General features: G+C 44.4%; 1 protein-coding gene and 1 non-coding gene across 5 annotated transcripts; both read right to left on the bottom strand.

Annotated features, from left to right (window-relative positions):
* Positions 1–29947: 29947 nt before the first annotated feature.
* TRNAF-GAA (transfer RNA phenylalanine (anticodon GAA)) lies at positions 29948–30020 on the bottom strand. Its single transcript has one exon. It is a non-coding gene; the product is annotated as a tRNA-Phe (tRNA).
* Positions 30021–54485: 24465 nt separating this feature from the next.
* On the bottom strand, positions 54486–58701 carry LOC123151219 (GDP-mannose transporter GONST1). 4 transcript variants are annotated; one of them, XM_044570961.1, is made up of 10 exons: positions 58464–58701; positions 57641–57716; positions 57265–57490; positions 57014–57153; positions 56323–56452; positions 56047–56145; positions 55722–55876; positions 55180–55296; positions 55017–55114; positions 54486–54915 (listed from the first exon to the last, which is right to left on the bottom strand). In XM_044570961.1, the coding sequence occupies exons 2-10, from the start codon at positions 57694–57696 to the stop codon at positions 54857–54859; spliced, it is 1080 nt and encodes a 359-aa protein (XP_044426896.1). In that variant the 5' UTR covers positions 57697–57716; positions 58464–58701; the 3' UTR covers positions 54486–54856. The 4 variants fall into 4 exon arrangements, with proteins under 4 accessions (XP_044426896.1, XP_044426895.1, XP_044426897.1 ...); XM_044570960.1 differs by having other exon boundaries at positions 57645–57716; XM_044570962.1 differs by having other exon boundaries at positions 57401–57490; positions 58464–58562.
* Positions 58702–72089: the final 13388 nt, after the last annotated feature.

Raw genomic sequence — 72089 nt, 5'->3', positions numbered from 1 at the left:
GGGCGCAAGATCAAATGCCCAAATGGTCTTATTATGTATTTTGTTCCTGAGTCGCTTGCTACTTGCCCTATCAGTCCTAACCTCGATCTAAGCTTTCATAATCCACTTTCTCGTCAAATGTTTATGCTTCACAATTCTCTTCGTGAAGCCTATCCCCCTAACTGCACTGTAGGGTATGACACCAGCTGCTTCAGAATGGATTATTGATAGTGGGTGTACTAATCACATGACTGGCAAGTGAAGTCTTCTCATGGACTCAACTTTACGTCCATCTGACAAGAGTCACATCACATTTGCTGATACTGGTAAAAGCAAGGTATTGGGTCTAGGTAGAGTTCCAATCTCAAGGGATCAACACATGGATAAAGTGATGCTTGTTGAATCTCTTGGTTTCAACTTAATGTCTGTCTCAATGCTTTGCGATTTAAACATGATTGTGATATTTGGAAAATATCGTTGCCTTGTTCTAATGGAATCTGACAAGTCTCTAGTCTTTGAAGGGTATCGGAAAGATGATTTGTACGTGGTAGATTTCTCAGCAGGACCACAGCTTGTCGTATGCCTTCTAGCAAAAGCTTCAGAATGTTGGCTTTGGCATCGGAGGCTAGGGCATGCTGGCATGAGGAACTTACACACTCTTGCAAAGAAGAAACATGTCATAGGCATCGAGGACGTCAAGTTCAAGAAGGATCACTTATGTGGTGCGTGTGAAGCAGGAAACATGACGAGGGCCAAGCATCCCTCGAAGACAATCATGACAATGACTCAACCCTTCGAACTGCTCCACATGGACCTCTTCGGTCCCACTCACTACTCAACTCTTACTACTACTGCTTGTCTCTATGGCTTTGTCATTGTTGATGATTACTGAAGATATACTTGGGTGCATATAATCCTCTACAAGACTGAAGTGCAGGATGTCTTCAGACGCTTCGCCAATCGAGCCATGAACAACTATGGCGTCAAGATCAAGCACATCAGAAGTGACAATGGCACTAAATTCAAGAGCACTGGCCTCGACACTTATCTTGATACTTTGGGCATCACTCATGAATTCTCAGCTCCGTACACGCCGCAGAAGAATGGCGTCGTGGAACGCAAGAACAAAACACTTATTGAGATGGCCCGGACGATGCTCGATGAATACAAGACTCCAAAAAGTTCTGGCCTGAAGCCATTGATACTGCATGCCATATCATCAACCGTGTTTATCTTCACAAGCTTCTGAACAAAACATCCTATGAGCTCCTCACTGGTAAGAAGCCAAATGTCAGTTACTTCAGAGTATTTGGTGCTAGGTGTTGGATCAAGGATCCACATCACACTTCAAAATTTGCACCGAAAGCACATGAAGGTTTTATGCTTGGATACGGAAGGACTCGCACTCCTACAGAGTCTTCAACCTATTTCACTATAAAGTGGTTGAAACTGTGGATGTGCGGTTCGATGAGACTAGCGGCTCGCAAAGAGAGCACCTGCCAAATGTGCTAGATGAAGTTCCATCTAGTGAAACCATCAAGCTTATGGGAACTAGAGAAATCATACTGTCTGAAGCTCAGCCTGAAGAGGAACTCATCATCTCTGCACCTGATCAACCTGAAGACAATGCTCAGCCTGAAGACAATCCTTCTAACGATGACAATGATCAGCAAGAGCAAAATCTTTGTCCTGTTCATCCTCGTGTTGCAAATGAAGTACAGATTGAGAGAATAATTGATAGCATCAATGCACCAGGTCCACTCACTCGTTCAAGGGCAACACAGCTAGCAAATTTCTGTGGGCACTTCGCATTCGTCTCAATATCTAAACCCAACAAAGTTGATGAAGCCTTCATGGAACCTGAATGGATTCAAGCTATGCAAGAAGAGCTTCAACAGTTTGAGTTGAATAATGTATGGGAACTGGTCAAGCATCCTGATCCTCGTAAGCACAATATCATAGGCACTAAATGGATATATCGCAACAAGCAAGATGAGCATGGTCAAGTTGTCAGAAACAAAGCTCGTCTCGTTGCTCAAGGATACACTCAAGTTGAAGGAATTGACTTCGATGAAACATTTGCTCCGGTGGCTAGGCTTGAAGCTATACGCATACTGCTGGCCTATGCAAATCATCATAACATTCTTCTGTATCAAATGGATGTGAAGAGCGCCTTTCTCACTGGCAAGATTGAAGAAGAAGTGTATGTTGCACAACCGCCTGGCTTTGAAGATCCAAAACATCCTGACATGGTTTACAAGCTCAACAAGGCACTGTATGGCCTTAAACAAGCCCCTCGAGCTTGGTATGACACACTCAAAGACTTCCTGAAGAGCAAAGACTTCAAACCTGGTTCACTGGATCCCACTCTCTTCACTAAGACATATGATGGTGAACTGTTTGTGTGCCAAATATATGTGGATGACATTATCTTCGACTGCACTAACCAGAAATACAGTGAAGAGTTTGGATATATGATGCAAGGGCAATATCAGATGTCCATGATGGGTGAGCTGAAGTTCTTCCATGGTCTTCAGATACGACAGCAACGCAATGGCATCTTCATATCTCAAGAGAAATACCTAAAAGATTGCCTGAAGAAGTTTGGAATGCAAGACTGCAAAGGCTACACGATGCCAATGCCAGCTAAACACCATCTGGGTCCCGACGACAATGGTAAAGAGTTCGATCAAAAGGTATACCGCTCCATGATTGGTTCTTTGCTTTATTTATGTGCATCTAGGCCAGATATCATGCTTGGTGTTTGCATGTGTGCCCGGTTCCAAGCGGCACCAAAGGAATCACATCACTTAGCTGTGAAGCGAATTCTTCGATATTTGGCTCACACCCCAACACTAGGATTATGGTATCCAAAGGGCTCAGAGTTTGATCTAGTTGGATTCTTGGATGCTGATTATGCTGGTGACAAAGTGGATCGCAAGTCTACATCAGGCACATGTCACTTTCTGGGACGATCACTTGTATGTTGGTCTTCAAAGAAGCAGAACTGTGTATCTCTCTCCACTGTTGAATCTGAATACATTGCTGCTGGATCTTGCAGCGCTCAGCTTCTATGGATGAAGCAAACACTCAAGGACTATGGCATTCATCTGAAGCAAGTGCCACTCTACTGCGACAACGAAAGTGCCATCAAGATTGCTAACAACCCAGTTCAGCACTCAAAGACAAAGCACATTAAAATTCATCATCACTTTCTCAGAGATCATGTCATGAAGGAAGATATTGATATCATACACGTCAACACTGAAGAGCAACTGGCAGATATCTTCACAAAGCCCTTGGATGAGAAAAGGTTTTTCAAGTTACGGTGTGAGCTAAATATCTTGGAATCCTCAAATGTCCTGTGATCAAGCACACTTCCTAACACTTGTGCATGTTGATGACTTAGATGTGCAACACACGAAGTAACGTATGTCTTCAATCAATGAAGACTTGCATTCTGAGTGTGAATACATTAACGTGGAATTTGACTTCGGAGTGCCACTATAATTGTGCGCCGTGTCTGGGTCTAATACTTCCTATATGGTGGGTAACGCCACCACCAAATTCTTCCCTAAGAAGTGTTCCTCACATGGCGTTACATTTGCAAAGTCTTCACTTTATGTTTGTCTCCAGTGTTAACATGGCTTCATGTTTATCTTCGACGTACTGATTTGGTTTATGTCCTCTACAGCATTCACTTATAGCTATGGCTTCTTGCTGAATCTTTTGAACTAAGTGAATGTGATCGGACCCTAACCCCTCTATGCTTCTTTCCTAAGTCTATCTATCCAAATCATATGCATTCTATTGACACTGTCAAAATGTCTTCTCTGTGTCCTTGTCAGCAGAAGACACAGAGACAAACATTAATCTGTTTTCAATGCTAAATCCTTCCACCTGAAACCCGGAGAAGTGGGAACGACCACCCGACAATCCAGGCGTGCGTGGGAACGTGGAACAACCTCCAATGTGTTGCATGATAGCCACGTGTCCTTCAGATGTGAACCGCCAGGGCCACCTGTGTAATAACACTGTGCCGTCCCTGTCCCTATAAATACACGCCTCACCCCAGTCACTATCTCTTCTTCCACTCTCGCACAAACCCTAGCGCCATCGCTAGCCCTCGACGACGCCGGCGACGAAGCGCTTAGCTGCCGCGACCTCACCAACGCCGTCCTCACGCCGGCCGCGGACATCGTCTTCTCCGCCGTTGCCGTAGGTGTCCTCCGTCGCCAAGTTAGGGCACGGACGATCGAACTGCTCGGCCTCCTCTCCCACTCCATCTAGCAGTTCCTCATGTGGTAAATAAAACCTCCTTTTTACAGTCCTTTTGATCTGATAGATTCATCCTTTTCAACCACAATTAGTTTCTGTTCACACAAGTTGGATCTATCTCATACTGCATCTCATAACATGCCTAGTATATTCACTTATGCTTCACAAAGTAGTTAGATTCCTCACTTATACTTATTCGTGGATTCATACAAATCTGGAACCAACTCTCTACCTATGAGTGAATGTCTTCGCACTATGAGGTCAATGTCTTCTAAACTGATTTATCTTCAAAAATCTTCTGAGAATGCATATGGCCTGTTCCCCTTCCCTCGCACCTTTAATGCTGTCACAGGTACATGTCCGTGGGAGAATCCCTTGGTTCTCATAGTTTGCATTCATTTGAAGAGTTCTTACAGCATCATATAAATTCTCCTGAAGCCAGTTCTTGTCTGACCAGTAGACGGAAGACTTTGACAGTTTTCAAACCTTTCAGTCTAAACTTCATGGCCACAGAGAAATCTGCGAGGAAGGGTGGCAGACAACATCTTGGCAACACCTCAAGAGATTTGCCTCCTGACCTCTATGAGCTGTACAAGACAGATCCAGAGGAGGACTACAATCAGCGGAAAACCCGAATCCAATGGATTCGAAGATATTAGGCAGAACAATGGTTCAAGTACAGGTTCGTGACCCAGGAGTATGCTAAGAAAAACGCCATCAAGCGACCGTGGGGAGACATCTTGTACAGAAATCTTCAACCCAGATCCAGAGCTGAAGCCATTGAACAAGGCTTCTATCCTTGCATGGTCCGTGGACCACAGCCTGCCGATGCAGACTCATCTTCGCTGCTATGGTGCCATGACGACAATCTGTTCAAGCGCAACTTCCAGTTTGCCAAGAACTCGGCCAAAGCAAACAAGAAGTCATGGGGACTAGACTTCAATCCAGGCCCCTCTGCTCCTCGTGCTAACGGCACACGCGAAGATGAACCCAATCTGGTTGGGCCCTTCTATAACTTAGAAGGTCTCATTACTCACATACAGGTTCAAGGGGCAGTCGTGGATCAACCTGCAGACGACGCTGAATCTGACGAAGCGCCTGCACCACCGAAGCCAAAGAAGCTGAAGAAACCTAAGGCTTCGAAGCCTGCCCCTGCACCAAAGGTTTCACGGGCGAAGCCTCTGGCCACTGCACCTCCTGAACACATTATGTAGTCTGAAGATCTGTCACACATCTCCAAGCCCTCCAAAGTGAAGATGCCCATGCAACCCACCAGCCAAGCACTGACCCCTGCTGCTGTTCTGCGCAACGAGAATGACGCCATTGATCTGTCCAGCGACGACGACCTTGGCGATGACGCTCTTGAGCAGTTGATCAAGAGCAAAGAGGCAGAAATCTTCAATGACCTTCCTCTCTTTGATGTTGAAATCATCAACAAGTTCATTGATGAGTGGTTTGATAGCCCAAATGTTAGCTTTGATGATCTTCAGCTTCCCATTGGCCTCAGCGTCGCCTTCCATGAAGCCATTGCTGCTGAGCTGGGTCTAGCTCAGAAAATTGTTGAGCTGAAGCATAAGATAGAGTATGAAAAGGCTCGGTTCAAGAAGCATATGGCCAAGCTCAATGTTGAAGACATTCAGAACTTCTAGGTCATGATGCATGAGCTCAAGGAAGCACTCCGAACCAAACACGAAGAAGCCAAAGGTTCTCGTGAGCGCATGAAGGATCTTGCTGCTCAATGTGTTCAGGGATACAATGAAGCTGAAAAGCGCAAGGCTTTGGGGCGACCAGGCATCGACCCCAGAATGGCGGCCAAGAAGAAGAAGAAGCCAGCTGTGGCAGAACTCGAAGCACCAAGGCAGGAAGTACATCCAATTGTCTTCCCAGCCAGTATGACAGGCTCGAAGCCTAAGGTCCCCACAGTGGCTTTAGAACTGAAGAAAACAAGGGCAGCTGAAGCTGAAGCCAGAAAGCGCAAAACCAAGGCCACCACTGATGATGCTCCTCCAACTAAGAAACACAAAACCAAGAAGAGAGATCGGGCTGCTCCCACAGAGCCCCTTGAGGTCGAGCCAATCTCAGTGGCTCGTCCTGCGTCTGAAAATCAAGAACGCCAAGTGATAGTTCATGAGCCTGCTTCCACAGAGGCTCATGAAGCTGAAGACAATCCGACTGTTGACCCCACCGCAGCTGAAGACATTGGTCCTCACGACAATGTTGAAGATGATGAAGTCCTTCCTCCGATCGAGCACCAGTTGGTATCATCACCTGTGCTCACGCACAGCGAACTCATCAACATTGGTCGTCCTCTGATGCCAACTGCTCAGGATGCATCGTGGGCTGATCACCCACAACGACAAGACACCCCAACTTCTCCCCAACCACAAGTCACCTCACCCGTGCAAGATGACGATGACTTTGAGGCCCAGCAAACTCCATCTCCGCAACCGTCGCCAGCATTACGCAGGCTTTGCAAAGGACCGAGGCCCCAAGTCACTCCCACTGTGCATGTGTCAGAGTCTGAAGCCAAAACCGCTGAAGACATTCCGGCTGCATCAGCCGATGAAAGAGAAGAACCAAGAGTTGAAGTAGAAAGAGTTGCTACACCCCCGTCCCACCAAGATGTTGTTCTCGAGGAGAACGTGTTCGACCCTCCAGCTTCTGAAGTGGAGGTTAACAATCCTGAGGCGGCCACCAACATCAACACTGAAGCCAATGATGTTGTCATGGCTGAAGCTAATATGGCGCCTGAAGCTACTGCGGTGCCAGAAGTACAAGCACCTTAAGCCACTGCAGCACCTGAAGCCAATACTGAAGCACCTAAAGCCAATGTGGCCCCTGAAGCCCAGATCAACGACAATGTCAATGCTCCTGTACCCCCTCCAAGACCTCATACAATTGAGCTGGCATTTGATCATGGTCGGCCTGTTATGGTCCGATGGCCCATTCTGGTTCCTCCACCTGTTGCGGGTCCACAATTTGACTATCATGTCAAGCACAGACCTCCCGTCCAGAAGCCCAAGCCAAGACTTCCACGATTCCCAGGCACTGCAACTTCACCTGGGGTCTTCAATGTGAATGGCTTCGTGGCACACAACACCTCCTTCAACAGCGCCAAGAACCCTTACACCAAACCTCACATTTCATCAGATCGGTTCTGGAGCTATCAGCAGCGCAACTACTATTCCTGCGTCTTATACAATCAAGGGCGCATATTTCCACATATGTGTCTCGACACTGAAGCTATAGCTGGCCTGCCCTGCCTTGAAGAAGAGTTGGATTGCTTCAGAGACGCTGGACTGCTGCAGTTTGTCACAGATAAGGAACACTGGAATGAAGAGCTTCTGCTACAATTCTATGCAACTCTTCACATTCGAGGCTACAACAGGGATCCAAAGACTTGGGTCCTTGAGTGGATGACATGCAGTGTCCATCATGAAGCCAAAGCTCTTGATATCATTGAGCTCACAGGCCTGCCCACTCCTGGTGAATACTATGAACCAGGTTGTCAACAACACCAGAATGCTTTGGAGAGCATCTTTTAGAATCCAGAACCCAACATGAGCCAAATGTTGAGAATGATGAAGCCTTTGCCTCACGACGCTGACTACCCATCTGAATTCTTTGTTGAAGACCTAGAGTATCTGCCTCGCACCATTTATCATATCATCAGAAAAACTCTATGGCCCATCAAAGTACATTCATCTGTAGCGAAGCTTGAAGGAGCAATGAAGACTTTGGTATTCTATATCTTCAATGGCATCAGCTTCAATGCTCAAGACTTCTTCATCAGGCAGTTGGCTGCATCAGGCTCCGACATTTTTGGTCTGAAGTTCTATGCTCCATGGGTAATGCGACTTATCAAGCTTCACTCTGCCATTAACTATCAGCCGTTTGCGTGCAATCATCTTGTCTTCTTGCCAGAGGTTGATTTGTCTATTGAAGCTATTTACCCAGAGCCTGCTAAGGATCCCATTTATCTTCACAATGTTGATCACCAAAGCTTCACCCAGCCCATTGAAGGAGTTCAGGCGGTCTCGCGCGTTTATCCCTTGGCTAGCAACACACGCACCCCTCGCGCTCAAACTAACGCCACTGGTAGCACCATTGCGCAAAGGCCTCAAAGGCGATCTCGTGTTCTAAATGACCGAGAGCTTCTTGTCGCGCTACACCAGAAACAGGACAAACACCACGACTGGCTTAAGCATCAGATGCATAGCCTCTTGGTGGATGTCAACCGCATTCGCAATCTTGCCACCAAGAATGCCTTTGTCACTCATGAAACCTGTCGGAGGTTGTGGAACAGTTTGACATTGCTTAGTGCTGAAGCTGATCTGCAAGACGATGGCTTCACCGAACGATTCAAGTTTGACTCAACTCCTCCCAGGAATGCTCACTTGCGTCGAACTCCCTCACTTGAAGACTCTGACTATTCGTCCTCAGCTGCGATAGTGAATGCCAGAGTCATTGATGACCAAGATGATGCAACTTCACCTCCTCCAACTTCAGCGCGTGTCAACAATGCACCAAGTTCTTCTGCACCACCGGACCTCAACGATGATCCTGCTGCCTCTCCTGCACCTCATGGGAACGAGTAGGCGCTCTATGTCTTCAAACCTTTTTGGTCCTTACTGACAAAAGGGGGAGAAGCATATGAGTTGATAGTCTTCAAGCGGGTCCATATGGGTGGTTGCTTTACCTTTTGCTACTTTTGCCAAGTGCTTACAACTCTTGCTTTTCGACACATTTGGTTCTTCGAGTTGTAACGCTTAAACTCGATGGTCGTCTGCTACTTATTTGCTATTCTATGATGCGATGGTAAATTCCGCATGTGTGATGATAACTTCCACACTTAGGTCATTTTGCAGACGTCCATTTTTCATTATGCATGTCATTATCTTTGTTACATCCAATCATGCATGATGAATTGTCATCATAAGTTGAAGAGGATCTCCACAAGTACAACCTGCCATGTGCATTTGCATTCCAAGAGCAAATTACTTATATGCACATCTTCAGGGGGAGCCTTTGCCACTTATGAAGACAATACCCTATCCTTTACAATTTCACATATTTTATTCCCCCTTGAAAACTTCAACCAGTTTGTCATCAATCACCAAAAAGGGGGAGATTGTAAGTGCATTTAGTGCCACCCCTAGTTGGTTTTGGAGTATTGGCGACAAACCTGATTGAGGGACTAATGTGTTTGTGAGAATTGCAGGATAACACAGGTAGAAGTCCCTCATTGATTCGGTTTTCCTACCAGAGATGGCCCCTAAAAATGTATGAAGACATTGAAGTCAAAGGTGGTATGTGAAGACATTCACATTGAAGACTATGACAAGAGAAGACATCGCGTGAAGTCTATGGAGCACGAAGACTTAGTTGTTTCGTCGTTCTTTTTCTTCTTTGTTGAGTCATAGGAACAACCGTACTGCTAAGTGGGGTCCAAGAGAACCAGTCAAAATGACTGAAGTGATGCTTAACCAAAATCCTATGTCTTCGAGCGAAGACAATGAGAGCAAATCTTATCCAGAGCTGGATAAGTTAGCTTTGCTTGTAGCCCAAGTAAAGTTGACGTGTGTGTTTGAAATCTGACCGTTGGAACACGTGTCAGTTCCTTAGTGACCCAAGGTCATTTCGGATAAATCAGGTTGGGTTGCCTAGTGGCTATAAATAGCCCACCCCCTACAACCATAAATGATTGGCTTCTCAGAGTTAGTGTACGGCTTTTGTCGTTTGAGAGCAACCCACCTCGAAGCCTTTGAGAGAGAATTCCTTGCAAGGATAAAGCCCTAAACTCCCAGAGCCAAAGAGTGCTAGGCATCACTTAAGTCTTCCTGTCTGTGTGATCTGAAGACTTATTACACTTGAGGACTGTGAATCCTCCAGCCGGTTAGGCGTCGCGTTCTAAGCATCCAAGAGTCATTGTGGATTGCCGGTGAACGAAGTCTGTGAAGGTTTGGAAGTCTGCCTTGAAGACTTACCAGAGTGATTGGGCGAGGATTGGGTGTCCTTAGCTCAAGGGGAATAAGGCGAAGACACGGTCTTCTGAGTTGAATGTCAGCCTCCCTAACCAGACGTACAGTTGTCACAACAACTAGAACTGGTCCAACAAATCATTGTCTTCAACGAGTCACTAGTTCTATCCTTCCCATCTCTTTATTTACAGTTGGTCCTTGTGAAGTCATTGTCTGTTTGCATTATCTTTTGTCTTCACTGAGTGACCGCTTGTTCTAATTGGCTTCATACTATCTTCCTACCTGATCTATACTGCCTAGCTGCCATTAGTCGTTGTGCTTTCACTTCATTGAATACTTGACTATGGCTTGCTTAGTGTAGTCTACCTTCCGCTGCATGGTAATAGGTTTATTTCTATCGTTTGTCTTCGAAACTCCCATGTTTTGAAGACTTTCTTAAAGATCGCCTATTCACCCCCCCCTCTAGTCGATCACTAGCACTTTCAACTTGCAACTAGGGGCCACGAATAAAACACACACACACACACACACACACACACACGCACACTAGTTGCAAGTCGGTTATCGACATGCAATTGGGGACCCTCGACACATACACACACACACACACGTCCCCTTAGTTGCGTGTTGATGGTCAACTTGCAACTAGGGGCCACGAATAAACACACACACACACACACACACACACACACCCTAGTTGCGAGTCGGTTATCAACATGCAATTGGGGACCCTCGACATATACACCAGGTTAATGATGAACTCTCTCAAGACAAACAAACAACAGAGGAACAAACCAGCTGCGTACTAAGGGTAGACTTGCAACTTATAAAAAAGGCGGGCCATCAATTGCATGTCGCATCTGAAGTTAGACTTGTAACTAAGACAAAAAAAGGTTGGGCCCAGCTGCTTGTCGATGATGGACTTGCAACTAGGACAAGAAAAAATACGGACCCTCCAATTACATGTTGGGAGTGGAGTTGCAATTGGACAAAAAATGGTCGGCTCCTAGTTGCGTGTCAAGGTTGGACTTGCAACTGGGACAAAAAAGCAGTTTTAACACAGTTTATTTTAATGGAGCATGGTATAGTTGGTACTCCTGGATCTCCAAGTTTCTTTGGTATTCCACCCTTAAAAGTATAATTAGCAAGCATAGTGGAAATTTTAGCTTCCCGTATCTTTCTTTTATTAGTAACAATTTCCTTCATATATTTAGCATAAGGGTTCATTTTAAGCATATCCGTCAAACGCATATGCAAAAGATAGGTCTAATCATTTCAGCAAAGCGCTCAAAATCCTCATCATCTTTTTTCTTGGATAGTTTAGGAGGAAAAGGCATGAGTTTCTGAACCCATGGTTCTCTTTCTTTACCGTGCTTCCTAGCCACGAAGTCTCTCTTATCATAATGTTGATTCTTTGATTGTGGGTTATCAAGATCAACAACAGGTTCAATCTCTACATCATTATCATTGCTAGGTTGAGCATCAACATGAACATCATCATTAACATTATCACAAGGTTCATGTTCATTACCAGATTGTGTTTCAGCATTAGAAATACAAATATCATTGGGATTCTCAGGTGTGTCAATAACAGGTTCACTAGAAGCATGCAAAGTCCTATCATTTTTCTTTTTCTTACTTTTAGAAGGACTAGGTACATCTACATTAGCTCTCTGAGAATCTTGCTCAATTCTCTTAGGGTGGCCTTCAGGATACAAAGGTTCCTGAGTCATTTTACCACCTCTAGTCATAACTCTAACATCATTATCATTCTTCTTATTATTTAATTCATTGAGCAAATCATTTTGAGATTTAAGTACTTGTTCTACTTGAGTGGTAACCATAGAAGCATGTTTACTAATAAGTTTAAGTTCACCTTTAACATTAGCCATATAATCACCCAAGTGTTCAAGCATATCATCATTATGTTTCAATTGTCTACCAAAATAAGCATTGAAATTTTCTTGTTGAACCATAAAGTCATCAAACTCATCCAAGCATGGGCCAGCAAACTTAGTAAATGGGATTTCACATTTATCAAATATATAGAGAGAATTTAACTTTACTACCTGTGTCGGGTTATCAAGACCATGTATTTCTTCAACAGGTGGTAAATTCTTAACATCTTCAGCTTTAATACCTTTTTCTTTCATAGATTTCTTTGCCTCTTGCATATCTTCAGGACTGAGAAATAGAATACCCATTTTCTTCGGAGTTGGCTTAGGAGTTGGTTCAGGAAGTGTCCAATTGTTTTCATTAGTCAACATATTATTCAATAGCAATTTAGCTTGATCAACAGTTCTTTCCCTGAAAACACAACCAGCACAACTATCCAGGTGGTCTCTGGAAGCATCGGTTAGTCCATTATAAAAGATATGAAGTATTTATTTTTCTTGAGAGGATGATCAGGCAAAGCATTAAGTAATCGGAGAAGCCTCCCCCAAGCTTGTGGGAGACTCTCTTCTTCAATTTGCACAAAATTATATATTTCCCTTAAAGCAACTTGTTTCTTATGAGCGGGGAAATATTTAGCATAGAAGTAATAAATCATATCCTGGGGACTACGCACACAACTAGGATCAAGAGAATTAAACCATGTTTTAGCATCACCCTTTAATGAGAACAGAAACAACTTAAGGATAAAGTAATAGAGAGTTTTCTCATCATGAGTAAACAGGATGGCTATATCATTTAATTTAGTAAGATGTGCCACAACAGTTTCAGATTCATAGCCATAAAAAGGATCAGACTCAACCAAAGTGATTAACCCAAGATCGACAGAGAAATCATAATCCTTATCAGTAATAAAGATAGGTGAAGTAGCAAAAGCAGGGTCATATTTCATTCTAGCATTCAAAGACTTTTCTTTAAGCTTAGCTAATAATTTCTTAAGATCAGATCTATCATTGCAAGCAAGAAAGTCTCTAGCAGTTTCTTCATCCATAAAATAACCCTCAGGAACAACATGCAATTCATATCTATGGGGAGAATCTTCATCGTCACTTTCATCAATATTACCAGTTTCAATAATTTCATTCTCTCTGGCCCTGATAACCCACAAGTATAGGGGATCGCTACAGTTTTCGATAAGTAAGAGTGTCGAACCCAACGAGGAGCTAAAGGTAGAACAAATATTCCCTCAAGTTCTATCGACCACCGATACAACTCTACGCACACTTGACGTTCGCTTTACCTAGAACAAGTATGAAACTAGAAGTACTTTGTAGGTGTTGTTGGATAGGTTTGCAAGATAATAAAGAGTACGTAAATAAAAAGTAGGGGCTGTCTAAATTAAGAAACAATAAAGTAAATGTAGCGAGTGTGGAAAAGTGGTGGTAGGAGTTGCGAAATTGCCCCTAAGCAATTGACTACTTTACTAGACCGATAGCAAGTATTATGTGGGAGAGGTCACTGCTAGCATGTCATCCCTTACTTGGAATTCTATGCACTTATGATTGGAACTATTAGCAAGCATCCGCAACTATTAATGTTCATTAAGGTAAAACCCAACCATAGCATTAAGATAAATTGGTCCCCCTTCAATCCCGTATGCATCAATTTCTATGCTAGGTTGAAGCTTCTATCACTCTTGCCCTCCAATACATAGTCCTATCAACATAAAACTAACCCTAGGGTGTGATCCACGCGCGCAATCATATGATGGGCACCAAAGGACAGCAACATAACCACAAGCAAATTAAATCAATCATAGAAATTCATCAACCACCGATAGGAGAACGAAAATCTACTCAGACATCATAAGATGGCAACACATCATTGGATAATAATATGAAGAATAAAGCACCATGTTCAAGTAGAGGGTACAGCGGGTTGCGGGAGAGTGGACCGCTGTAGATAGAGGGGGGGAGGTGATGGAGATGTTGGTGAAGATGGAGGAGGTGTTGGTGTAGATCGCGGTGATGATGATGGCCCCCGGTGGTGTTCCGGTGCCACCGGAAGCGAGGGGGAGAGAGCCCCCCTTCTTCTTCTTCTTCCTTGACCTTCTCCCTAGATGGGAGAAGGGTTTCCCCTCTGGTCCATGGCCTCCATGGCACGGGAGGGGCGAGAGCCCCTCCGAGATTGGATCTGTCTCTTTGTCTCTCTCTGTTTCTGCGTTCTGATCTGGCTCTGTTTCACCGTTCCGTATATATATGGAGATCTGTAACTCTGATTGGCCTGAAATCTTCGCCGTGATTTTTTTCCGAATATTAGCTTTCTTGTGGCAAAATAAGAGCGTCAACCGCCTTACGGTGGGCTCACGAGGGTAGGGGCGCGCCCTAGGGGGGGCTCCCCCTGTCTCATGACCACCTCGGGCACTGGTTCGCGTTGATTTTCCTTCTGAATTTTCCATATTTTCCAAAAATATGCTCCGTCCGTTTTTATCCTGTTTGGACTCCGTTTGATATGGATATTCTGCGAAACCAAAAACATGCAATAGACAGGAACTGGCACTGGGCACTGGATCAATATGTTAGTCCCAAAAATAATATAAAAAGTTGCCAAAAAGTATATGAAAGTTGAATAATATTGGCATGGAACAATCAAAAATTATAGATATGATGGAGACATATCAGCATCCCCAAGCTTAATTCATGCTCGCCTCAAGTAGGTAAATGATAAAAAAGATAATTTTTGATGTGGAATGCTACCTAGCATAATATTGATCATATGTCTAATCATGGCATGAATATTGAGACACGAGTGATTCAAAGCAATAGTCTATCCTTTGACATTAAGACATTAATACTTCAAGCATACCAACCAAGCAAGTATGTCTTATTGAAATAACATAGCCAAAGAAAGCTCATCCCTACAAAATCGTATAGTCTGACTATGCTCCATCTTCACCACACAAAATATTCACATCATGCACAACCCCGATGACAAGCCAAGCAATTGTTTCACACTTTTGACGTTCTCAAACCTTTTCAACTTTCACGCAATACATGAGCGTGAGCCATGGACATAACACTATAGGTGGAATAGAATATGATGGTGGAGAAGACAAAAAGGAGAAGATAGTCTCACATCAACTAGGCGTATCAACGGGCTATGGAGATGCCCATCAATAGATATCAATGTGAGTGGGTAGGGATTGCCATGCAACGGATGCACTAGAGCTATAAGTGTATGAAAGCTCAAAAAGAAACTAAGTGGGTGTGCATCCAACTCGCTTGCTCACGAAGACCTAGGGCATTTTGAGGAAGCCCATCATTGGAATATACAAGCCAAGTTCTATAATGAAAGATTCCCACTAGTATATGAAAGTGATAACTCAAGAGACTCTCTATATGAAGAACATGGTGCTACTTTGAAGCACAAGTGTGGAAAAAGGAATAGTAGCATTGCCCCTTCTTATTTATTTTTTTATTTGGCCTTTCTTTTTTTTTATTTGGCCTTTCTTTTTTTATTTGGCCTTTCTTTTTTATTTGGCCTTTTTTTATTTATTTTTTGGGACAATGCTCTATTGAATGATGATCATCACACTTCTCTTTACTTACAACTCAAGAATTACAACTCGATACTTAGAACAAGATATGACTCTATATGAATGCCTCCGACGGTGTACCGGGATATGCAATGAATCAAGAGTGACAAGTATGAAAGAATTATGAACGGTGGCTTTGCCACAAATACTATGTCAACTACATGATCATGCTAAACAATATGACAATGATGAATGTGTCATGATGAACGGAACGGTGGAAAGTTGCATGGCAATATATCTCAGAATGGCTATGGAAATGCCATAATAGGTAGGTATGTTGGCTGTTTTGAGGAAGGTATATGGTGGGTTTATGGTACCGGCGAAAGTTGCGCGGTACTAGAGAGGCTAGCAATGGTGGAAGGCTGAGAGTGCGTATAATCCATGGACTCAACATTAGTCATAAAGAACTCACATACTTACTGCAAAAATCTATTAGTCATCGAAACAAAGTACTACGCGCATGCTCCTAGGGCATAGATTGGTAGGAAAAGACCATCGCTCATCCCCAACCGCCACTCATAAGGAAGACAATCAATAAACACCTCATGCTCCAACTTCGTTACATAACGGTTCAGCTACGGGACTTGCAAACCTCAACACAAGTATTTCTCAATTTCACAATTACTCGACTAGCATGACTCTAATATCACCATCTTTATATCGCAAAACTATTGCAAGGAATCAAACATATCATATTCAGCGATCTACAAGTTTATGTAGGATTTTATGACTAACCATGTGAATGACCAGTTCCTGTCATCTCTCTAAATAGATATAAGTGAAGCACGAGAGTTTAATTCCTTCTACAAAAGATATGCCCGTTCTCTAACAATTATAAGTGAAGCAAAAGAGCATTCTACAAATGGCGGTTGTCTATGTAAAGAGAAACAGGCAATCCAAACTTCAAATGATATAAGTGAAGCACATGAAGCATTCTATAAAGCCATACTCAAAAGATATAAGTGAAGTGCAATGAGCATTCTATAAATCAACCAAGGACTATCTCATACCAGCATGGTGCATAAAAAGAAAAAGAAAAACCTAAATGCAAAAGACGCTCCAAGATTGCACATATCGCATGAAGAAAACGAATCCGAAAACATACCGATATTTGTTGAAGAAAGAGGGGATGCCTCCGCAGCATCCCCAAGCTTAGACACTTGAGTCTCCTTGAATATTTACTTGGGATGCCTCGCGCATCCCCAATCTTGAGCTCTTTCCTCTCTTCCTTCTTCTCACATCGAAACCTTCTCAATCATCGAACACTTCATCCACACAAAACTTCAACAGAAAACTCGGTAAGATCCGTTAGTATAATAAAGCAAATCACTACTATAAGTACTGTTGCAAACCAATTAATATTTTGTTTTTGCATTGTGTCTACTATAATATAACTTTTTCATGGCTTAATCCACTGATATAAATTGATAGTTTCATCAAAACAAGCAAACTATGCATCAAAAACAGAATCTGTCTAAAACAGAACAGTCTGTAGCAATCTGAACATTCACCATACTTCTGATACTTGAAAAATTCTACCAAAATTAGGAAAAATAAAAAAAATTATAGGAAGACAGTGAAAAAATAATCAGAACCATTTGACGTTCCAGCTAAAAATGTAAAATCACGCACTACAGCCAAAGTTTCTGTCCTGCACCGTACAAACCATCAAGCAAATGTAAACATCCTAAAGGCAAACCTTGGCACATTATTTTTATAATACAATGGAATTGTACAAGGGGATAATTATTTTTGTTGAAAAGTTTCTGTAATCAAGATTCACAAAGTTGTCGTGAGCATGAACAAAGTTCAAGGAGCTCTCCCACTTCAACAATGCTTGTCTTTCTCACTTTCACTTTCCTTTTTTGAAAAAGTTTTGGGTTCCCCTCTTTATTTTTGTTGTTTTTAAACTATATGAAAGCACTCAACAGAAATAAATGACTCTCTAAAACTTTCGGGTTGTCTCCCTGGCAGCGCTTTCTTTAAAGCCATTAAGCTAGGCATATAGTGCTCAAGTAGTGAATCCACCCGGATCCCAAGGTATATCAAAGACAATTTTAATTAACAATGATTTGTAATTTAGTGGTGAGCACAAGGTAACATATATCATGTAATGACGAAGTCTAACTCTCTTCCTATGCATCGGCATGCCATAAAAGAACAATTCATGCACACAAAGTAAAGGCCAATGCATAGTATAAACAGTTTCTTGCAATTTTATCATGTGGGAAGCATAGAGAGGTGGAGATATAGTTCCTCTCTCATAATAATTGCAAGTAGGAGAAGCAAGCACATGCATATTATATTTATCAAAATCATCATGTGTAGTAGTAAAACGTAACCCATCAATGTAATCCTTAATAAGGGCAAACTTCTCCGATATAGTGTAGTCGGTAGAATTCAAAAAGATAATAGGACTATCATGCGTGGGTGCAATAGCAACAATTTCAAGTTTAACATAAGGAACTATAGCAAGTTCATCTCCATAAGCATAATTCATATTGGCATCTTGGCCACAAGCATAGCAAGCATCATCAAAAAGGGATATTTCAAAAGAATCAACGGGATCATAACAATCATCCTCCGGTAAGCACGAAGGGAAATTAAACAATGTACGAGTTGAAGAGTTACTCTCATTAGAAGGTGGGCACGGGTAGCTAATCTGCTCTTCCTCTTTTTGTTCTTCTCTCTCCTCCTCATCTTTTTCATCCAATGAGCTCACAGATTCATCAATTTCTTCTTCCATAGACTCCTGCAAAATATTAGTCTCTTCTTGGACAGCGGAGTATTCCTCAATATATAGTTTAACATAGGCATTAGAAGCATAATTATCATAGCAATATTTAAATATGGCAAGATTTTCAGATTTGTAAAGAGTAGCATCATACTTTTCAATCAAAGAAGCAATTTCATAAGCACCCTTAAAAGCAACAAATTCTTCAATTTGTTGAACATCATAGTAACTATAACACCCTTAGCATAAGAGGATACAATTCCATTATCACTAAACAAACATTGGTAGGGAAGGTGTTTCTTAGGGTCTTCAGAACAACAAGTATAATCATATATTTCACATAAATTCCAAGCATAGCATTGCAAACGATGAATTTGATCTAGTAAAGTTTTCCCTTTTTCAGATATGCGGTGTCGCACATAACAAGCATGCTCATCTAAAGATTTTCCCTCAACTAAGCTAGTTGGGGTTTCAGCACAAGCACATAGGGATCAAAGATGATCCAAGTAATAAGCTTCAGCAGTTTGATAGATTTTGATTGGTTCTTCAACCATTGGTTCAGTAGGTACAACTAATTTTTTTGGTATTTTGCGTTTCCAACCCATAATAAAGATAGGAAACAACTAAGAACAACAAATAAAAATTACTTAGTGATAAAGCAAACAAGCACACACGAGAATATTCACCCCATGCTATTGCTCCCCGGCAACGGCGCCAGAAAAAGGTCTTGATAACCCACAAGTATAGGGGATCGCAACAGTTTTCGATAAGTAAGAGTGTCGAACCCAACGAGGAGCTAAAGGTAGAACAAATATTCCCTCAAGTTCTATCGACCATCGATACAACTCTACGCACACTTGACGTTCGCTTCACCTAGAACAAGTATGAAACTAGAAGTACTTTGTAGGTGTTGTTGGATAGGTTTGCAAGATAATAAAGAGTACGTAAATAAAAAGTAGGGGCTGTCTAGATTAAGAAACAATAAAGTAAATATAGCGAGTGTGTAAAAGTGGTGGTAGGAGTTGCGAAATTGCCCCTAAGCAATTGACTACTTTACTAGACCGATAGCAAGTACTATGTGGGAGAGGCCACTGCTAGCATGTCATCCCTTACTTGGAATTCTATGCACTTATGATTGGAACTATTAGCAAGCATCCGCGACTACTAATGTTCATTAAGGTAAAACCCAACCATACCATTAAGATAAATTGCCCCCCCTTCAATCTCGTATGCATCAATTTCTATGCTAGGTTGAAGCTTCTGTCACTCTTGCCCTCCAATACATAGTCCTATCAACATACAACTAACCCTAGGGTGTGATCCACGCGCACAATCATATGATGGGCACCAAAGGACAGCAACATAACCACAAGCAAATTAAATCAATCATAGCAATTCATCAACCACCGATAGGACAACGAAAATCTACTCAGACATCATAGGATGGCAACACATCATTGGATAATAATATGAAGCATAAAGCACCATGTTCAAGTAGAGGGTACAGCGGGTTGCGGGAGAGTGGACCGCTATAGATAGAGGGGGGAAGGTGATGGAGATGTTGGTGAAGATGGCGGAGGTGTTGGTGTAGATCGCGGTGATGATGATGGCCCCCGGCGGCGTTCCGGTGCCACCGGAAGCGAGGGGGAGAGAGCACCCTCCTTCTTCTTCTTCCTTGACCTTCTCCCTAGATGGGAGAAGGGTTTCCCCTCTGGTCCATGGCCTCCATGTCACGGGAGGGGCGAGAGCCCCTCCGAGATTGGATCTGTCTCTCTGTCTCTCTCTGTTTCTGCGTTCTGATCTGGCTCTGTTTCACCGTTTCGTATATATATGGAGATCCGTAACTCCGATTGGCCTAAAACCTTCGCCGTGATTGTTTTCCGAATATTAGCTTTCTTGCGGCAAAAAAAGAGCGTCAACCGCCTTACGGTGGGCTCACGAGGGTAGGGGGCGCGCCCTAGGGGGGGCACCCCCCTGTCTCATGACCACCTCGGGCACTGGTTTGCGTTGATTTTCCTTTCGAATTTTCCATATTTTCCAAAAATAAGCTCCGTCTGTTTTTATCCCGTTTGGACTCCTTTTGATATGGATATTCTACGAAACGAAAAACATGCAACAGACAGGAACTGGCACTGGGCACTGGATCAATATGTTAGTCCCAAAAATAATATAAAAAGTTGCCAAAAAGTATATGAAAGTTGAATAATATTGGCATGGAACAATCAAAAATTATAGATACGACGGATACGTATCAAGCCCTAGCAAGTTGTTCATCAAGAAATTCACCTAGTGGCACTGTAGTATCAAGCATAGTAGTAGTTTCATCATAAGTATCATGCAAAGCAGAAGTGGCATCATCAATAACATGTGACCTATCAGAATCAATATCATGTGTAGGTGTCGCAAGTTTACTCAAAACAGAAGGTGAATCAAGTGCAGAGCTAGATGGCAGTTCCTTACCTCCCCTCATAGTTGAGGGAAAAATCTTGGTTCTTTGATATTTCAAGTTCTTCATAATGATAAGCAGATACAAAACCCAAGTGACTCAAAGAATAGAGCTATGCTCCTCGGCAACAGCTCCAGAAAATAGTCTTGGTAACCCACAAGTATTGGGGATCACAACAGTTTTCGAGGGTAGAGTATTCAACCCAAATTAATTGATTCGACACAAGGGGAGCCAAAGAATATTCTCAAGTATTAGCAGCTGACTTGTCAATTCAACCACACCTGGAAACTTAATATCCGCAGCAAAGTGTTTAGTAGCAGAGTAATATGATAATAGTGGTAACGGTGGAAAAGTAATATTTTTGGGTTTTGTAGTGATTGTAATAGTAGCAATGGAAAAGTAAATAAGAGAAGAACAATATAGGAAAAGCTCGTAGGCAATGGATCAATGATGGATAATTATGTCGAATGCGATCGATCATGCAACAATTATAACATAGGGTGACACAGAACTAGCTCCATATAGGCATGTTTTCTGAATATAGTCATACGTGCTTATGGAAAAGAACTTGCATGACATCTTTTGTCCTACCCTCCCATGGCAGCGGGGTCCTATTGGAAACTAAGGGATATTAAGGCCTCCTTTTAATAGAGTACTGGACCAAAGCATTAACACATAGTGAATACATAAACTCCTCAAACTACGGTCATCACCGGTAATGGTCCCGATTATTGTCACTTCGGGGTTAACGGATCATAACACATAATAGGTGGCTATAGACTTGCAAGATAGGATCAAGAACCCACATATATTCATGAAAACATAATAGGTTCAGATCTGAAATCATGGCACTTGGGCACTAGTGATAAGCATTAAGCATAGCAAAGTCATAGAAACATCAATCTCAGAACATAGTGGATACTAGGGATCAAACCCTAACAAAACTAACTCGATTACATGATAAATCTCATCCAACCCATCACCGTCCAGCAAGCCTACGATGGAATTACTAACGCACGGCGGTGAGCATCATGAAATTGGTGATGGAGGAAGGTTGATGATGACGATGGCGACGGATTCCCCTTTCCGGAGCCCCGAACGGACTCCAGATTAGCCTTCCCGAGAGAGTTTAGGTCTTGGCGGTGGCTCCATATCGTAAGACGCAATGAATCCTTCTTTCTGATTTTTTTTCTCCCCGAACACGAATATATGGAGTTGGAGTTGAGGTCGGTGGAGCGTTAGGGGGCTCACGAGGCAGGGGGCGCGCCCAGGGGGTAGGCGTGCCGCCCACCCTCGTGGACAGGGTGTGGGCCCCCTGATGTGGATTCTTCTTCCAATATTTTTTATATATTCCAAAAATAATCTCCGTTGATTTTTAGGTCATTCTGAGAACTTTTATTTCTGCACAAAAATAACACCATGGCAATTCTGCTGAAAACAACGTCAGTCCAGGTTAGTTCCATTCAAATCATGCAAGTTGGAGTCCAAAACAAGGGCAAAAGTGTTTGGAAAAGTAGATACGATGGAGACATATCAGGACCCAATTACGTATCAAAGGTGGACTTGCAACTGGACAATAAAAGTCCCCTCCTCCAGTTGCATGTCGGTGGTCGAGTGGCAACTAGGACAAATAAGGGCACCCAGTTGTGTGTCAAGGGTGGAGTTGCAACTTGTGAAAATATGGGGTTTTGGGTCGAGTTGTATATTGAGGGTGTACTTTTAACTAGGATAAGAAAACAAGGTGGGCCCTCCCAATTTCATGTCGAGGATGGAGTTGCAACTAGTACATAAATGGGCCAGGCCCCGCTGTGTGTTGAGGATGAACTTGCAACTATACAAAAATAGGGTTTTGGGCCAGTTGTGTATCGAGGGTGGACTTTTATAACTAGGAAAAAAGGCAGGGCCCGCCTCAGTTGCATATCGGAGGTGGAGTTGCAACCCAGTTTCGTGTCAAGGGTGGACTTGCAACTTCGAGAAAAATGGGTTGGGATCAGTGGCGTATCGAGGTTGGACTTGCAACTGGTACAAAAAAGATAGGCTCCCCAGTTGCATGTCGGGGGTGGATTTGCAAAAATGGGACAAAAAAGGATCGGAACCCAGTTGCGTGTGGAGGGTTGACTTGCAACTATGAGAAATATTGGTCGAGCTTGGTTGCGTATCGAGGTTGGACATTGTTACAAATGGGACAACGACAAACTATATGCCCAGTCGCGAGTCGAGGGTGGATTTGCAACTGGGACAACTAGGATACTATGATCCTAGTTGTGGTCAAGGGTCGACTTGCAACTAGGATGAAACAAAACTATGGGCCTAGTAGTGAGTCAAAGGCGGACTTGTCACTAGGACAATTACACAAAACTATGATACCATTTGCGAGACGAGGGTGGACTTGCAACCGGGACAACAACAAACAAAAGCCCGGTTGCAAGTCGAGCGTGGATGTGCAACTGGGATAACAAAAGCTACAAGCACATTTGTGAATCGGGAGTGGACATGCAACAGAGACAACTACAAAACTATAAGCCTAGTTGCGACTCAAGAGTCAACTTGCAATTGGGATAAACAAACTATGTGCCCAGTTGCGAGTCAATGGTTGACTTACAACTATGATGAAAAAAACAAAAAACACATGCTTCAGTTGTGAGTCGAGGGTGGGATTGCAACTGGAACAACTATGAGCCTAGTCGCAAGTCAGGGATCGACTTGCAATTGGGATAAAACAAATCACAAAATACAGTTGCTAGTGAGGGTGAACCTGCAACTAGGAGGAAAAACAAAATACATGTCGAGTTGCAAGTCAAGGCTGGGCTTGCAATTGGGATGAAACAAACTATGGTGCTAGTTGAGAGTCGAGAGTGGACTTGCAACTAGGACAATTACACTGAACTACGATACGAGTTGCAAGTCGAGGGTACACTTGCAACTGGGACAACTAGAAAAAGCTATGATACAAGTTGCGAGTCGAGGGTGGACTAGCGACTGAGATGAAACAAACTACGGGCCTAATTGCGAGTCAAGAGTGGACTTGCAACTAGGACAACTACATAAAAATATAATACTATTCATGAGTCGTGGGTGGAATTGCAACTGCGACAATAACAAACAACGAGCTCAGATGCGAGTCGAGTGTAGATTTGCAACTTCAATGAAATACAAAATACATGTCCATTGTTAGTTGAGGGTGGACTTGCAACTGGGACAACTACGAGACATTTGCGAGTGGAGGGTGGACTTGCAACTGGGACAATAACAAATTATGAACCCAGTTGCAAGTCAAGTGTAGATTTGCAACCGTAATGAAAAACAAAATACATGCCCATTGCTAGTCGAGGGCGTACTTACGAGACCATTTGCGAGCGAAGGGTGGACTCTACAAATTCTCCACCGGATCAAAATGCATATAGCGAAAACGAACAAAAGAGAAACAGGTCACGCCCCTCAAACAACAACATAAATGGACTCGCGTAAAAAGAAACACGAGAACAAGCCAACACAAAACGAAATGGGGCAAAGAGGACGCGCGACAAAACAAAAACAAGCTGACATCGGCACGCATGATCAAGTTTGTGCGGATCTTAAAGCAAAAAGATTGGTCGGTTACGGAGTTAGATGAGACATCACAAAGATGAGATTTAGCAAATCCGAAAGGGAAAACAATCTCTCTCTAGCTACCCAGTTGAACCAAAATAAATAAAGACAGATGATAGAAAGACGCGTAGCCCTAAAAAAGCCCACTAAAACAGAAAATGACCCACTAAAAAGTCATATCAGGCATCACTGCTTCACAAGGGGCAAACAAAAAGCACAACACGACAACAACGGCATAACTCGGGAGCACATATATCTAACGGAATATGAGTTAAATGAGACATTGTTAACTCCCATCTAAATGAGAATTGACAAAACCAATTCGAAACGGGACCCCTAGATCGCGCCGTGAAAATGCCCCAACAAAAGATACACACACGAGCAGACTGATAAGTAGACACAATACGCACAACGCGACACGGGACACACACGACAAAACAACCCGACCAAGATTTGCACGACATTTAAATTGAATAGATGACATAGTGAAAAAATCATGATTTTAAAACAAACAAATAAATAAGAAAATGGAAAAAGAAAAAGAAATGAAAAGGAGAAAATATAAAGCAAACAAATGGGAGTGGAAAATCACTTACTTTCACTCCACCCTTTTCACTTCCAACCCACTCCTCATGTGAAGGACTGTAGGGAAAAAACAGCAACGTGAGAAAATGAATGAGCACCGCCCCCTCACCTCTCGAGAAAAAATAGGGACAGCTCTCTCTGACTGTTCTCTTACCACGGTACTTTTTGTTTTTGAGAAATTCCAACCACGGTACATGAAAGCCCACAACTGAGACACAGAAAAAAAACCACAAACATATCAAATGATGCAGACCAGACCGAGACAAAACAGAAAAAAGCCCACAAACAAGACGGCCCGCCCCAATCTCGTGTGGAGACATTGGCTGACGCGCACGTCAACGCGACACGCATGAGCGTGCTAGGAAAGATCACTTTGCGCGAGTTTTAACGACATATATAATCTGACGGCCCTCGACTTAGATGTGACATCCTTAAATATAATCTAGATGTGAGTTAGCAATTCCGGAAGGTTAAACATAAGAACTCCTTTTCGTGACATGATTTTAGAATTTTACATTCCAAATGCCATGGGGTCTTCAGCGAGGAATCGCTGAGACGTTCCTTCAGGCACTTCATAGTATTGCACCCGCTGGCTATTGCCTGTCGTCAGGCCTCCAATGCAGTCAGGATAGAGACAGAATATGGTCAAGCGATACAGAAAGCGTCCCTTCTCCTTGAGCTCCTGACCAGCGCTGCTGTCGCCCTCAATGAAGACGCATTGTACGAGGCAGAATTTGCTGGGTTTGCTCTCACCCGTTCCTATGTAGATGAGGGTCGCGCTTACATGCCTCTCGGCTGGATCCTGGCTAAAGAGCTTCTCCTCACCGAGTTTCGAAGAAAGCCTGGGGCTAGTGCCATCGATGGGCACATAACAAAAATAGAGTTGGCCGAGGGTGTTCGGTTCTTTGGAGAGCCCAACAAAGGCGTTGAGGTGCTGGTCAAAGTGACCACGGCCATCGAAGGGCAGCGCCCAGCTGCCAAGTCGTTTCCATGAAAGTTCCACGGTGTCAAAGGCGAAGGTGGCCTTAGTGTCGTCTATCTTGGTGCTGACGACGAAGGCCCGTGACCGGGGCTGCATGACGTAGGAGGTGACGTCATAACACTGAAATGGCGGTTCCGGGAGCTGTTTCCACGGGCTCTCCACGCCGTGAGAAGAACCCAGCGGGGGGTCCCTGTCCCAGACAAGCATCTTGAAGCTGCCTAGGCTCAGGCAGAACATCTTGTTGCCGTCGAAGAAATAGATGGGGTGAAGCGGATAAAACTGCCCGGGGAAAAGGGTGAGGCTCCGCTCGCGAACGTCGACCATGGTGGTGAAGCCCCCGGCCATAGAACAGTTGCCCTCGTAATACCTGCAATGCATGGCCAAGATCTTGGTGCCGAAGGCTGACACGAAGTGCTGCGGCGCCCCATGCCTTGCCTCCAAGCGCAGGAACACCGGAGGCGGGGGCTTCGCGTCGGCCTAGGATGAGATGGCAGAGCCGGAGGACGGTATTACCTCGCGGATGTTGTGCCCTCGCGACCAGTCATTTTTTTTTTTGAAACAAAGCAAAAGGCTTGCTATTTTCATTGAATAAGAAGAAGGTTTAAGAATCTTGGCCAAAGGGCAGGTTACAAGCATCACTCTCGCAGCATTATATTACACAAATATTTCGCCCCAGTAAGACATCACAACGAAGTTTCCGCTTTGACGCGAGTCACAAGCACCCTAACCGAAATCGCCGTGTTGCGGAACACACGTGCATTTCGCTTATTCCAGATTTCCCAAGAAATAAGAAGCATAAGGGAAAGAAACGCCCTTCGAGATTGTGACCTCCTGGAAGCAATGTAACACCACCACTCCTTGACGAAAATCATGCCTCCCCAATCTATAGGATGAACATCATGTAAACTAAGCCATGTCTTGATCATTCCCCAAACTCTAACAGTGTACTGACATTGGAAGAGAAGATGAGCTTGGTTGGCCATCAATAATAGGATTTGGACGGCTGACCGGCTTCAGCGCAGGGGCTGGTCAAACTATAACCTTTGCCCGCTATGCAAACAAACACGACCAGTCATCGAAGACAAGGTAAACGCTAGGCATGACCCTAGTTCGTCGTCTTTGCTCGTCCCCTTCTTGGTTACCCTATATAGGACCTATATAGGACGGGATTGATGGCTTATATAAAGGGACGAAACACTAGGAACGTCGGACAGAGCTATGTATCGCGGTTGCAACGCTGACTCGTTTCACGCTGGAGACTCGCTAGCTCGCTACATGGGCCGGGCCCAGCCCGTACGGGCAACCACGAGCCGTTCAGGCCTCGCGCCGCTCGCTAAATTATTTTTCTGTAGTTTTTTCACGTCATTTTTTCACTTTTTTTTGTTTGTCTCAATTTTTTTTACTATTTTGCTCCTTTCCGGTTTTGGGGAACTTTCCAGAACCTTATTTCACCGGTTTTTCTTTTTCTTTTTTGGTTTTCTCTCATTGTTTTACCGATTTTATTAAAAATCAAAAATCTTCATAAAATGTACACAGATTCAAAAAAAAAATCATGGACTTGATAAAAGTTCACATATTTGAAAAAAGTTCACATGAACTCAAAAAATATTTGTGAATTTGAGAAAGGTTCACGCGAACACACAAAAATGTTTATGAATTCAAAAAATATTCGTCAATTTGTAAAAAGTTGACGCAAAAATATTCTCTAGCATGCTTCCACCACTTCTAATTATCTCAACGTGCGTGCTTCCACATCATCAAAATTGTTGTAGCCATTAGATTTATTAGCTTGATCCACTAGCATCTGTTCGATCTATGCATGGGAATTCTCTAGCATGCATCATGCATGCATGAATTCTAAGTTGGTTATTCCATCCAACATGCACAATTTTTCATGTTAAGATTTTTTTGCTCGTGTAGAAATTTCTCACATGGTATGTAAGTACTAAATCAATACTCTACACAACATTTAGAAACTATATATTCAATTCCGCGGCATCCGGCGGGGTATCATCGAGTTAGAAAAAATGTTCTCCTAATGCTTTAATTATTAAGCATAATGCTTCATGACAATCTCTTTTCAGCACAAGTAATTATAACCACTGGTCCAAGTGGGGTTATTTTATAATTTGAATACATAGGCATAAAACAGACAAAAGTGGGTCAAACAAAACTAAATGAGATTATGAGAATCCATCACAATGACAAATGCAACTGCAAAGGAGGTGAGAAACCCACATGATCTTCAATAGCCACTTGACACTTGACAATATTATCGCCATATGGAGAATGTAAGAGCAAAAACCTAGTTGTACATATATTTCCTCCTTATGTAGAAATGATTTAGTTTTTAATGACAAAATCGTTTCTCCTCTGCAAGTTATTTTTCGGTGTACGCACTCGCTATGTTCATGGAGGTGTATACGTGATTGGAGTAGGTGGCTACGGAGGGTTTTTTTCTCAACATGGGTGTCAGCATAACCTACGGATCGATCCATCATCCCCTTCGACATAGGCATAGCGTGGGACTCTACTGTTGTCGATTTGTCGGTTTTTATTTCCTGAATTTTTGTCAGACTTCTGGATTTGGCCGTGTGCATTCTAATTATGTAAAGCTCGGGTGTTACTCATAATGCTTTGTATCCGCTTAATGCTACATTATGAGATAATAAAGTCGCCCTTTATTGAAAAAATGCTAGATGGCATCAAGTTTCAGCATCTCAAGCACAGTCGTATAACATTTTGAGATTTTCGTCGGTCAATATACATGTTCACAAAACAAGGACACATACCATAATAAATCAGGACACTTAACTGATTCACTTCTAGACTAGGAGACAACCAGAAATCTGACGCATCGACCAAACACTACCGAGACTCATGATAATTGCCCAAGCATCCCACTGCTCGTGTCGTAGCCCACATCGTCATCCTCCGGCACGATGCTTTCAAGCAAGCAGGTACTTCTCAATCTCCTTGAGGTAATCCAGGAGCATCACGACGATGAAGAGAAAGAACCCACCAAGGTAGTTGTTGCTGCCACCGCCCCTTCTATCGTCGTCGCCTCCTTTGTTGAAATAGGACGGAGGGAACTAACCACTTTCATCGTCCAGATTAGGCTCTTGAACTTTCCTAAAATCGTAAACAATATACCACAAGCAAAATTAAGTGGATTACCCACTCCGATAAAACTAGGTTAAATTTGAGTGTGCCAGTTTGAGAGTGGACAAGAAAACCACCTTTGGAATCTGATTGTTTGACAGTCACGATTGAAGAAATTATTTTTCAGGAACAATTCATATGATTTTTTATCAAATTAAGTGATATGGTGCAGACCCCTGACCCGGCCCATCGCCTCTGCGGCTTCCTCTCTCCCATATTTTTTTCAAAGAAGTTTCTTCTAGGTTTTTTCTATGTCACGTTAAATGGCACGATTTCTCTCTAACAGATCCAAACATATTTTCTATGGCTATTAGTTATTCCGTAGAAACGGAGAATTTTGGTTGTGTGTTTTATAAAACATCATGAATTGTGAAAATATTATTCAAAAAAAGGTCATGCACATGATTTTCGAAAATATGTTATTAAAACCCATGACTTGTTCAACGTAGTGCTGTATCACAAATAAACCCATTTCCTTTGCCACCCCATCTCCCTCATATTTCTTCAGAAAAATACGTTTTGTATGCCACATTAAGTGATACGGTTTGTGTCTCACAGACCCAAACATATTTTCTATTATTTGTTAGAAACGGAAATTTTGGTTGCAAGTTCATAAAACATCATGTGTTGTGAATATTCAAAAAGGTAACGCTCATGGTTTTAAAAAATAATAAGGTATTTAGAGAAGACCGACTCGCAATCCAAAAAATTAACAAAAACGACATGCGGTGAGCGTGGATCGAACACGCGACATTCAGATCTTCAGTCTGACGCTCTCTCAACTGAGCTATCCCCGCTATTGTTTGTGTATCCACGTATTCAGCTTTTATGCACAGATTTAGCATACCAACTGTTAGAGCTCACATCGAAAGAAGATAATTCATCAAGTCTGTCCTTCTTTGATCAATTATTTTTGCGCATTTGGAGTGGATACGAACTCACAAACATTATCTTGTACACTCTAGACATTTGGATAAACAAAAGGATGCAAATCTAATCGTTGAATCTGACTGTAGGTTCTATCACTTACCCTTCTCTAAATACAAATACAGACATCCCATCACAAGTCAGGAAAATAGTTGCAAATTCTTTGCAATAACTCTCAGGGAAGACCACACCAAGGTTGAGCTCCGTTGCCACTGGCTGATCTTTTTTTAAAGATCGTCCGGGTCGCAAGCTGTCGGATCTGACACCATCAAGCGGGGGCCTTTTTTTTGAAACAGGCAATTTTTTTGCCATTTTCATTGATTAAGAAAAGGAGAGTTATCCTGTTAATTAGCGAAAAACTAGGCAAGAACCTAGATACAAACCCCAAAGAGGCAAACGCGGACGACCTGGCCACAACAACGCCAAACAATCGACCGCAGCGTCAAGAACATGGCAGCTCCGATTTTGCTGACGAGTTTCACAGGAAAAAGTTGTTAGCCTCGCATCGACCTAGTCCAGCGCAACATCCGGAGAGCACTGCCTGCTGAAAACCGCCCTCATGGAGTCATCGTCGCTGCAGCGGCCCTGCCGACCGCAGCTCCGACTTCTTTGTCACAACCAGAAACCAGCATGGGCACACCCATTGACAGTGGTGGAGGCAGAAAAATATTATCAGGGGGGCCGAGGGCTGTTAGAACTGGTTGGGGAGGGCCAAATCACTAGAAAGTAGGTTTTTAGCAGCAAAATACACACTAATTATGCATTGTTCATTAGATGATTAGCAGCAAATATGAGATGTTAGGGGAGGGCAGGGCCCCTGTTGGTCCCCCTGTCTCCGCCACTGCCCATTGAAGCACAGGACCTTCGACATCAAAAGGACAAAGCCGCGACTCAGCTCTGATCACCAACATCGTCGTTGCCACATGCGTCGCAACGCCACACCAACCTCACCGTCGGTCGGGCACCTCCCGACCGCGATGGCGTGCACGTCCAGCTTGTAGGAAGCACAAAAGGGACCAAGATCTTCAAGACGTCGCCCCCAGGAGGGAAAACAGCGTTGGAGACGACGTCGCCGTCTAATCCAACCAGGATCCTGACTATCGCCCGGAGATCTTGACCAGAGAGTTGAAGTGCACCGATCACCACGATGACGCCTCCAAGGAAGAAAGCGACACCCACGAGCGCCGCCACCGCCGGCCAAGCTTTCGCCCGGATCAGCAACATCACCACTCCCATGTAGTCAACCGACGCCAACGAGCACCTCCACTGGCCCGCGCACCCCAGAACAGAAATCGTGCCATCGCCATGCAAGGACCACCACCAGGCCTCGCTGCCGAGCCAAATGAGCCTCCCTCCACCAAGAACACCACGGCCGCCTCGTTGCCCACGCGAACTCCACGACTGCCGATACATCAACCACCATCCCGAGGCCGCCGCCTCGGAGTCTAGCATCGCTGCGCTGTAGTCACCGTACCACGCGGAGACAAGACCGCAGCAGGAAACCACCGCTGGCCGGCCGAATTCGACCATGCTCGGCCAGATCCGGCAACGGCTAGCCATACCGTCGACCACCATCGCTCCACCAAGGCCCCGCGCAGCCACACCAAGCGGAGCCGGAGACCAAGTCGGGGAGCCGCCAGCGCCGAGATCCAGAGCTCCATGCCCTCTCATGCCGCCCCATTGCCATGGGGGAGACCGGAGCGTCACCAGGCCCAGCCGCCCGCGCCGCCCCCGCGGCCACAGTGGTCGCCCGTCCGCCGCCACGAAGCCGGGGCCAAGGCTCAAGATCCAGCACTCCGACCGCACCTTCACGGGGCGGGAGAGCCCCACTGCCACCGTCTGCTGCGCGGGCTTAGCCCGGCCGCATCATTTGGCGGCGGCGAGGGGGTGGAGGAGAGGAGGGGTGGTGGGTGGCGGCGGGGGGGGGGGTTGGGCTCCTCCCGAGCCGCCCCGGGAGGCGACGCGGGGGACGGGGGCGGATGGTGACGGTTTTCTCAAGCGGGTGCCCTTCACCATCGCAACAAAGGTGATGCTGCAGGAAACATCGCAAGATAGGTGATTGTTGAGTATATTGATTATTAGGAAATATGAGATATACTAGGATTTATTCTGGCTTGTCTTGTACTCTAAGTAGATCATTGTACTCCTATATATATGCCCATGAGGCTCAAGCAATACAACAACTATTCCACCAAATCTCTCTCTCCCTTCTAACATGGTATCAGCCTAATCGATCCTAAACCCTAGCCGTCGCGGCTTCCGCACCCGCGCGCCGCCCCCGGGACGGTCGGCCTCCATGACCGCCGCCGGGGGCCGCGCCGCCCGTACCTAGGGTTTGTCCGCGGGTCGTGTTGACCAGCTGCCCTAGAGAGTCTTTTACCGAGCCCTTGCTCTTTGTTTCGCTCTCTCGTCGGTCGTTTTTATCGGCGTTTTTCTTTTTGGTTTTCCGATCTAATCTTGATCGGTTTGCGGCGGTGACCATCGACCCCCGTGCGCCTCTACTCCGACACTGGTGCGACCGACAGGCTCTTCACTGACCCAATGTCCTCGCCCAACAGGCGGCCCCTCACGGCCGTCGTACGTGCGCCGGCCCGCTCGTCGATCTACGCCGGCCGTCACCGCCTTCTCGGACCAGGACACCTGCATCGCCCTCTTGGTGGCCTCGCGCCATGCGGCGGCCCATCATCGCCGCCGTTCGCACACCGGCCCGCCCGTCGATTCATGACACCCGCCTCCACCGCGCCTGCACGGCGCGGCCCTACGGTCTACCTCGCCGGCTTCGTCCCCGGTTGCGTCGGGCTAACTGCGCCAGGCTCGTCGGCTGCCTCAGCTTGGGCCCCACTACTATGTTGGTCGCTCAGGCCTCGCTGCCCGGGCGCCGGCGCTGCTTTGGCAGCCCGGGTGCCGGTGCTGACGTGTTCGTCCTCACGACGTCACACGCCATCCGCCACCGTCAGCTTCATCTCGGACTCCGTTGCCACCCCTCCTCCACTGAGCGGCATCCCCGACGTTGCGAGCGATCGGCTTGATCACCCGCTCGCCGCCGCGATCCGCCTCACCTACGCCGCGCGACCGACCTAGCCCGTCGGTTACGCGCGCCTCCACAGGTCCCGTGAAGATAGTCCCGAGTACCGCACGCCTCTCCGTCGATCGAGCATCGGGTTTCCGCTGCGTCGCCCCGTTGGGCCGCAGCGCCGCCGCCCCGTGGTTCTCCTCACGGCTGCATCGACTCGTGTGTCGCCGCTGCGTCGCCTCTTCGAGCCGTAGTACCGCAATACACGGTCCCTGCCGCCACCCTGAGGCCGTCCTCGCGGTTGCACCGACCCGCGCTCCGTCGTTGCGCCGCGGCTTGCGGTCCCCACTACCGCCCCGAGGTCTTCCCACCGTTGCCCCGACCTGCCCGTCTCCGCCGCGTCGCCCCTTCGGGCCATAGCGCCACAGCCCGCGGTCCACTCCGCTGTCATCGCGCGTCGACCTCCCGTGGTATGCGCCACGCTGTCTTCCTTTGGCGCGGGAACGCCACCATCTGCGCCGGTCTTCTTCACGATGTCGAGTTCTTCGCCTACTTCGAGCACCGCCGTCGCACTCCTAACCTAGTCGCCGCCGCCGTCAAGCCGCCGCCGCTACCTCCATAGCTGCCGTCACCGCCCGTCCACCCCGTTCGACTTCGTCCAACACCAGCCCGTCGCCAGCGTCGCCGTCATCTACCCCGACCACTTCGTCTACTCCGACCACCATTGGTGACATCGGCCTCGCGCCGATGGGCGCCGCAATCGTCGTTGAGTTCTTCTGTGCTGGCCCCTCCGACTTCTTCGACATGGCATACAGCTCATGCAGGTCCCTCCTCTATGCATGCCCGGTGCTGGCAATGTTGGGGAACGTAGTAATTTCAAAAAAATTCCTACGCACACGCAAGATCATGGTGATGCATAGCAACGAGAGGGGAGAGTGTCATCCACGTACCCTCGTAGACCGTTAAGTGGAAGCATTATAACAACGCGATTGATGTAGTCGTATGTCTTCACGATCGACCGATCCTCAGCACCGAACGTACGGCACCTCCGCGTTCAGCACACGTTCAACTCGGTGATGTCCCGCGAACTCATGATCAAGTAGAGCTCGGGAAAGAGTTTTGTCAGCACAACGGCGTGGTGACGATGTTGATGAAGCTACCGACGCAGGGCTTCGCCTAAGCACTGCTACAATATAACCGAGGTGGATTATGATCGAGGGGGCACCGCACATGGCTAAGAGATCAACAGAACAATTGTTGTGTCTATGGGGTGCCCCTGCCCCCGTATATAAAGTAGCTAGAGGGGCGGCGGCTGGCCAAGGAGGAGGGCACGCCAAGGGGGGAGTCCTACTCCCACCGGGAGTAGGACTCCCTCTTTTCCTAGTTGGAGTAGGAGAGGAGAAGGAAGGGAGATAGGAAGAGAAGGAAAGGGGCGCCGCCCCCCTCCTTGTCCAATTCGGACTAGAGGGGGAGGGGCGCGCGGCTGCCCTTGGCCGCCCCTCCTCGTCTCCCACTAAGGCCCATTAGGCCCAATATACTCACCGGGGGGTTCTGGTAACCCCCCGGTACTCCGGTAAATGTCTGAAACCTCCCGGAACCCTTCCGGTGTCCAAACATAGTCATCCAATCTATCAATTTTTACGTCTCGACCATTTCGAGACTCCTCCTCATGTCTGTGATCATATCCGGGACTCCGAACTACCTTCGGTACATCAAAACACAAAAACTCATAATACCGATCGTCATAGAACTTTAAGCGTGCGGACCCTATGGGTTCGAGAACTATGTAGACATGACCGAGACACGTCTCCGGTCAATAACCAATAGAGGAACCTGGATGCTCATATTGGTCCCTACATATTCTACGAAGATCTTTATCGGTTAAACCGCATAACAATATACGTTGTTCCCTTTGTCATCGGTATGTTACTTGCCCGAGATTCGATCGTCGGTATCTCAATACCTAGTTCAATCTCATTACCGGCAAGTCTCTTTACTCGTTCCATAATGCATCATCCCACAACTAACTCATTATTTGCATTGCTTGTAAGGCTTATAGTGATGTGCATTACCAAGAGGGCCCAGAGATACATCTCCGACAATCGGAGTGACAAATCCTAATCTTGATCTATGCCAACTCAACAAGTACCATCGGAGACACCTGTAGAGCACCTTTATAATCAGCCAGTTACGTTGTGACATTTGCTAGCACACAAGTGTTCCTCCGGTAATCGTGAGTTGCATAATCTCATAGTCATATGAACATGTATAAGTCATGAAGAAAGCAATAGCAGTAAACTAAAACGATCAAGTGCTAAGCTAATGGAATGGGTCAAGTCAATCACATCATTCTTCTAATGATGTGATCCCGTTTATCAAATGACAACTCATGTCTATGGTTAGGAAACATAACCATCTTTGATCAACGAGCTAGTCAAGTAGAGGCATACTAGTGACACTATGTTTGTCTATGTATTCACACATGTATTGTGTTTCCGGTTAATACAATTCTAGCATGAATAATATACATTTATCATGAAATAAGGAAATAAATAATAACTTTATTATTGCCTCTAGGGCATATTTCCTTCAGTCTCCCACTTGCACTATTGTCAATAATCTAGATTACACAGTAATGATTCTAACACCCATGGAGCCTTGGTGTTGATCATGTTTTGCTCGTGAGAGAGGCTTAGTCAACAGGTCTGCAACATTTAGATCCGTATGTATCTTGCAAATCTCTATGTCTCCCACCTGGACTTGATCCCGGATGGAATTGAAGCGTCTCTTGATGTGCTTGGTTCTCTTATGAAATCTAGATTCCTTTGCCAAGGCAATTGCACCAGTATTGTCATAAAAGATTTTCATTGGACCCGATGCACTAGGTATGACACCTAGATCGGATATGAACTCCTTCATCCAGACTCCTTCATTTGTTGCTTCCGAAGAAACTATGTACTCCGCTTCACACATAGATCCCGCCACGACGCTTTGTTTACAACTGCACCAACTGACAGCTCAATCGTTCAATATAAACACGTATCTGGTTTGCGATTTAGAATCGTCTGGATCAGTGTCAAAGTTTGCATCAACGTAACCATTTACGACGAGCTCGTCGTCACCTCCATAAACGAGAAACATATCCTTAGTCCTCTTTAGGTACTTCAGGATGTTCTTGACCGCTGTCCAGTGGTCCACTCCTGGATTACTTTGGTACCTCCCTGCTAAACTAATAGCAAGGCACACATCAGGTCTGGTACACAGCATTGCATACATGATAGAGCCTATGGCTGAAGCATAGGGAACACTTTTCGTTTTCTCTCTATCTTCTACAGTGGTCGGGCATTGAGTCTTACTCAACTTCACACCTTGTAACACAGGCAAGAACCCTTTCTTAGCTTGATCCATTTTGAACTTCTTCAAAACTTTATCAAGGTATGTGCTTTGTGAAAGTCCAATTAAGCGTCTTGATATATCTCTATAGATCTTGATGCCCAATATATAAGCAGCTTCACCGAGGTCTTTCATTGAAAAACTCTTAACCAAGTATCCTTTTATGCTATCCAGAAATTCTATATCATTTCCAATGAACAATATGTCATCTACATATAATATTAGAAATGCTACAGAGCTCCCACTCACTTTCTTGTAAATACAGGCTTCTCCAAAAGTCTGTATAAAACCATATGCTTTGATCACACTATCAAAACATTTATTCCAACTCCGAGAGGCTTGCACCAGTCCATAAATGGATCGTTGGAGCTTGCACACTTTGTTAGTACCCTTTGGATCAATAAAACCTTCAGGTTGCATCATATACAACTCTTCTTCCAGAAACCCATTCAAGAATGCAGTCTTTACATCCATTTGCCAAATTTCATAATCATAAAATGCGGCAATTGCTAACATGATTCAGACGGACTTAAGCATCGCTACGGGTGAGAATGTCTCATCATAGTTAACTCCTTGAACTTGTCAAAAACCTTTTGCGACAAATCGAGCTTTGCAGACAGTAACATTACCGTCAGCGTTAGTCTTCTTCTTGAAGATCCATTTATTCTCGATGGCTTGCCGATCATTGGGCAAGTCAACCAAATTCCATACTCTGTTCTCATACATGGATCCCATCTCAGATTTCATGGCTTCAAGCCATTTTGCGGAACCTGGGCTCATCATCGCTTCCTCATAGTTCGTAGGCTCGTCATGATCAAGTAGCATGACCTCTAGAAGAGGATTACTATACCACTCTGGTGCAGATCTTACTCTGGTTGACCTACGAGGTTCAGTAGTAACTTGATCTGAAGTTTCATGATCATCATCATTAGCTTCCTCACTAATTGGTGTAGGTGTCACAGGAACCGGTTTCTGTGATGAACTACTCTCCAATAAGGGAGCAGGTACAGTTACCTCATCAAGTTCTACTTTCCTCCCACTCACTTCTTTCGAGAGAAACTCCTTCTCTAGAAAGGATCAATTCTTAGCAACAAATGTCTTGCCTTCGGATCTGTGATAGAAGGTGTACCCAACAGTCTCCTTTGGGTATCCTATGAAGACACATTTCTCCGATTTGGGTTCGAGCTTATCAGGTTGAAGCTTTTTCACATAAGCATCGCAGCCCCAAACTTTAAGAAACGACAACTTTGGTTTCTTGCCAAACCACAGTTCATAAGGTGTCGTCTCAACGGATTTCGATGGTGCCCTATTTAACGTGAATGCAGCCGTCTCTAAAGCATAACCCCAAAACGATAGCGGTAAATCAGTAAGAGACATCATAGATCGCACCATATCTAGTAAAGTACGATTACGACGTTCGGACACACCATTACGCTGTGGTGTTCCGGGTGGCGTGAGTTGCGAAACTATTCCACATTGTTTCAAATGTAGACCAAACTCGTAACTCAAATATTCTCCTCCACGATCAGATCGTAGAAACTTTATTTTCTTGTTACGATGATTTTCCACTTCACTCTGAAATTCTTTGAACTTTTCAAATGTTTCAGACTTATGTTTCATTAAGTAGATATACCCATATCTGCTCAAATCATCTGTGAAGGTGAGAAAATAACAATACCCGCCGTGTGCCTCAATATTCATTGGACCACATACATCAGTATGTATGATTTCCAACAAATCCGTTGCTCGCTCCATTGTTCTAGAGAACGGCGTTTTAGTCATCTTGCCCATGAGGCATGGTTCGCAAGTACCAAGTGATTCATAATCAAGTGATTCCAGAAGTCCATCAGTATGGAGTTTCTTCATGCGCTTTACACCAATATGACCCAAACGGCAGTGCCACAAATAAGTTGCACTATCATTATCAACTCTACATCTTTTGGCTTCAACATTATGAATATGTGTATCACTACTATCGAGATTCAATACAAATAGACCACTCTTCAAGGGTGCATGACCATAAAAGATATTACTCATATAAATAGAACAACCATTATTCTCAGATTTAAATGAATAACCGTCTCGCATCAAACAAGATCCAGATATAATGTTCATGCTTAACGCTGGCACCAAATAACAATTATTTAGGTCTAAAACTAATCCCGAAGGTAGATGTAGAGGTAGCGTGCCGACGGCGATCACATCGACTTTGGAACCATTTCCCACGCGCATCGTCACCTCGTCCTTAGCCAGTCTTCGCTTAATCCATAGTCCCTGTTTCGAGTTGCAAATATTAGCAACAGAACCAGTATCAAATACCCAGGTGCTACTGCGAGCTCTAGTAAGGTACACATCAATAACATGTATATCACATATACCTTTGTTCACCTTGCCATCCTTCTTATCCGCCAAATACTTGGGGCAGTTCCGCTTCCAGTGACCAGTCCCTTTGCAGTAGAAGCACTCAGTCTCAGGCTTAGGTCCAAACTTGGGTTTCTTCTCTTGAGCAGCAACTTGTTTGCCGTTCTTCTTGAAGTTCCCTTTCTTCTTCCCTTTACCCTTTTTCTTGAAACTGGTGGTCTTGTTGACCATCAACACTTGATGCTCCTTCTTGATTTCTACCTCCGCAGCCTTTAGCATTGCGAAGAGCTCGGGAATCGTCTTATCCATCCCTTGCATATTATAGTTCATCACGAAGTTCTTGTAGCTTGGTGGCAGTGATTGAAGAACTCTGTCAATGACACTATCAACCGGAAGATTAACTCCCAGCTGAGTCAAGTGATTATGGTACCCAGACATTCTGAGTATATGTTCACTGACAGAACTATTCTCCTCCATCTTGCAGCTGTAGAACTTATTGGAGACTTCATATCTCTCAATCCGGGCATTTGCTTGAAATATTAACTTCAACTCCTAGAACATCTCATATGCTCCATGACGTTCAAAACGTCGTTGAAGTCCCGGTTCTAAGCCGTAAAGCATGGCACACTGAACTATTGAGTAGTCATCAGCTTTGCTCTGCCAGACGTTCATAACATCTGGCGCTGCTCCTGCAGCGGGTTTGGCACCCAGCGGTGCTTCCAGGACGTAATTCTTCTGTGCAGCAATGAGGATAATCCTCAAGTTACGGACCCAGTCCGTGTAATTGCTACCATCATCTTTCAACTTTGCTTTCTCAAGGAACGCATTAAAATTCAACGGAACAATAGCACGGGCCATCTATCTACAATAACATAGACAAGCAAAATACTATCAGGTACTAAGTTCATGATAAATTTAAGTTCAATTAATCAAATTACTTAAGAAATCTCACTTAGATAGACATCCCTCTAATCATCTAAGTGACCACGTGATCCATATCAACTAAACCATAACCGGTCATCACATGAAATGGAGTAGTTTTCAATGGTGAACATCACTATGTTGATCATATCTACTATATGATTCACGCTCGACCTTTCGGTCTCAGTGTTTCGAGGCCATATCTGCATATGCTAGGCTCATAAAGTTTAACCTGAGTATTCTACGTGTGTAAAATTGTCTTACACCCATTGTAGATGAACATTGAGCTTATCACACCCGATCATCACGTGGTGTCTCGGCACGACGAACTTTGGCAACGGTGCAGACTCAGGGAGAACACTTTTACCTTGAAATTTAGTGAGAGATCATCTTATAATGCTACCGTCAAACAAAGCAGAATAAGATGCATAAAGGATAAACATCACATGCAATCAATATAAGTGATATGATATGGCCATCATCATCTTGTGCCTATGATCTCCGTCTCCAAAGCACCGTCATGATCACCATCGTCACCGGCGCGACACCTTGATCTCCATCGTAGCATCATTGTCGTCTCGCCAACTATTGCTTCTACGACTATCGCTACCGCTTAGTGATAAAGTAAAGCAATTACAGGGCGATTGCATTGCATAGAATAAAGCGACAACCATATGGCTCCTGCCAGTTGCCGATAACTCCGTTACAAAACATGATCATCTCATACAATAAAGTATATCATCATGCATTGACCATATCACACCATAACATGCCCTGCAAAAATAAGTTAGACGTCTTCTACTTTGTTGTTGCAAGTTTTACGTGGCTGCTATGGGCTGAGCAAGAACCATTCTTACCTACGCATCAAAACCACAACGATAGTTTGTCAAGTTAGTGTTGTTTTAACCTTCTCAAGGACCAGGCGTAGCCATACTCGGTTCAACTAAAGTTGGAGAAACTGAAACCCGCCAGCCACCTATGTGCAAAGCACGTCGGTAGAACCAGTCTCGTGTAAGCGTACGCATAATGTCGGTCCAGGCCGCTTCATCCAACAATACCGTTGAACCAAAGTATGACATGCTGGTAAGCAGTATGACTTGTATCGCCCACAACTCACTTGTGTTATACTTGTGCATATAACATCTACGCATAAACCTGGCTCAAATGCCATTGTTGGGGAATGTAGTAATTTCAAAGAAAAATCCTACGCACATGCAAGATCATGGTGATGCATAGCAACGAGAGGGGAGAGTGTCGTCCACGTACCCTCGTAGACCATCAAGCGGAAGCATTATAACAACGCGGTTGATGTAGTCGTATGTCTTCATGATCGACCGATCCTCAGCACCGAATGTATGTCACCTCCGAGTTCAGCACACGTTCAGCTCGTGACGTCCCACGAACTCATGATCCAGTAGAGCTCGAGGAAGAGTTCCTTCAGCACGACGGCGTGGTGACGATGTTGATGAAGCTACCGACGCAGGGCTTCGCCTAAGTGCCGCTACGATATAACCGAGGTGGATTATGGTGGAGGGGGGCACCGCACACGGCTAAGAGATCAATAGATCAATTGTTGTGTCTATGGGGTGCCCCTGCCCCCGTGTATAAAGGAGCTAGGGGGAGGCGGCCGGCCAAGGAGGAGGGCGCGCCAAGGGGGGAGTCCTACTCCCACTAGGAGTAGGACTCCCTCTTTTCCTAGTTGGAGTAGGAGAGGAGAAGGAAGGGAGAGAGGAAGAGAAGGAAAGGGGGGCGCCACCCCCCTCCTTGTCCAATTCGGACTAGAGGGGGAGGGGTCACACGGTTGCCCTTGGCCGCCCCTCCTCTTCTCCCACTAAGGCCCATTAGGCCCAATATACTCCCGGGGGGTTCCGGTAACCCCCCGGTACTCCGATAAATGTCTGAAACCTCCCGGAACCCTTCTGGTGTCCGAACATAGTCATCCAATATATCGATTTTTACATCTCGACCATTTCGAGACTCCTCGTCATGTCCGTGCACATATCCGGGACTTCAAACTACCTTCGGTACATCAAAACACAAAAACTCATAATACCGATCGTCACAGAACTTTAAGCATGCGGACCCTACGGTTTCGAGAACTATGTAGACATGACCGAGACACGTCTCCGGTCAATAATCAATAGCGGAACCTGGATGCTCATATTGGTTCCTACATATTCTACGAAGATCTTTATCGGTCAAACCACATAACAAAATACATTGTTCCCTTTGTCATTGGTATGTTACTTGCCCGAGATTCGATCGTTGGTATCTCGATACCTAGTTCAATCTCGTCACTGGCAAGTCTCTTTACTTGTTCCGTAATGCATCATCCCGCAACTAACTCATTAGTTGCATTGCTTGCAAGGCTTATAGTGATGTGCATTACCGAGAGGGCCCATAGATACCTCTCTGACAATCGGAGTGACAAATCCTAATCTTGATCTATGCCAAATCAACAAGTACCATCGGAGACACCTGTAGAGCACCTTTATAATCACCTAGTTATGTTGTGACGTTTGGTAGCACACAAAGTGTTCCTCCGGTAATCGTGAGTTGCATAATCTCATAGTCATAGGAACATGTATAAGTCATGAAGAAAGCAATAGCAGTAAACTAAAACGATCAAGTGCTAAGCTAACGGAATGGGTCAAGTCAATCACATCATTCTTCTAATGATGTGATCCCGTTTATTAAATGACAACTCATGTCTATGGTTAGGAAACATAACCATCTTTGATCAATGAGCTAGTCAAGTAGAGGCATACTAGTGACACTATGTTTGTCTATGTATTCACACATGTATTATGTTTCCGGTTAGTACAATTCTAGCATGAATAATAAACATTTATCATGAAATAAGGAAATAAATAAAAACTTTATTATTGCCTCTAGGGCATATTTCCTTTAGGCAACACCGATGCGTGCCTTCGTCCATGACATGTTCCCGGGCCTGGCAAGCCTGGTGTGGCGCTTTGTCAGCTTCGTCTTCGACCGTCTACACATGCCTGGTGCTGGCAACACCTACTCGTGCATTCATCTACGATGTGTCCCCGGGTTTGGCAACCCTGGCGCGATGCCTCGTCAACACCGCCTTCTCCCCGGCGCACCCCTACTTCTATTGGGGAACACAGTAATTTCAAAAAAAATCCTACACACACGCAAGATCTATGAACATGTGTATAGCAACGAGAGGGAAGAGTATAGTCCATGTACCCTCGTAGACCATAAGCGGAAGTGTCATGACAACGCGGTTGATGTAGTCGAACGTCTTCACAATCCAACCGATCCTAGCACCAAAGATACGGCACCTCTGCGATCTGCACACGTTCAGCTCAGTGACGTCCCGCGAACTCTAGATCCAGCTAAGTGTCGAGGGAGAGTTTCGTCAGCACGACGGCATGATGACGGTGATGATGAAGCTACCGGCGCAGGGCTTCGCCTAAGCACTGCAACGATATGACTGAGGTGGATTATGGTGGAGGAGGCACCGCACACGGCTAAACAATGTCAACTTGTGTGTTCTAGGGTGCCCCTGCCCCCGTATATAAAGGAGCAAGGGGGGAGGCCGGCCGACCCTTGGGGCTCCCAAGGAGGGGAGGAATCCTCCTCCTAGTAGGAGTAGGATTCATCCTTTCCTAGTCCTACTAGGATGGGGAAGGAAGGAGTGGGAGAGGGAAAGGAAAAGGGGGGCGCCGCCCCCCTCCTAGTCCAATTCGGACTCAAGGGGGAGGGGGGCGCGGCCTGCCCTGGCCGCCCCTCTCTCTCTCTCTCTCTCTCTCTCTCTCCACTAAGGCCCATCTAGGCCCATTAGTTCCCCGGGAGGGGGGGTCCGGTAACCCTCCGGCACTCCGGTTTTATCCGAAACCACCCCGAACACTTCCAGTGTCCGAATATAGCCGTCCAATATATCAATCTTTATGTCTCGACCATTTCGAGACTCCTCGTCATGTCCGTGATCACATCCGGGACTCCGAACTACCTTTGGTACATCAAAACACATAAACTCATAATATTGATCATCATCGAACATTAACCGTGCGGACCCTACGGGTTCAAGAACTATGTAGACATGACCGAGACTCATCTCCGGTCAATAACCAATAGCAGAACCTGGATGCTCATATTGGTTCCTACATATTCTACGAAGATCTTTATCGATCAAACCGCATAACAACATACGTTGTTCCCTTTGTCATCGGTATGTTACTTGCCCGAGATTCGATCGTCGGTATCTCAATACCTAGTTCAATATCGTTACCGGTAAGTCTCTTTACTTGTTCCGTAATGCTACATCCCTAACTAACTCATTAGTTACATTGCCGAGAGGGCCCAGAGATACCTCTTCGATACACGGAGTGACAAATCCTGATCTCGATCTATGCCAACTCAACAAACACCATCGGAGACACCTATAGAGTATCTTTATAGTCACCCAGTTATGTTGTGACGTTTGATAGCACACTAAGTGTTCCTCCGGTATTCGGGAGTTGCATAATCTCATAGTCATAGGACATGTATAAGTTATGTAGAAAGCAATGGCAACAAACTAAACGATCATCCGCTAAGCTAATGGATGGGTCAAGTAAATCACATCATTCTCTAATGATGTGATCCCGTTTATCAAATGACAACTCTTTGTCCATGGCTAGGAAACTTAACCATCTTTGATCAACGAGCTAGTCAAGTAGAGGCATACTAGTGACACTCTGTTTGTCTATATATCCACACATGTACTAAGTTTTCGGTTAATACAATTCTAGCATGAATAATAAACATTTATCATGATATAAGGAAATATAAATAACAACTTTATTATTGCCTCTAGGTCATATTTCCTTCAGTCTCCCACTTGCACTAGAGTCAATAATCTAGATTGCATTGTAATGATTCTAACACCCATGGAGTCTTGGTGTTGATCATGTTTTGCTCGTGAGAGAGGCTTAGTCAACGGGTCTGCAACATTCAGATCCATATGTATCTTGCAAATCTTGATCGCGGATGGAATTGAAGCGTCTCTTGATGTGCTTGGTTCTCTTGTGAAATCTGGATTTCTTTGCCAAGGCAATTGCACCAGTATTGTCACAAAAGATTTTCATTGGACCCGATGCACTAGGTATGACACCTAGATCGGATATGAACTCCTTCATCCATACTCCTTCATTTGCTGCTTCCGAAGTAGTTATGTACTCCGCTTCACATGTAGATCCCGCCACGACGCTCTGCTTGGAACTGCACCAACTGACAGCTCCACCTTTTAATAAAAATATGTATCCAGTTTGTGACTTAGAGTCATCCGGATCAGTGTCAAAGCTTGCATCGACGTAACCGTTTACGACGAGCTCTTTGTCACCTCCATAAACGAGAAACATATCCTTAGTCCTTTTCAGGTATTTCAGGATGTTCTTAACCGCTGTCCGGTGATCCACTTCTGGATTATTTTGGTACCTCCCCACTAAACTAATAGCAAGGCACACATCAGGTCTGGTACACAGCATTGCATACATGATAGAACCTATGGCTGAAGCCTAGGGAATGAATTTATTTTTCTCTCTATCTTTTGTAGTGGTCGGGCATTTGAGTCTGACTCAACTTCACACCTTGTAACACAGGCAAGAACCCTTTCATTACTTGATCCATTTTGAACTTCTTCAAAACCTTATCAAGGTATATGCTTTGCGAAAGTCCAATTAAGCGTCTTGATCTATCTCTATAGATCTTGATGCCCAATATATAAGCAGCTTCACCGAGGTCTTTCATTGAAAAATTCTTATTCAAGTATCCTTTTATGCTATTTAGAAATGAAGTATCATTTCTTATCAGCAATATGTCATCCACATATAATATCAGAAATGCTACAGAGCTCCCACTCACTTTCTTGTAAATACAGGCTTCTCCAAAAGTCTGTATAAAACCATATGCTTTGATCACACTATCAAAGCGTATATTACAACTCCGAGAGGCTTGCACCTGTCCATAAATGGATCGCTGGAGCTTGCACACTTTGTTAGCACCTTTTGGATCGACAAAACCTTCTAGTTGCATCATATACAACTCTTCTTTAAGATATCCATTAAGGAATGTAGTTTTGACATCCATTTGCCAAATTTCATAATCATAAAATGCGGCAATCGCTAACATTATTCGTACGGACTTAAGCATCACTACGGGTGAGAAGGTCTCATCGTAGTCAACTCCTTGAACTTGTCGAAAATCTTTCACAACTAGTCGAGCTTTGTAGACAGTAATATTACTGTCAGCGTCAGTCTTCTTCTTGAAGATGCATTTATTCTCTATGGCTTGCCGATCAACGGGCAAGTCAACCAGAGTCCACACTTTGTTCTCATACATGGATCCCATCTCAGATTTCATGGCCTCAAGCCATTTTGCGGAATATGGGCTCATCATCACTTCCTCATAGTTCGTAGGTTCGTCATGGTTAAGTAACATGACCTCCAGAACAGGATTGCCATACCACTCTGGTGCGGATCTTACTCTGGTTGACCTACAGGTTCGGTAGTAACTTGATCAGAAGTTTCATGATCATCATCATTAGCTTCCTCACTTACTAGAGTGGGAATCACTGGAACTGATTTATGTGATGAACTACTTTCCAATAAGGGAGTAGGTACAATTACCTCGTCAAGTTCTACTTTCCTCCCACTCACTTCTTTCGAGAGAAACTCCTTCTATAGAAAGGATCCATTCTTAGCAACGAATATCTTGCCTTCGGATCTATGATAGAAGGCGTACCCAATAGTCTCCTTTGGGTATCCTATGAAGACACATTTCTCCGATTTGGGTTTGAGCTTATCAGGTTGAAGTTTTTTCACATAAGCATCGCAGCCCCAAACTTTAAGAAATGACAACTTGGGTTTCTTGCCAAACCACAGTTCATAAGGTGTCGTCTCAACGGATTTTGATGCTGCCCTATTTAACGTGAATGCAGCCATCTCTAAAGCATAACCCTAAAACGATAGCGGTGAATCAGTTAGAGAGATCATAGATCACACCATATCTAATAAAGTGCGGTTACGACGTTCGGACACACCATTACGTTGTGGTGTTCCAGGTGGCTTGAATTGCGAAACTATTCCGCATTGTTTCAAATGAAGACCAAACTCATAACTCAAATATTCACCTCCAGATCAGATCGTAGAAACTTAATTTTCTTGTTACGATGATTTTCTACTTCACTCTGAAATTCTTTGAACTTTTCAAATGTTTCAGACTTATGTTTCATCAAGTAGATATACCCATATCTGCTTAAATAATCTATGAAGGTAAGAAAATAACGATACCCGCCGCGAGCATCAACATTCATCGGACCGCATACATCAATATGTATTATTTCCAACAAGTCTGTTCCTCGCTGCATTGTTCCGGAGAATGGAGTTTTAGTCATCTTGCCCATGAGGCATGGTTTGCAAGCATCAAGTGATTCCAAAAGTCCATCGGCATGGAGTTTCTTCATATGCTTTACACCAATATGATCTAAACGGCAGTGCCAAAAATAAGTTGCACTATCATTATTAAACTTACATCTTTTGGCTTCAATACTATGAACATGTGTATCACTACTATCAAGATTTAGTACAAAAACAGACCACTCATCAAGGGTGCATGACCATAAAAGATATTATTCATATAAATAGAACAACCATTATTCTCCGGTTTAAATGAATAACCGTCTTGCATCAAACAAGATCTAGATATAATGTTCATGCTCAACGCTGGCACCAAATAACAATTATTTAGGTCTAAAACTAATCCCGAAGGTAGATGTAGAGGTAGCGTGCCGACGTCGATCACATCGACTTTGGAGCCATTTCCCACACGCATCGTCACCTCGTCCTTAGCCAATCTTCGCTTAATCCGTAGCCCCTGTTTCGAGTTGCAAATAATAGCAACGGAACCAGTATCAAATATCCAGGCGCTACTGCGAGCATTAGTAAGGTACACATCAATAACATGTATATCAAATATACCTTTCACTTTGCCATCCTTCTTCTCCGCCAAATACTTGGGGAAGTTCTGCTTCCAGTGACCAGTCCCTTTGCAATAGAAGCACTCAGTCTCAGGCTTAGGCCCAGACTTGGGCTTCTTCACTTGAGCAGCAACTTGCTTGCTGTTCTTTTTTAAGTTCCCCTTCTTCCCTTTACCCTTTTTCTTGAAACTGATGGTCTTTTTGACCATCAACACTTGATGCTCCTTCTTGATTTCTACCTCCGCAGCCTTTAGCATTGTGAAGAGCTCGGGAATTGTCTTATCCATCCCTTGCATATTATAGTTCATCACGAAGCTCTTGTAGCTTGGTGGTAGTGATTGAAGAACTCTGTCAATGACACTATCATCAGGAAGATTAACTCCCAGTTGAGTCAAGTGGTTGTGGTACCCAGACATTCTGGGTATATGTTCACTGACGGAACTATTCTCCTCCATTTTGCAGTTGTAGAACTTATTGGAGACTTCATATCTCTCAATCCGAGCATTTGCTTGAAATATTAACTTCAACTCCTGGAACATCTCATATGCTCCATGACGTTCAAAACGTTGTTGAAGTCCCGGTTCTAAGCTGTAAAGCATGGCACAGTGAACTATCGAGTAGTCATCAGCTTTGCTCTGCCAGGTGTTCACAACATCTGGTGTTGCTCCTCCAGTGGGTTTGTCATCTAGCGGTGCTTCTAGGATGTAATTCTTCTGTGCAGCAATGAGGATAATCCTCAAGTTACGGACCCAATCCGTGTAATTGCTACCATCATCTTTCAACTTAGCTTTCTCTAGAACGCATTAAAATTCAATGGAACAACAGCATGGGCCATCTATCTACAACAACATAGACATGCAAAATACTATCAGGTACTAAGTTCATGATAAATTAAAGTTCAATTAATCAAATTACTTAAGAACTCCCATTTAGATAGACATCCCTCTAATCATCTAAGTGATCACGTGATCCATATCAACTGAAGCATGTCCGATCATCACGTGAGATGGAGTAGTTTTCAATGGTGAACATCACTATGTTGATCATATCTACTATATGATTCATGCTCGACCTTTCGGCCTCAATGTTCCAAGGCCATATCTGCATATGCTAGGCTCGTCAAGTTTAACCCGAGTATTCCGCGTGTGCAAAACTGGCTTGCACCCGTTGTATGTGAACGTAGAGCTTATCGCACCCGATCGTCACGTGGTGTCTCGGCACGACGAACTGTAGCAACGGTGCATACATAGGGAGAACACTTGTACCTTCAAATTTAGTGAGAGATCATCTTATAATGCTACCGCCGAACTAAGCAAAATAAGATACATGAAGGATAAACATCACATACAATCAATATAACTGATATGATATGACCATCATCATCTTATGCCTTTGATCTCTATCTCCAAAGCACCGTCATGATCACCATCGTCACCGGCTTCACACCTTGATCTTCATCGAAGCATCGTTGTCGTCTCGCCAACTATTGCTTCTACGATATCGCTATCGCTTATAGTGATAAAGTAAATCAATTACATGGCTATTGCATTTCATACAATAAAGCGACAACCATATGGCTCCTGCCAGTTGCCGATAACTCCGTTACAAAACATGATCATCTCATACAATAAGATTTAGCATCATGTCTTGACCATATCACATCACAACATGCCCTGCAAAAACAAGTTAGACGTCCTCTACTTTGTTGTTGCAAGTTTTACGTGGCTGCTACGGGCTGAGCAAGAATTGTTCTTACCTACGCATAAAAAACCAAAACGTGGTATAGTGATTGCTTTTTGATCTTCAGAAAGAACCATGTTCATTGAATCTTCAACTAAAGTTGGAAAAACTGACACCCACTAGCCACCTATGTGCGAAGAACGTCGGTAGAACCAGTCTCGCATAAGCGTACACGTAATGTCGGTCTGAGCCGCTTCATCCAACAATACCGCTGAATCAAGAATCAACTAGTGATGGCAAGCAATATGTATATACCCACGCCCACAACTCCTTTGTGTTCTACTTGTGCATATAACATCTACGCATAGACCCGGCTCTGATACCACTATTGGGGAACGCAGTAACTTCAAAATATTTCCTGCACACACGCAAGATCTATCTAGGTGTATCTAGGTGATGCATAGCCACGAGAGGGAAGAGTATAGTCCACGTACCCTCGTAGACCGTAAGCGAAAGCATTATGATAACGCGGTTGATGTAGTCGAACATCTTCACGATCCGACCGATCCTAGCACTGAAGATATGGCACCTCCGCGATCTGCACACGTTTAGCTTGGTGATGTCCCGCGAACTCTAGATCCAGCTGAGCGTCGAGGGAGAGTTTCGTTAGCACGACGGCATGATGATGGTGATGATGAAGCTACCGGTGCAGGGCTTTGCCTAAGCACTGCAACAATATGACCGAGGTGGATTATGATGGAGGGGGGCACCGCACACGGCTAAACAATGTCAACTTGTGTGTTCTAGGGTGTCCCCCTGCCCCTGTATATAAGAGCATCTCCAGCCGCGCCCCCAACAGGCCCCCAGGCCACTTTTTCGGCGTCGGCACCGAAAAAACGCCCAAGTCGCGCCCCCAGGACGCTGAAAATCACCGGTTCGGCCCGTTTTTGGGTCCGGCAATCACAGGCCAAACCCGGCGCACTGGGGGCGAGCGGGGACTCCGGCGCAAGGGAAAAGCGTGGCTGGCCCACGCCGTTAGGTGGAAAGACAAGTTTTTCTTCCCCGACTCGCCTCCCACCCCCGCGCCCTCGGCCGCCACTAGCTGTATCCCGGCACCGCCCGCCGCCCTTCACCGCTAGATAGCCAATCCCCGCCGGAATAAGAGCAGAGGTTCGCCGAGGCAGCCCCTCCACCAGCAGTTGGGCATTTTTGCCGCCGTTTCCGGCCACGGAGGGGCAGTTTAGCGGTGGGTACACGCCCACCGGGCGCAAGGTGTTCAGCGATTTGCCTGCCTCGGCGATGGACTTGAACGACGAGGAAGCCCTCGCCGCGCTACTGGAGGAGGAATTCGAGGCCGACGTCCAGGAAGAAGAGCATCTCATGGTGCTCGCCGCCCTCGCCCAGCTGCTGGCGAGCAATGAAAATCCGTGGCGAGGTGGCTCGGTGCCGGGGCGGGTGAAAGCAAAGAACCGGCATCGTCTCGAAGGCTACTGCATGCTCTACTCCGACTACTTCGCCGATGCTCCACTTCACGGCGACAAAACATTTCTGTGCCGTTATCGAATGAGCCCAAAGCTCTTCCTCAGGATTGTGAATTCCATCCGGGAGTTTGACAACTACTTCAAGTGCAAGATGGATATTGCACCAGCAAACTTGGATTCACCTCGATCTAGAAGTGCATGACAACGATGAGGATTTTCTGGGATGCTTGGAAGCATCGACTGCATGCATTGGAAATGGAAGAACTACCCATTTTCTTGGCAGGGGATGTACAAAGGCGCCAAAGGCGGTTGAAGTGTGGTACTTGAGGCGGTGGCCACACAGGACCTCTGGAATTGGCACTCCTTTGGTATGCCAGGAACTCACAATGACATCAACGTGCTGTAGTGCTCCCCTGTCTTTGCCAAGCTTGTTGAAGGTCATTCTCCTCCAGTGAACTTCGAGGTCAATGGGCGGCACTACAACAAGGGGTACTCCTAGCTGATGGCAACTATTCGAGATGGTCTACATTTGTGAAGACTATCTCAAACGTTGTGCCAGGAGGCAAGAAGTCTCACTTTGCCAAGGTGCAGGAGGCTTGCCGGAAGGATGTCGAGCGAGCATTTGGTGTGCTCCAATCTCGATTTGTTGTTGTCCGGTACCCTGCTTAGACCTGGTCGAAAGATCAAATGTGGGAGATCATGACTTGTTGTGTCATCTTACACAACATGATCATCGAGAGCGAGCAAGAAGAGCCACTGTCTGACATTGAACCATACTACATGCAGCGTCCTCTAGCCGAAGTTGATCACCAGCTACCGGCAACCTGGACTGACTACCTCAATATGCGTCAGGAGATCCGAGACCCACAGGTGCATCATCAACTTCAGCAGGATCTGGTGGAGCACCTATGGAGGCTCAAGGGCGACGTCGGGCGTGACGTGTGATGAAATATGAGTTTTTATTTGTTGAACTATATAATTTGTATTGAACTATTTGTTGTTGCACTATTTTGTTGAACTATTTGATGAACTATGTGAAAAAAAATATTTATGTTGGTAATTGAACGCCGAGTCACGACGAACCACGCCGAATATAGGCCTATTCTCGCCCATATGGGCCCTTTATTCGCCGAAAGTGGGCCGAAAACTGGGCCAATATCGGCGCCTAGGGGCGACGACTGGATGCCCAACAGCCCCCAGCGCCGATTGTATCGCCGGCTCGCCCCCAGGGGATGATTTTTAAGCCTCCTGGGGGGCAACGACTGGAGATGCTCTAAAGGAGCAACGGGGAGGCTGGCCGGCCCTTGGGGCGCCCAAGGAGGGGAGGAATCCTCCTCCTAATAGGAGTAGGATTCATCCTTTTCTAGTCCTACTAGGAGGGGGAATGAAGGAATGGGGGAGGGGAAGGAAAAGGGGGGCGCCGCCCCCCTCCTAGTTCAATTCGGACTCAAGGGGGAGGAGCGCGCGGCCTGCCCTGGCCGCCCCCCTCTCTCTCTCCACTAAGGTCCATCTAGGCCCATTAGTTTCCCGGGGGGAGGGGTTCCGGTAATCCTCCGGCACTCCGGTTTTATCCGAAACCACCCCGAACACTTCCGGTGTCCGAATATAGCCGTCTAATATATCAATCTTTATGTCTCGACCATTTCGAGACTCCTCGTCATGTCCGTGATCACATCCAGGGCTCTGAACTACCTTCGGCACATCAAAACACATAAACTCATAATATCGATCGTCATCGAACGTTAAGCGTGCGGACCCTACGGGTTCAAGAACTATGTAGACATGACCGAGACTCATCTCCGGTCAATAACCAATAGCGGAACCTGGATGCTCATATTGGTTCCTACATATTCTACGAAGATCTTTATCAGTCAAACCGCATAACAACATATATTGTTCCCTTTGTCATCGGTATGTTACTTGCCCGAGATTCGATCGTCGGTATCTCAATACCTAGTTCAATCTCATTACCGGAAAGTCTCTTTACTCGTTCCGTAATGCTACATCCCGTAACTAACTCATTAGTTACATTGCTTGCAAGGCTTATAGTGATGTGCATTACCGAGAGGGCCCAAATATACCTCTTCGATACACGAAGTGACAAATCCTAATCTCGATCTATGCCAACTCAACAAACACCATCGGAGACACCTGCAGAGTATCTTTATAGTCACCCAGTTATGTTGTGACGTTTGATAGCACACTAAGTGTTCCTTCGGTATTCGGGAGTTGCATAATGTCATAGTCATAGGAACATGTATAAGTTATGGAAAAAGCAATATCAACAAACTAAACGATCATCATGCTAAGCTAATGGATGGGTCAAGTCAATCACATCATTCTCTAATGATGTGATCCCGTTTATCAAATGACAACTCTTTGTCCATGGCTAGGAAACTTAACCATCTTTGATCAACGAGCTAGTCAAGTAGAGGCATACTAGTGACACTCTGTTTGTCTATGTATTCACACATGTACTAAGTTTCTGGTTAATACAATTCTAGCATGAATAATAAACATTTATCATGATATAAGAAAATATAAATAACAACTTTATTATTGCCTCTAGGGCATATTTCCTTCAACTTCGACACCACTACGCCCATGCTAACTCGGTGTCTCTTTGCGCCCGCGACTCCACATCGACTTCCTCGACACCGGCTACTCCGACTCGACATCGACCACGACATTCTTCGCACGGCTACCTCGACCATGGCTACACCATCCTACGCTCTCGGCTACCTCGACAATGACACAAAGGGCTACCGTCTTGCTTGAGCAACCTCGTCGTTGCCACTTCAGCCACGACTCCGCGATGCATCGATCGTTACGACTGGGGGGGGGGGGGGGGGGTCTGTCGGCTTGCTTTCGGATTCTTCTCCAGTCTCATCGTCCGCGTCGCTACCGTTGTGACTATGGGGATGTTGAGTATATTGATTATTAGGAAAGACGAGATAGGCTAGGATTTGTTTTGGCTTGTCTTGTACTCCAAGTACAACAACTATTTCACCAAATCTCTCTCCCTTCTAACAGTGATGTTGTAAAAATATTTGGAACGGAGGTTATGTTGCAAAAATGTAGTCGCCTCAAAAACAAAAAAAACAGATCTGACGGCCGCGGAAGCGATCGACGCGCGCAGCTTAGTAGGTCTGGTGAACACTAGTGTTTCCGTTCTAGGCCGCGGCCGCCGACGTAGACCCCAATTTGTGGCCGTGTTTAGTCGAGGGACTAAAAAAACATCTGCGATTGACGCTCGCAGCTTCACCGTCAGGTGAACACTAGTGTTTTCATATCATGCCGCCGACGTAGACCCCAATTTGTGGCCATGTTTAGTCGACGGACTAAAAAAACATAAGATTTTTTTTTCGAGTAACATAAGTTGTCTCCCTAGGAAAAAAAATCCATAGAGTGCTATGTTTTGTCCATCATAGTGCAACCAAACATGCGTTGGTTAAGGTTTTCTATGATGCAGAGGATCAAAGGGCTTTGCCACTGCAGATTGCAGTACTCAGAGCTGGTGCACTTCTCATATAGACATACACACATTGCAGTGCATCAACCCACCCACCACCACCAGGGATTTGAGCAGTACCTATCTGTATGACTATCATACATGCAACAACTAAGACGTATACCACCAACACTCGAGCAGCAACAACAGGGTTCAGGTCGTCGCCCAGAAGAAAAGAAAAAGAAAACATTAGCCCCAGGCTAACCAACATGATGCTGTCTCCCTCCTTTGCCAACTGGGAAAGAACCTCGCACCTGCACAAATTTTCCCAGAGTGTAATTTGAGGGAGCATCTTGCTTTTGGTGATCAGCAGAATACTGCACTCTTCTAGCACCTATATGTACAGCTTGGCCGGCAGCTTAGGACTGGGAGTTGTTGCGCAATTTCGCCCTGGCGAAAAACACCCCTGCTAATAGACCTACAAGATCAACGGTACATTATTCTTTCTGTTAGTGATGAAGTGTGTATGTGTCAGCCCATAGGTAATATATGTTTGGTATCAGCATAGGCAAAACATACCAAGCAGTATACTTATGGAGTTCTCCATGCTTGTGCGGACTTTGAAGAGCAGGATCCCGGCGATAGAGAGTGGGATCTTGTTGAGAGACCCCACAAGGCTGTAACAGGAGCAATATCAGCGTTAGAACCTCACCGAGAGCGAAGTGCATCCATCATTTGGTACCTATAAGTTGTTGCGCTTGTCTGACGAAGAAACCACATCGAAGTAAAGCTGATAGCAAGCCCCAAAACTCCACTTGCAGTGATGACTAGCCAAAACATAGGCATCCTCAGAAGAGGCCTGTAAATTCACTTTTTCATAAGACTGAAGAGTATAATATTTGCAATCATAGTAAAAAAGATCGCTAGCAGATGTGATTGGATTAGTTGCATCCCCTTTTGCAAACAAAAAAGGATTAGTTGCATCCTCTTTTGCAAAAAATAAAATAAAATAGAAGGATTAGTTGCATCCTCTTTTGCAAAAATAAAATAAAATAGAAGGATTAGTTGCATCCTCTTTTGCAAAAATAAAATAAAAATAGAAGGATTAGTTGCATCCTCTTTTGCAAAAAAAAAAGATTAATTGCATCTTGGTAGGACATGGAAGGAAATTTTTCAGGACGGATGTTCTCTTGTTACACAGATGGAGGTAACACAATTTATATCTACTTTCATTAGGTTTGTGCTAGAACAAGTGAGTGAATGAAGTTCAAATCACGGGCTTACGTTTCCAACAGGTACTCCACTTCATTAAAACCAAGCACGAGGATAATTCCCAATGGTAGTGAAAGAATGTTGTTCAGCAAAACCATCGAAAGCTCATTCAAATTCCCAGACTTGGTGGCCTGCTTCGCACTGTCCATTACATGCCGCAGTGTAAGCTGGAAAAAACAGTTCATTTGTTCAAATTTGTATAGAGGGACCTCAGAACTGAAGATATTTGTCCCATAAACTAGTGTCAATCTATGGGACTGGAGATAAGAATCTAAAACATTTGAGAGGAGAAACAGTTTTCAGTTTTCAGGAGATTCAGTGGCATCAAGAAGAATACCGAATACGATGCTGTCAGAAAACAATTTAAGATCTGCCATGTATAGCCGACTGCATGAAATGAGAGATCCGTTATTCCTCCTGCAATTGCTGAGATTATCTACAGAAACATAAGGGTGAGTCAAGTCTTCGGTACACTGTTATTTCGAGTCACCGTAGTAAGAACACCTATGATGATTAGATGTAAGGTAACAAATCAACTACGTGCAATTATTCAGCAACTGAAGAAGAAAATAAGCCCATCAGGCAACATGCGTAACTTCTAATATTGACATACCATCAACATAAGAGAAATCCAAACTTGTCTATCGTGCTGCTTCTTAAAGAAGTAGGTTTCCCCAGAAGCAGTAAGAACATTTGCGACATTCTTCAAGATAGTCAACATCGCAACATTGATGTACTTCAAACTGGAAGATACAGAAAATATTAAAAGGTGCAGGAAATATATTTTAAGAAAGACTACTAACTTCAGTCTGATGCATCGTTATTACAAGTTGAAGAGCAATTTCTTCACAGCTCATTTTGAAAAACTCAACTCAAAATGTTCTGAAAGCCTAGAAACTGACTCAGGTTTATCATTATCATATCGAACTAATTGACCATGAATACAGCAAGATCAGACGAGCTGCAACAAATATTCATCACAAATTTTAATACCCACCAAACGTCAGCAGAAAAAACTTTTTCTCCCTAAGTGAACTTTATGAGCTGTCAAAACTTAAGCATCAAAACTGATTAAGGGGGATGTTCCTTAGACATAGTTCTGACATGTGAGAGTGAAGCGAAGAAATAAAGTGTGGTTTTCATATTTTATCAAATGAAGGAATATTTAACAATAAAAATAATTAAGTGCTTAAATTCAGTAAACTGTTCCATATTCTGGTACCAAATTGGATACAAGTACAGACTAACTATACTGCACAGAAAATAGTGCTCAGCTCAAAATAATATGAAGATCTGACCCATACCTAAACATGCTTGTGATTAGCATTCCGACAAATATGATGTTCACAGGCAACCAAACTTTGATTAACTTCCATGTTAATGGTTCAGTTGGGATAACACCAGAGAGGGACAGTGCAGAAACTATGGTCACTGATACAATGTTCTGCAGTAAAACGTGATGAAGACACTATCAATGTCACCCAACCATCATAGAAACAACGCAGAAGGAAAACACAATTGCATGAGATGTATACAGTCAGTAATACAAAATTACCTGGTAAATCATGAGGAATATTCCAGCGTTGAAACCATAGCCAGACAACACAAACTTATTAACTAAAATCATGCTGCAGGATGCTATGCAGTAAGCAAAACCAGACAGAAGAGACTGATTCTGAATGTTTGGGAACCTGAGTAAGTGTGAAGGCATATCTCTATCTTTTGAGGCCTTAACATCTTCCAGGTCTGTGTCATCAACACAGGAAGTTCCCATCATAGATCTGGAGAATATATGAGCCAGAAATACAACGGGTTGTGTTAGCTTGCATGATGATTGCTTCCAAGATATTTCCGTTGACGAGAATAAGGTTCAGAAGATGTTTTCAGATTATTTTGTTTTTTTAAGACACTACTGATCAAGGGAAGCTTACATGCCTGTTGCCAATGTCTGGTGCTTTTCTCCCAGGAGGGCCGTCGGGATCAACATGAATGACTAACGGAGGGTTTCTGCAAGATAATGGAACTCTTCCAATCAACAGTAATCCAATTATTAAATCAATTTTCGCTGGCTTATATCTTGTGAAGCATCTTAAATTAAAATCTGAACCCATGGACCAAGCATGTGTATTACACCAATGGCACTTCAAAACGCATCATACTAGAGGATAACTATAAGCATTTGCATTCTCCTAAAGAGTCACCATGCTAGGCTAAATTGATCAATTTCAGTGGGGTTGTCCAGTTATAGTTAGCTTCAGGACTAGTACTGCACCTGCTGCAAAACTATCCAGCCAATGGTACTAGTATTGAACATAATTCGACAGGACTGCACTGAGCAGTACATAAGTCGTCAACCTAGTACGCTCTGCAAGTAATTCCTATTTATTTGGAGCTTGGAGGGGCTAAAAGCCAAACTGCGACGAACTGAAATGAGGTTTCGCATGCCTGCACGCTTCAGAAGTAACCTGAAGTCGAGCTAATCGTCAGAAATGTACAAGGAAGAATCCGATTAACAATTTGGCGCTTCAGGTATCGAATCGCAAGTTCAGGAAACCAAGCGAACCTTTGAGCAGCCCAACCTAAGCACTACGGCTCCTAATCGGAAGCAAGGCACAACTAAACCGGCGTGAAATCTCAACCGCCGTATCCGAATGGATCATCGGAGCTCAGGTGAGCCACCGGGCGAGGCAACTGGCGCGGGAGATGGCCGTACGTGGAGGTTGGGAGAACGAGAGAGGTCGACCGGGAGCTCACCTGGAAGCCATGGCGACGGAGCAAGGTCCCCGGGGAAACCGAGCGGCTCCCTCGTGGCCCACGGCGACGGTGGCGGGACCGCGCCGGCGAGGTGCTCGGCGGTATAGCGCGGCGGAGGAGCTGGAAGCGGCGGCGACTCGGAAAGTAACGGAAGGGGGGCTGCTTGGCTTTTAAAATATCCGGCGGAAGAAGGAACGTTCGCAGGCTGACCGGTGGGCCCCCACCGAGTTGATACAGCTGAACCAGCTTGGCTTTGCGCCCCTGCGGCTGCTGCTTATAATCTTCGGCGCGCTGCGGCATCGGCCGTCTCGTCGCTGAGTGCCGGGTCCCGCTTGCTCACTGGTCCATGTTTCAGTGACTGGGAAGGAAGGCAACCGAGCTCGCGGCAGTGGTTGCGCTGTGCTGCGGATGTTGAGTCTGGTAGTATTTGTTTCTCCCTTTTATTTTGGGCGTGCAAAGTTTTTATGAATTGAGCAAAATGAAGTGGCGTGTTTCGTGTGGACGTGACCGTCCGTTCATTGCAGAGAGCCAGGAACAAGGCAGAAAAATAATCTCAAAAAAAAGGAACAAGGCAGAAAAATAATTTTATGAGGCCACATCTGTTAAAGATTGACAAAGTTCATTCTGGGTCGGCTGAGGAGCAGTGGCGACGGAAAATATGGGTGTTGAGGAGGGCCGTCTAGAAGAAAGTTTTTTATAATTGTGTTGTTCATATGCCAGTCTAAGCGCCGGCTCAAATTTGCGTCGGTAGCGTGTTAGCCGCTAGATGCCAGTAGCCATTGGATTTAGCAAAAGAACGGTTCACCCAGAGACCTTCGTCCTCCTCATGCATCTTGCGCTCGCGTAGCTCCCCAGCATCTCGCCGTCTCGCGTACCTTCCCTCGTCGCCGTGCTCGCCTTCCACTCGCGCCGCCCACGCTTATCCTCGGCCTAGTGCCCACCGGCAACCTGCCTTCTCCTGTCGCCGGTTGGCTCATAGCTCGTAGCATAGGGGCAAGTTGCAGCAAAAAATAGAGAAGCAGCTCACCGTGGTCATCGTCAAGGAAAGAAACCCCGCGGTTCCAACAAAAATTGTGGCCCACCGGTCGGTAGCCGTCCCCAGCGTCACCCGTCGTCATCAAGTGGTTGCAGCTCCGGCGTACAAGATTGTAGCAAACGCCAACGGTTGTAGCTTTGCGCGCGCATGGTTGTACCTTGTGCATGACATGGTTGTAGCATTCTTCGATGAAGGCGCCGATGGTTGCAACTCCTGTGTGCACAGTTGTAGCAACACCGATGCAACACTGACGACGTCGATGTCGCCGTGTTGCAGCAAAACGTCGCCGGCGGGGATGCATGGATGTCGTTCTTTGTAGCATTCTCATTCTCCGGTTCCAGCATCGCCGTTTGCCGATTCGAGCAATTCAGGAAGTCGGTTGTAGGACTGGAGGGATTCACGGGATGACGTCGGGTGCGCAACAAATTTTGTAGCCGGATCCAGCAAAATTGGCCGGCGGTTTCAACAAATTTGCTCGCCATTCCAGCACACACCTCTGGACGTTTGGTGTGATGTAGCAAAACGCCACACTGATTATAATAGGATGAGATGTCGGTTCAAGCACGTAGAAAAAAACATGATGCTGGTTGTTGCTCAGAACAGCACCATTGATGACCTGCAAGTGCACATGGCTATGTAGTAATTTTGCGATAAGTAAGATTTGTCGATCCCACTGCGAACGAATAGGATACCACCACAATCCCCGTAGCCGCATTGTCACTTAACACAACCCCGCTCACATCCAAACCGAAGTTTGGAAATAGTTCACGTAAGTAGGTTGTCGAGGAACAATAAAAGGAAGAACTAAGTACCAGAACAAAAGAAAAATAAATGCTAAACTAAACAATGGAAATAAACTAAGTGAAATATGTTATGTTTTAGATGAGATTGCTGACATCTAGGTACGTTCTCGTTAAGTACGGGCACAGAACAGAGTTAAACTTTACAACTATATCACGTGATGGCTAAGTCAGTATCTGCATTATAGGATACGATCATCTATGGATGGTGGACGGTCCCTCACATAATGTTATCCCTCAAGATGTGCTGTATTGAGATAATTCATTCATCCTACTTTTTGTATCATGCCTACGGTGGTTAATGTAAAGATATTAAGGTTCTCGTGGTCATGAGGACCGGACAAAGGCATTACTCCCTTCGGTCCTTTTTACTCTGCATATTAGATTTCTGTCAAGTCAAACTTTGCAAAGTTTGACCAAATTTATATAAAAAAATACCAACATCTACAATACCAAATATATATATATATACATATATATATATATATAATATGAAACTACATTTCATAATTAATCTAACAATATTGATTTGGTATTATGAATGTTGGTACTTTTTCCTATAAATTTGGTAAAGTAGAAATAGTTTGACTTGGGACAAAACTTATATGCGAACTAAAAAGGACCGAAGGGAGTAAGTTCTATAGACAATCGTGCTCCTACAACAATTGTGTTCCCCTTAAGATGCATGCACCTGTCACGTTGCAGGTCTGTCGGTTTCCGCAACCATCTATCAACTTCATGTCTGGCCTAAGAGTTGAACGTCTTCAATTACACCAATGGATTGAACGTGTCCAATCACTAAATTACCGCAAACATAAATAAGCAACACACATAAATAGACTAAACATATCAAATAATCAACTAATTGACCAACCCATGACCAACAATTACTCAAATAACATCACATAAAAGGGGGTTAAAGGGTTGTTACCCATCACGGACACCGTGATGGAGGAGGAAGAAGGGGTGGTGATGGTGGTGATGGAGGCGCTGCGGCGGCGGATGGTGGTGGTGATGATGCGGTGGCGACGGCCACCCACTAGCGGTGGCTCCCCTTTCGGTCCCCCTCTTGGTTGCCCCCACTACTGCATAAAGGTCCTAACACGACACATGTACATGAGACCAATCGACCGAATTATGTGAGATGCATAAATCACAAACAGTACGATAATGAAACTGTCACCAATAAAATGAACTGTGTGCGATGGCCGGTCCATCAAGCACGATTCAGATTATAGTTGCATGTGCGAATCGTGGCATACAGTTGATCCATATGAACTATTTACGATGAGCCAGAAGAACACAAATGATTACTCGGGACAAGATGTGTGCGATAAACGACATACATGTCACTCAGATGAACTGTTTGCAATGATCCAAAAGAACACAAACGATTCGGCTTACCAAGATGTGTGTGACATCCGGCAAATAGATCAATCATTAGAATTGTGTGGGATTGCCGGCAATAATACATACAATTCTTGCTAATAAGTTGTGTGTGTTGTTGCAAACACTTGTTGGTAAAAAATTGCCAGTGATTGATGAAATTATTACCGCTGGTTTCCGCAGTTTAATCCATATGCGATGTGATTTGCTATGTTTGCACAACATTTATACTATGTCTATAGAACAAGAACATGATTGCATAATAAAAATAAACATCTAATTACATATTGCATACACCTCAATAAACAATTACATGCATACCAGATTAGGAGACACGATCATCAACTTCTTGTGACGCTCGACGCCACTGCTCTGCTTGTGGCTCGATCCCTCGCCCGAGGCAGGACGAAGGCACTTCCTCATGTCAACGATCCATCTGTACATCGCGTAGTTTGTGTATGTGTGCTTGACTGTGTACTTGACATGTTCTTCACCTAGTCTTTACACCCAGACACTGTTCCAGGCGGTCTTGTTCTTCTTGCACTCATCCTTCATGTTCCTATAGTAGGGGTCGATGATGGCTGCGGCGAGGTCAACTAGGGAGTCCTTCTTCTTCGTGCTGCCCCAGACCCTGTGCTAGCCTTGAATGTTGACAAGTTTATGGCAGGCCAAGCCCGAAGTCTCGAGCACCTTTAGATCGTTGATGGTGTCCACCATAGCGAACCTGTAGTCGAGGCTGTTGACAAACCTAGCGAAGCGCTCACAAGGCCTTATGGCCGGGCAGTAGTGGTAGGCGAGGACGTGATGGAGCACGCACAACTGGGCGACGACGACCTTCTAATCATACCCGACACGACCGCCAGTGTACTCAAGGTCGAAGCCGACCACTTGGTATTTGTCATCAGCAAGCAATTGCTCCATGGTGTTGACGGGGCGGTGGAAAAGCGGTCGATGCAGCCAATTTTCAGGCAGAGGGTGGCGCGGGGAGTTGGCAGCGGCGAGGTGGGTCAGACTTGCCGCGGCAGCGACGGGGTCGCCGGGGTCGGCCATGGCTCGAGCGGCATGCGGGCGAAAACAAAATGAAGGCGGTTGGCGCGCGGTTGGCTTTTTTAGTCTCTTATAGGTGGAGATGTATTTTTCCATCGTGATGTGTTGTATTTTACATCATTGGGAGGCAAAGATGTAAAAATTTTGCATCGGGGTTTCAAGCATCGGAGACGTAAAAGTTATTTATTTTTGCATCAATTTCTATCGGAGTTAGAGCATCTACAGCCGAACATAGCAAATATTACTCCTTAAATGCCCGCGGACACGCCCGGACAGTGAACGGGCGTGTCCGTTAGCCCCTATTTAACCGTCAGTGCAACCACACTCTTCAATTCTATTCTCATATATCCGGTCACTTGCACGTGATTGATGTAGATGAAGAGATAGAAATAAAAGAATAAATAAAGAAAGAGAAAATGTGGTCAGGGGTGGGTCAACGTCCTACATGACGAAATGCCTGAGCGCGCCAGGGCGCGTCCGCAAGCCCTCATATTCTCTCCATATTTGAGATGGATATGAGGGTTCACGGACAGCCCGGGCGTATAGGGATGATATGAGGGATCCGGTTAGGTCAAGTTTTTTCTTCACTCTTCTATACGGTCAATGACCGGCCGCGTCCGCGGGCGTACTAGAGATGGTTTGAGGCGTGCGGCACTAGATGCTCTTTAGCTGGAGGCGGACGAAGAGCACATGGAAGTGCACCTCCCTGTAATCTGAACCACAATCGATGTCCATTGAGATGCGGAATTGAAATCCTTTTTAATTTCCCTACTGAACCAATACAGTATTAATACTCACATGACATTGTAGCGAAGTAAAGACGAGTTGCTTTTTGGATTGTTAATGGTACGTCAGAAGTAAATGTGCATTGACTTTATGTCCACACATGGTTAATTCATGCGTGTTGGTAGAGAAAGGATGTCAGATAGTTACTACGTAATAAATGTTTTGGAGCTCACAGGTATGCCACAGTTTAATAAATGAAACCAAATGGGGGTATGTAATGTAATTAGAGTTAATTCATCTTTGCTGGACCATGAAGATAAACGGTTACATACAGCTGTACTAATAAATCAGCAGGTAATGTCAGTAAAACATAACTTTTTTATGGCAGAAAAAGTTCTGAGATTAGTATAAGTAAATTTTCTAGAATTATTATCATTGAGTTCTGACGTTTCACTAGAAATAAAAAATGAAAGACATAATTTCATGGAATTTGTACCATGAGTTTTCCAAGAATTACAACACTGGAATTATCATTCTTTCTTTTGAAATTTTAACAATCATGAAATTCAATATTTACTTTAATTATCCCATGACAAGATTCTCAGTTTATAGAAGAGACATAACTTAATGGAAATATATTTGATTTCACATTTCCTAAACCTTGGAAATTATTCAAATGCATTAAACATAAATTATTTTCAAACTTGAAACTATATTACAATTTTAAAACTGGTACGAAAACAGAAACTTGTGAAAGATATTTTTAGAGTTCAAATAATATTGCATTTAAAGAACTTGGGACAAACTGAATATTAGACGTGTTGCATGATACAAAACTCTGAAATCAACAAAATCTACATGCATATGATTCACAATTTAATGAGTCGTTGTTGGTTGTTGGGGGTTGGCACGAGAGCATGGGATGAATGTGCCAGGAGAGGGACAGACTGCGTAGACAATATCTTCTTATACTATTTATACAAGAAAATGTAGAACGAACTATAACAGAGAATACAAGTATGCTAAGAGCATCTCCAGTCGCGCCTCCAACAGGCCCCCAGGCCCCTTTTTTGTCGCCGGCGCCAAAAATCCAGCCCAGACACACCCCTAGAAGCCCATTTTTGTCGGCTCGGGCCGATTTTGGCGCCAGCGGACCCAAGCCGAACTCGGTGCGCTGGGAATGCACGGGGGCGCCGGGGGAAACGATTTTGGCGCAAAATGGAGTGGGTCCGCCGAGTCAACGACTCGCCGCCTTCGTCGTCCTTATCGCCTCGGTTCCCGCGGGAATTGATAACCCACAAGTATAGGGGATCACAATAGTTTTCGAAGGTAGAGTATTCAACCCAAATTTATTGATTCGACACAAGGGGAGCCAAAGAATATTCTCAAGTATTAGTAGCTGAGTTGTCAATTCAACCACACCTGCAAACTTAATATCTGCAGCAAAGTGTTTAGTAGCAAAGTAATATGATAGTAGTGGTAACGATAGCAAAAGTAACGGTAACAAAAGTAATATTTTTAGGTTTTGTAGTGATTGTAACAGTAGCAACGGGAAAGTAAATAAGCGAAGAACAATATATGGAAAGCTCGTAGGCATTGGATCGGTGATAGAGAATTATGCCGGATGCAATCGATCATGTAACAGTCATAACCTAGGGTTGAAGGAAATATGCCCTAGAGCCAATAATAAAGTTATTATTTATTTCCTTATTTCATGATAAATGTTTATTGTTCATGGTAGAATTGTATTAACCGGAAACATAATACATGTGTGAATACATAGACAAACAGAGTGTCACTAGTATGCCTCTACTTGACTAGCTAGTTAACCAAACATGGTTATGTTTCCTAACCATGAACAAAGAGTTGTTATTTGATTAACGGGATCACATCATTAGGAGAATGATGTGATTGACATGACCCATTCCATTAGCTTAGCACCTGATCGTTTAGTATGTTGCTATTGCTTTCTTCATGACTTATACATGTTCCTATGACTATGAGATTATGCAACTCCCGTTTACCGGAGGAACACTTTGTGTGCTACCAAACGTCACAACGTAACTGGGTGATTATAAAGGAGCTCTGCAGGTGTCTCCAAAGGTACATGTTGGGTTGGCGTATTTCGAGATTAGGATTTGTCACTCCGATTGTCGGAGAGGTATCTCTGGGCCCTCTCGGTAATGCACATCACATAAGCCTTGCAAGCATTGCAACTAATGAGTTAGTTGCGAGATGATGTATTACAGAACGAGTAAAGAGACTTGTCGGTAACGAGATTGAACTAGGTATTAAGATGCCGACGATCGAATCTCGGGCAAGTAACATACCGATGACAAAGGGAACAATGTATGTTGTTATGCGGTCTGACCGATAAAAGATCTTCGTAGAATATGTAGGAACCAATATGAGCATCCAGGTTCCGCTATTGGTTATTGACCGGAGACGTGTCTCAGTCATGTCTACATTGTTCTCGAACCCGTAGGGTCCGCACGCTTAAGGTTTCGATGACAATTATATTATGAGTTTATTGGTTTTGATGTACCGAAGTTAGTTCAGAGTCCCGGATGTGATCACAGACATGACGAGGAGTCTTGAAATGGTCGAGACATAAATATTGATATATTGGACGACTATATTCAGACACCGGAAGTGTTCCGGGTGATTTCGGAGAAAACCGGAGTGCCGGAGGGTTACCGGAACCCCCCGGGAGAAGTAATGGGCCATATGGGCCTTAGTGGAGAGAGAGAAGGGCAGCTAGGGTGGGCCGCGCGCCTCCTCCCCCCTGGTCCGAATTGGACTAGGAGATGGGGGGGGGGGGCGGCGCCCCCCTTTCCTTCTCCCTCCCCACTTCCTTCCCCCTCCTAGTAGGAGTCCTACTCCTACTAGGAGGAGGACTCTTCCTTGGCGCGCCATAGGGCCGGCCGGCCTCCTCCCCTTGCTCCTTTATATATGGGGGCAGGGGCACCCCTAGACACACAAGTTGATCCACGTGATCGTTTTCTTAGCCGTGTGCGGTGCCCCCTTCCACCATAATCCTCGATAATATTGTAGCGGTGCTTAGGCGAAGCCCTGCGACGGTAGAACATCAAGATCGTCACCACACCGTCATGCTGACGGAACTCTTCCCCGACACTTTGCTGGATCGGAGTCCGGGGATCGTCATCGAGCTGAACGTGTGCTAGAACTTGGAGGTGCTGTAGTTTCGGTGCTTGATCGGTCGGGCCGTGAAGACGTACGACTACATCAACCGCGTTGTCCTAACGCTTCCGCTGTCGGTCTACGAGGGTACGTAGAAAACACTCTCCTCTCTCGTTGCTATGCATTACCATGATCTTGCGTGTGCGTAGGAATTTTTTTGAAATTACTACGTTCCCCAACAGTGGCATCCGAGCCTAGGTTTTATGCGTTGATGTTATGCACGAGTAGAACACAAGTGAGTTGTGGGCGGTATAAGTCATACTGCTTACCAGCATGTCATACTTTGGTTCGGCGGTATTGTTGGATGAAGCGGCCCGGACCGACATTACGCGTACGCTTACGCGAGACTGGTTCTACCGACGTGCTTTGCACACAGGTGGCTGGCGGGTGTCAGTTTCTCCAACTTTAGTTGAACCGAGTGTGGCTACGCCCGGTCCTTGTGAAGGATAAAACAACACCAACTTGACAAACTATCGTTGTGGTTTTGATGCGTAGGTAAGAACGGTTCTTGCTAAGCCCGTAGCAGCCACGTAAAACTTGCAACAACAAAGTAGAGGACGTCTAACTTGTTTTTGCAGGGCATGTTGTGATGTGATATGGTCAAGACGTGATGAGATATAAGTTGTTGTATGAGATGATCATGTTTTGTTATCGGTAACTGGCAAAAGCCTTATGGTCGTCTCTTTATTGCATAAGATGCAAGCGCCAAATAATTGCTTTACTTTATCGCTATGCGATAGCAATAGTTGCAAGAGCAATAGTTGGCGAGACGTCCACGTGCACATTGATATAGATCAAGATGATGGAGATCATGGTGTCATGTCGGTGACGATAGAGATCATGACGGTACTTTGGAGACGGAGATCAAAGCCACAAGATGATGATGGCCATATCATGTCACATATTTTGATTGCATATGATGTTTATCTTTTATGCATCTTATTTTCCTTTGATTGACGGTAGCATTATAAGATGATATCTCACTAAATTTCAAGATAAAAGTGTTCTCCCTGAGTATGCACCGTTGCCAAAGTTTGTCGTGCCCAGACACCACGTGATGATCGGGTGTGATAAGCTCTACGTCCATCTACAACGGGTGCAAGACAGTTTTGCACATGCGGAATACTCAGGTTAAACTTGATGAGCCTAGCATATGCAGATATGACCTCGGGACACTGAGACCGAAAGGTCGAGCGTGAATCATATAGTAGATATGATCAACATAGTGATGTTCACCATTGAAAGCTACTCCATTTCACGTGATGATCGGTTATGGTTTAGTTGATTTGGATCACGTGATCACATAGAGGATTAGAGAGATGTCTATCTAAGTGGGAGTTCTTAAGTAATATGATTAATTGAACTTAAATTTATCATGAACTTAGTCCTGGTAGTATTAGCATATCTATGTTGTAGATCAATAGCTCGCGTTGTTGCTTCCCTATGTTTATTTTGATATGTTCCTAGAGAAAAACTATGTTGAAAGATGTTAGTAGCAATGATGCGGATTGGATCCGTGATCTGAGGTTTATCCTCATTGCTGCACAAAAGAATTATGTCCTTGATGCACCGCTAGGTGACAGACCTATTGCAGGAGCAAATTCAGACGTTATGAACGTTTGGCTAGCTCAATATGATGACTACTTGATAGTTTAGTGCACCATGCTTAACGGCTTAGAATCGGGACTTCAAAGACATTTTGAACATCATGGACCATATGAGATGTTCCAGGAGTTGAACTTAATATTTCAAGCAAATACCCGAGTTGAGAGATATGAAGTCTCCAACAAGTTCTATAGCTAAAAGATGGAGGAGAATCGCTCAATTAGTGATCATGTGCTCAGATTGTCTGGGTGCTACAATCGCTTGAATCAAGTGGGAGTTAATCTTCCAGATAAATAGTGATTGACAGAATTCTCTAGTCACCATCACCAAGTTAGTAGAACTTCGTGATGAACTATAATATGCAAGGGATAACGGAAACGATTCCCAAGCTCTTCATGATGCTAAAATCGATGAAGGTAGAAATCAAGAAAAACATCAAGTGTTGATGGTAGACAAGACCACTAGTTTCAAGAAAAGGGCAAGAAGAAGAAGAAGAACTTCAAAAAGAACAGCAAGCAAGTTGCTTCTCAAGAGAAGAAACCCAAATCTGCACCTAAGCCTGAGACTAAGTGCTTCTACTGCAAAGGGATTGGTCACTGGAAGCGGAACTACCCCAAGTATTTGGTGGATAAGAAAGGATGGCAAAGTAAACAAAGGTATATTTGATATACATGTTATTGATGTGTACTTTACTAGTGTTCATAGAAACCCCTCAGTATTTGGTACTAGTTCAGTTGCTAAGATTAGTAACTCGAAACGGGAGTTGCAGAATGAACAGAAACTAGTTAAGGGTGTAGTGACGATGTGTGTTGGAAGTAGTTCCAAGATTGATATGATCATCATCGCACACTCCCTATACTTTCGGGATTAGTGTTGAACCTAAATAAGTGTTATTTGGTGTTTGCGTTGAGCATGAATATGATTTGATCATGTTTATTGCAATACGGTTATTCATTTAAATTAGAGAATAATTGTTGTTTTGTTTACATGAATAAAACCTTCTATGGTCATACACACCAATGAAAATGGTTTGTTGGATCTCGATCGTAATGATACACATATTCATAATATTGAAGCCAAAAGATGCAAAGTTAATAATGATAGTGCAACTTATTTGTGGCACTGCCGTTTAGGTCATATTGGTGTAAAGCGCATAAAGAAACTCCATGCTGATGGGATTTTGGAATCACTTGGTTATGAATCACTTGATGCTTGCGAATCATGCCTTATGGGCAAGATGACTAAAACTCCGTTCTCCGGAACAATGGAGCAAGCAACTATCTTATTGGAAATAATACATACTGATGTATGCGATCCGATGAATATTGAGGCTCGCGGCAGGTATCATTATTTTCTAATCTTCACAGATGATTTGAGGAGATATGAGTATATCTACTTGATGAAACACAAGTCTGAAACATTTGAAAAGTTCAAAGAATTTCAGAGTGATGTGGATAATCATCGTAAAAAAAATTAAAAGTTTCTACGATATGATCGCAGAAGTAGAATATTTGAGTTACGAGTTTGGTCTTCAATTAAAACAATGTGGAATAGTTTCACAAATTCATGCCACCTGGAACACCACAGCATAATGGTGTGTCCGAACGTCATAACCGTACTTTATTGGATATAGTGCAATCTATGATGTTTCTTACCGATTTACCACTATAGTTTTGGGGTTATGCATTAGAGACAGCTGCATTCACATTAAGAAGGGCACCATCTAAATCCGTTGAGACGACACCATATGAACTGTGGTTTGGCAAGAAACCAAAGTTGCCGTTTCTTAAAGTTTGGGGTTGCGATGCTTATATGAAAAAGTTTCATCCTGATAAGCTCAAACCCAAATCGGAGAAGTTCGTCTTCATAGGATACCCAAAAGAAAATGTTGGGTACACCTTCTATCACAGATCTGAAGGCAAGATATTCGTTGCTGAGAATGGATCCTTTCTAGAGAAGGAGTTTCTCTCGAAAGAAGTGAGTGGGAGGAAAGTAGAACTTGATAAGGTAACTGTACCTGCTCCCTTATTGGAAAGTAGTTCATCACAGAAATCTGTTCCTGTGACTACTACACCAATTAGTGAGGAAGCTAATGATGATGATCATGTAACTTCAGATCAAGTTACTATCAAACCTCGTAGGTCAACCAGAATAAAGATCCGCACCAAAGTGGCACGGTAATCCTATTCTAGAAGTCATGCTACTAGATCATGATGAACCTACGAACTATGAAGAAGCGATGGTGAGCCCAGATTCCGCAAAATGGCTTGAAGCCATGAAATCTGAGATGGGATCCATGTATGAGAACAAAGTGTGGACTTTGGTTGACTTGCCCGATGATCGGCAAGCAATTGAGAATAAATGGATCTTCAAGAGGAAGACGGACGCTGATAGTAGTGTTACTATCTACAAAGCTAGACTTGTCAAAAATGGTTTTTGACAAAGTTCAAGGTGTTGACTACGACGAAATTTTCTCACTCGTAGCGATGCTTAAGTCTGTCCAAATCATGTTAGCAATTGCCGCAATTTTATGAAATCTGGCAAATGGATAAACAAAACTACATTCCTTAATGGATTTAAAGAAGAGTTGTATATGATGCAACCAGAAGGTTTTGTCAATCCTAAAGGTGCTAACAAAATATGCAAGCTCCAGCGATCCATCTATGGACTGGTGCAAGCATCTCGGAGTTGGAATATACGCTTTGATAAGTTGATCAAAGCATATAGTTTTATACAGACTTGCGATGAAGCCTCTATTTACAAGAAAGTGAGTGAGAGCACTATAGCATTTCTGATAAGTATATGTGAATGACATATTATTGATCAGAAATAATGTAGAATTATTCTGCAAAGCATAAAGGAGTATTTGAAAGGAGTTTTTCGAAGAAGGACCTCGGTGAAGCTGCTTACATATTGAGCATCAAAATCTATAGAGATAGATCAAGACGCTTGATAAGTTTTTTCAATGAGTGCATACCTTGACAAGATTTTGAAGTACTTCAAAATGGAACAGTCAAAGAAAGAGTTTCTTGCATGTGTTACAAGGTGTGAAATTGAGTAAGACTCAAAGCCCGACCACGACAGAAGATAGAAAGAGAATGAAAGTCATTCCCTATGCCTCAGCCATAGGTTCTATAAAGTATGCCATGTTGTGTACCAGACCTATTGTATACCCTGTCCTGAGTTTGGCAAAGGAGTACAATAGTGATCTAGGAGTAGATCACTGGACATTGGTCAAAATTATCCTTAGTGGAATAAGGATATGTTTCTTGATTATGGAAGTGACAAAAGGTTCGTCGTAAAGGGTTACGTCGATGCAAATTTTCACACTGATCCAGATGACTCTAAATCTCAATCTGGATACATATTGAAAGTGGTAGCAATTAGCTAGAGTAGCTCTGTGCAGAGCATTGTTGACATAGAAATTTGCAAAATACTTACGGATCTGAATGTGGCAGACCCGTTGACTAAAATTCTCTCACAAGCAACACACGATCACACCTCAGTACTCTTTGGTGTTAATCACATAGCGATGTGAACTAGATTATTGACTCTAGTAAACCCTTTGGGTGTTGGTCACATGTCGATGTGAACTATGGGTCTTAATCACATGGTGATGTGAACCATTGGTATTAAATCACATGGTGATGTGAACTAGATTATTGACTCTAGTGCAAGTGGGAGACTGAAGGAAATATGCCCTAGAGGCAATAATAAAGTTATTATTTATTTCCTTATTTCATGATAAATGTTTATCATTCATGCTAGAATTGTATTAACCGGAAACATAATACATTTGTGAATACATAGACAAACAGAGTGTCA

Source organism: Triticum aestivum, chromosome 7A (assembly GCF_018294505.1).
Source record: "Triticum aestivum cultivar Chinese Spring chromosome 7A, IWGSC CS RefSeq v2.1, whole genome shotgun sequence".
Lineage (NCBI taxonomy): Eukaryota > Viridiplantae > Streptophyta > Magnoliopsida > Poales > Poaceae > Triticum > Triticum aestivum.
Note: the sequence above shows the minus strand (reverse complement) of the source record. Positions and strands in the feature narration are given on the sequence as shown.

Bases quoted from the DNA above. Each gene is read 5' to 3' on its own strand.
- LOC123151219 (XM_044570960.1), bottom strand. The intron at 57,491-57,644 runs GCATGTAAGCTT...TATATTCTCCAG, and splicing joins GCACCAGACATTGGCAACAG to ATCTATGATGGGAACTTCCT. The intron at 57,154-57,264 runs GTAATTTTGTAT...GTTTTACTGCAG, and splicing joins TATTCCTCATGATTTACCAG to AACATTGTATCAGTGACCAT.